General features: G+C 43.0%; 3 protein-coding genes across 5 annotated transcripts; 2 read left to right on the top strand and 1 right to left on the bottom strand.

Annotated features, from left to right (window-relative positions):
• The first annotated feature begins 18,588 nt into the window (after positions 1 to 18,588).
• mapk13 (mitogen-activated protein kinase 13) lies at positions 18,589 to 31,614 on the top strand. Its single transcript, XM_085393649.1, has 12 exons — positions 18,589 to 18,794; positions 20,664 to 20,793; positions 20,944 to 21,002; positions 23,036 to 23,141; positions 26,437 to 26,466; positions 27,527 to 27,574; positions 27,885 to 27,999; positions 28,612 to 28,683; positions 29,207 to 29,286; positions 30,117 to 30,195; positions 30,440 to 30,613; positions 31,167 to 31,614. The coding sequence occupies exons 1-12, from the start codon at positions 18,682 to 18,684 to the stop codon at positions 31,250 to 31,252; spliced, it is 1,092 nt and encodes a 363-aa protein (XP_085249775.1). The 5' UTR covers positions 18,589 to 18,681; the 3' UTR covers positions 31,253 to 31,614.
• A 780-nt stretch (positions 31,615 to 32,394) lies between these two features.
• On the top strand, positions 32,395 to 43,275 carry brpf3b (bromodomain and PHD finger containing, 3b). 2 transcript variants are annotated; one of them, XM_085393645.1, is made up of 13 exons: positions 32,395 to 32,752; positions 33,775 to 35,330; positions 35,575 to 35,731; positions 35,867 to 35,998; positions 36,518 to 36,646; positions 36,914 to 37,226; positions 39,036 to 39,329; positions 40,013 to 40,615; positions 40,961 to 41,042; positions 41,129 to 41,217; positions 41,327 to 41,421; positions 41,514 to 41,668; positions 41,946 to 43,275. In XM_085393645.1, the coding sequence occupies exons 2-13, from the start codon at positions 33,799 to 33,801 to the stop codon at positions 42,127 to 42,129; spliced, it is 3,765 nt and encodes a 1,254-aa protein (XP_085249771.1). In that variant the 5' UTR covers positions 32,395 to 32,752; positions 33,775 to 33,798; the 3' UTR covers positions 42,130 to 43,275. The 2 variants fall into 2 exon arrangements, with proteins under 2 accessions (XP_085249771.1, XP_085249772.1); XM_085393646.1 differs by having other exon boundaries at positions 32,395 to 32,632.
• nr1h5 (nuclear receptor subfamily 1, group H, member 5) lies at positions 43,255 to 60,668 on the bottom strand. Of its 2 annotated transcripts, XM_085393648.1 has the most exons (11): positions 60,231 to 60,668; positions 60,035 to 60,131; positions 52,670 to 53,071; positions 52,449 to 52,589; positions 52,192 to 52,316; positions 49,223 to 49,321; positions 49,048 to 49,144; positions 45,395 to 45,511; positions 45,212 to 45,301; positions 44,924 to 45,037; positions 43,255 to 44,820 (listed from the first exon to the last, which is right to left on the bottom strand). In XM_085393648.1, exons 2-11 carry the CDS (start codon positions 60,129 to 60,131, stop codon positions 44,618 to 44,620), a joined length of 1,485 nt encoding a protein of 494 aa, XP_085249774.1. In that variant the 5' UTR covers positions 60,231 to 60,668; the 3' UTR covers positions 43,255 to 44,617. The 2 variants fall into 2 exon arrangements, with proteins under 2 accessions (XP_085249774.1, XP_085249773.1); XM_085393647.1 differs by having other exon boundaries at positions 60,035 to 60,667.
• Between the last annotated feature and the right edge of the window lie 8,248 nt (positions 60,669 to 68,916).

A 68,916-nucleotide genomic window follows, 5' to 3' on the forward strand; every position in this document is an offset into this window, starting at 1 on the left:
GAACTCTGCATGAGGGTTTCTCCGACGAAGTGAGGGCCGTGAGGCACAGCTCCCCGTCCCCCGGTGACCCTGCTAGGTCCACCTTCTTAGGGAAACCCTCTGCAGAGGAGCTGACAGAGCCAGGAACTTGTGAGTTGCGTGTGTCCACTCAGGCATCATTCATGCTTGTTCTGCAGGCAGTTCCTGTCAGAAGGAGGAGGCGCAGCAGGAGCGCCGGGGGGCGGAAGACGGTGCCTCAGTGCCTCTCTCCTTCTGACATTGTTAAAGAAAACACAACAAATTTATAAGTATGTAGATAATTACATGTAGATAATGTCCTCAAGTTCTGTATAACCACTTTTCCCTCTCTCTGTGTTTGTTTCTCGTTCGTCGTTGTGTGTGTGTTTGTGTGCATCTGTCTCTTTCAAACAGGTGCCGGTCCTCACCTCTGCAGTGCTGCCGTCTCCTGTAGCGCTGCATGGTTCTAAGCTAAGTTTCCTTTCCTTTTTCTGTTCTCTCAGATTTTGTCCTCAGGTTTGAAGTGTCTGTGTTGTGCAGCTGGTCTGGTCTGTCTCTAGACAGTTCAGGCTTCACCCACTAGTTAAATGGTGGAGGCTCACAGCGACATACTCAACACACAAGTTTCTGAACTCTGCATGAGGGTTTCTCCGACGAAGTGAGGGCCGTGAGGCACAGCTCCCCGTCCCCCGGTGACCCTGCTAGGTCCACCTTCTTAGGGAAACCCTCTGCAGAGGAGCTGACAGAGCCAGGAACTTGTGAGTTGCGTGTGTCCACTCAGGCATCATTCATGCTTGTTCTGCAGGCAGTTCCTGTCAGAAGGAGGAGGCGCAGCAGGAGCGCCGGGGGGCGGAAGACGGTGCCTCAGTGCCTCTCTCCTTCTGACATTGTTAAAGAAAACACAACAAATTTATAAGTATGTAGATAATTACATGTAGATAATGTCCTCAAGTTCTGTATAACCACTTTTCCCTCTCTCTGTGTTTGTTTCTCGTTCGTCGTTGTGTGTGTGTTTGTGTGCATCTGTCTCTTTCAAACAGGTGCCGGTCCTCACCTCTGCAGTGCTGCCGTCTCCTGTAGCGCTGCATGGTTCTAAGCTAAGTTTCCTTTCCTTTTTCTGTTCTCTCAGATTTTGTCCTCAGGTTTGAAGTGTCTGTGTTGTGCAGCTGGTCTGGTCTGTCTCTAGACAGTTCAGGCTTCACCCACTAGTTAAATGGTGGAGGCTCACAGCGACATACTCAACACACAAGTTTCTGAACTCTGCATGAGGGTTTCTCCGACGAAGTGAGGGCCGTGAGGCACAGCTCCCCGTCCCCCGGTGACCCTGCTAGGTCCACCTTCTTAGGGAAACCCTCTGCAGAGGAGCTGACAGAGCCAGGAACTTGTGAGTTGCGTGTGTCCACTCAGGCATCATTCATGCTTGTTCTGCAGGCAGTTCCTGTCAGAAGGAGGAGGCGCAGCAGGAGCGCCGGGGGGCGGAAGACGGTGCCTCAGTGCCTCTCTCCTTCTGACATTGTTAAAGAAAACACAACAAATTTATAAGTATGTAGATAATTACATGTAGATAATGTCCTCAAGTTCTGTATAACCACTTTTCCCTCTCTCTGTGTTTGTTTCTCGTTCGTCGTTGTGTGTGTGTTTGTGTGCATCTGTCTCTTTCAAACAGGTGCCGGTCCTCACCTCTGCAGTGCTGCCGTCTCCTGTAGCGCTGCATGGTTCTAAGCTAAGTTTCCTTTCCTTTTTCTGTTCTCTCAGATTTTGTCCTCAGGTTTGAAGTGTCTGTGTTGTGCAGCTGGTCTGGTCTGTCTCTAGACAGTTCAGGCTTCACCCACTAGTTAAATGGTGGAGGCTCACAGCGACATACTCAACACACAAGTTTCTGAACTCTGCATGAGGGTTTCTCCGACGAAGTGAGGGCCGTGAGGCACAGCTCCCCGTCCCCCGGTGACCCTGCTAGGTCCACCTTCTTAGGGAAACCCTCTGCAGAGGAGCTGACAGAGCCAGGAACTTGTGAGTTGCGTGTGTCCACTCAGGCATCATTCATGCTTGTTCTGCAGGCAGTTCCTGTCAGAAGGAGGAGGCGCAGCAGGAGCGCCGGGGGGCGGAAGACGGTGCCTCAGTGCCTCTCTCCTTCTGACATTGTTAAAGAAAACACAACAAATTTATAAGTATGTAGATAATTACATGTAGATAATGTCCTCAAGTTCTGTATAACCACTTTTCCCTCTCTCTGTGTTTGTTTCTCGTTCGTCGTTGTGTGTGTGTTTGTGTGCATCTGTCTCTTTCAAACAGGTGCCGGTCCTCACCTCTGCAGTGCTGCCGTCTCCTGTAGCGCTGCATGGTTCTAAGCTAAGTTTCCTTTCCTTTTTCTGTTCTCTCAGATTTTGTCCTCAGGTTTGAAGTGTCTGTGTTGTGCAGCTGGTCTGGTCTGTCTCTAGACAGTTCAGGCTTCACCCACTAGTTAAATGGTGGAGGCTCACAGCGACATACTCAACACACAAGTTTCTGAACTCTGCATGAGGGTTTCTCCGACGAAGTGAGGGCCGTGAGGCACAGCTCCCCGTCCCCCGGTGACCCTGCTAGGTCCACCTTCTTAGGGAAACCCTCTGCAGAGGAGCTGACAGAGCCAGGAACTTGTGAGTTGCGTGTGTCCACTCAGGCATCATTCATGCTTGTTCTGCAGGCAGTTCCTGTCAGAAGGAGGAGGCGCAGCAGGAGCGCCGGGGGGCGGAAGACGGTGCCTCAGTGCCTCTCTCCTTCTGACATTGTTAAAGAAAACACAACAAATTTATAAGTATGTAGATAATTACATGTAGATAATGTCCTCAAGTTCTGTATAACCACTTTTCCCTCTCTCTGTGTTTGTTTCTCGTTCGTCGTTGTGTGTGTGTTTGTGTGCATCTGTCTCTTTCAAACAGGTGCCGGTCCTCACCTCTGCAGTGCTGCCGTCTCCTGTAGCGCTGCATGGTTCTAAGCTAAGTTTCCTTTCCTTTTTCTGTTCTCTCAGATTTTGTCCTCAGGTTTGAAGTGTCTGTGTTGTGCAGCTGGTCTGGTCTGTCTCTAGACAGTTCAGGCTTCACCCACTAGTTAAATGGTGGAGGCTCACAGCGACATACTCAACACACAAGTTTCTGAACTCTGCATGAGGGTTTCTCCGACGAAGTGAGGGCCGTGAGGCACAGCTCCCCGTCCCCCGGTGACCCTGCTAGGTCCACCTTCTTAGGGAAACCCTCTGCAGAGGAGCTGACAGAGCCAGGAACTTGTGAGTTGCGTGTGTCCACTCAGGCATCATTCATGCTTGTTCTGCAGGCAGTTCCTGTCAGAAGGAGGAGGCGCAGCAGGAGCGCCGGGGGGGCGGAAGACGGTGCCTCAGTGCCTCTCTCCTTCTGACATTGTTAAAGAAAACACAACAAATTTACAAGTATGTAGATAATTACATGTAGATAATGTCCTCAAGTTCTGTATAACCACTTTTTCCTCTCTCTGTGTTTGTTTCTCGTTCGTCGTTGTGTGTGTGTTTGTGTGCATCTGTCTCTTTCAAACAGGTGCCGGTCCTCACCTCTGCAGTGCTGCCGTCTCCTGTAGCGCTGCATGGTTCTAAGCTAAGTTTCCTTTCCTTTTTCTGTTCTCTCAGATTTTGTCCTCAGGTTTGAAGTGTCTGTGTTGTGCAGCTGGTCTGGTCTGTCTCTAGACAGTTCAGGCTTCACCCACTAGTTAAATGGTGGAGGCTCACAGCGACATACTCAACACACAAGTTTCTGAACTCTGCATGAGGGTTTCTCCGACGAAGTGAGGGCCGTGAGGCACAGCTCCCCGTCCCCCGGTGACCCTGCTAGGTCCACCTTCTTAGGGAAACCCTCTGCAGAGGAGCTGACAGAGCCAGGAACTTGTGAGTTGCGTGTGTCCACTCAGGCATCATTCATGCTTGTTCTGCAGGCAGTTCCTGTCAGAAGGAGGAGGCGCAGCAGGAGCGCCGGGGGGGCGGAAGACGGTGCCTCAGTGCCTCTCTCCTTCTGACATTGTTAAAGAAAACACAACAAATTTACAAGTATGTAGATAATTACATGTAGATAATGTCCTCAAGTTCTGTATAACCACTTTTTCCTCTCTCTGTGTTTGTTTCTCGTTCGTCGTTGTGTGTGTGTTTGTGTGCATCTGTCTCTTTCAAACAGGTGCCGGTCCTCACCTCTGCAGTGCTGCCGTCTCCTGTAGCGCTGCATGGTTCTAAGCTAAGTTTCCTTTCCTTTTTCTGTTCTCTCAGATTTTGTCCTCAGGTTTGAAGTGTCTGTGTTGTGCAGCTGGTCTGGTCTGTCTCTAGACAGTTCAGGCTTCACCCACTAGTTAAATGGTGGAGGCTCACAGCGACATACTCAACACACAAGTTTCTGAACTCTGCATGAGGGTTTCTCCGACGAAGTGAGGGCCGTGAGGCACAGCTCCCCGTCCCCCGGTGACCCTGCTAGGTCCACCTTCTTAGGGAAACCCTCTGCAGAGGAGCTGACAGAGCCAGGAACTTGTGAGTTGCGTGTGTCCACTCAGGCATCATTCATGCTTGTTCTGCAGGCAGTTCCTGTCAGAAGGAGGAGGCGCAGCAGGAGCGCCGGGGGGCGGAAGACGGTGCCTCAGTGCCTCTCTCCTTCTGACATTGTTAAAGAAAACACAACAAATTTATAAGTATGTAGATAATTACATGTAGATAATGTCCTCAAGTTCTGTATAACCACTTTTCCCTCTCTCTGTGTTTGTTTCTCGTTCGTCGTTGTGTGTGTGTTTGTGTGCATCTGTCTCTTTCAAACAGGTGCCGGTCCTCACCTCTGCAGTGCTGCCGTCTCCTGTAGCGCTGCATGGTTCTAAGCTAAGTTTCCTTTCCTTTTTCTGTTCTCTCAGATTTTGTCCTCAGGTTTGAAGTGTCTGTGTTGTGCAGCTGGTCTGGTCTGTCTCTAGACAGTTCAGGCTTCACCCACTAGTTAAATGGTGGAGGCTCACAGCGACATACTCAACACACAAGTTTCTGAACTCTGCATGAGGGTTTCTCCGACGAAGTGAGGGCCGTGAGGCACAGCTCCCCGTCCCCCGGTGACCCTGCTAGGTCCACCTTCTTAGGGAAACCCTCTGCAGAGGAGCTGACAGAGCCAGGAACTTGTGAGTTGCGTGTGTCCACTCAGGCATCATTCATGCTTGTTCTGCAGGCAGTTCCTGTCAGAAGGAGGAGGCGCAGCAGGAGCGCCGGGGGGCGGAAGACGGTGCCTCAGTGCCTCTCTCCTTCTGACATTGTTAAAGAAAACACAACAAATTTATAAGTATGTAGATAATTACATGTAGATAATGTCCTCAAGTTCTGTATAACCACTTTTCCCTCTCTCTGTGTTTGTTTCTCGTTCGTCGTTGTGTGTGTGTTTGTGTGCATCTGTCTCTTTCAAACAGGTGCCGGTCCTCACCTCTGCAGTGCTGCCGTCTCCTGTAGCGCTGCATGGTTCTAAGCTAAGTTTCCTTTCCTTTTTCTGTTCTCTCAGATTTTGTCCTCAGGTTTGAAGTGTCTGTGTTGTGCAGCTGGTCTGGTCTGTCTCTAGACAGTTCAGGCTTCACCCACTAGTTAAATGGTGGAGGCTCACAGCGACATACTCAACACACAAGTTTCTGAACTCTGCATGAGGGTTTCTCCGACGAAGTGAGGGCCGTGAGGCACAGCTCCCCGTCCCCCGGTGACCCTGCTAGGTCCACCTTCTTAGGGAAACCCTCTGCAGAGGAGCTGACAGAGCCAGGAACTTGTGAGTTGCGTGTGTCCACTCAGGCATCATTCATGCTTGTTCTGCAGGCAGTTCCTGTCAGAAGGAGGCGGCGCAGCAGGAGCGCCGGGGGGCGGAAGACGGTGCCTCAGTGCCTCTCTCCTTCTGACATTGTTAAAGAAAACACAACAAATTTATAAGTATGTAGATAATTACATGTAGATAATGTCCTCAAGTTCTGTATAACCACTTTTTCCTCTCTCTGTGTTTGTTTCTCGTTCGTCGTTGTGTGTGTTTGTGTGCATCTGTCTCTTTCAAACAGGTGCCGGTCCTCACCTCTGCAGTGCTGCCGTCTCCTGTAGCGCTGCATGGTTCTAAGCTAAGTTTCCTTTCCTTTTTCTGTTCTCTCAGATTTTGTCCTCAGGTTTGAAGTGTCTGTGTTGTGCAGCTGGTCTGGTCTGTCTCTAGACAGTTCAGGCTTCACCCACTAGTTAAATGGTGGAGGCTCACAGCGACATACTCAACACACAAGTTTCTGAACTCTGCATGAGGGTTTCTCCGACGAAGTGAGGGCCGTGAGGCACAGCTCCCCGTCCCCCGGTGACCCTGCTAGGTCCACCTTCTTAGGGAAACCCTCTGCAGAGGAGCTGACAGAGCCAGGAACTTGTGAGTTGCGTGTGTCCACTCAGGCATCATTCATGCTTGTTCTGCAGGCAGTTCCTGTCAGAAGGAGGAGGCGCAGCAGGAGCGCCGGGGGGCGGAAGACGGTGCCTCAGTGCCTCTCTCCTTCTGACATTGTTAAAGAAAACACAACAAATTTACAAGTATGTAGATAATTACATGTAGATAATGTCCTCAAGTTCTGTATAACCACTTTTTCCTCTCTCTGTGTTTGTTTCTCGTTCGTCGTTGTGTGTGTTTGTGTGCATCTGTCTCTTTCAAACCAGGTGCCGGTCCTCACCTCTGCAGTGCTGCCGTCTCCTGTAGCGCTGCATGGTTCTAAGCTAAGTTTCCTTTCCTTTTTCTGTTCTCTCAGATTTTGTCCTCAGGTTTGAAGTGTCTGTGTTGTGCAGCTGGTCTGGTCTGTCTCTAGACAGTTCAGGCTTCACCCACTAGTTAAATGGTGGAGGCTCACAGCGACATACTCAACACACAAGTTTCTGAACTCTGCATGAGGGTTTCTCCGACGAAGTGAGGGCCGTGAGGCACAGCTCCCCGTCCCCCGGTGACCCTGCTAGGTCCACCTTCTTAGGGAAACCCTCTGCAGAGGAGCTGACAGAGCCAGGAACTTGTGAGTTGCGTGTGTCCACTCAGGCATCATTCATGCTTGTTCTGCAGGCAGTTCCTGTCAGAAGGAGGAGGCGCAGCAGGAGCGCCGGGGGGGCGGAAGACGGTGCCTCAGTGCCTCTCTCCTTCTGACATTGTTAAAGAAAACACAACAAATTTACAAGTATGTAGATAATTACATGTAGATAATGTCCTCAAGTTCTGTATAACCACTTTTTCCTCTCTCTGTGTTTGTTTCTCGTTCGTCGTTGTGTGTGTTTGTGTGCATCTGTCTCTTTCAAACAGGTGCCGGTCCTCACCTCTGCAGTGCTGCCGTCTCCTGTAGCGCTGCATGGTTCTAAGCTAAGTTTCCTTTCCTTTTTCTGTTCTCTCAGATTTTGTCCTCAGGTTTGAAGTGTCTGTGTTGTGCAGCTGGTCTGGTCTGTCTCTAGACAGTTCAGGCTTCACCCACTAGTTAAATGGTGGAGGCTCACAGCGACATACTCAACACACAAGTTTCTGAACTCTGCATGAGGGTTTCTCCGACGAAGTGAGGGCCGTGAGGCACAGCTCCCCGTCCCCCGGTGACCCTGCTAGGTCCACCTTCTTAGGGAAACCCTCTGCAGAGGAGCTGACAGAGCCAGGAACTTGTGAGTTGCGTGTGTCCACTCAGGCATCATTCATGCTTGTTCTGCAGGCAGTTCCTGTCAGAAGGAGGAGGCGCAGCAGGAGCGCCGGGGGGGCGGAAGACGGTGCCTCAGTGCCTCTCTCCTTCTGACATTGTTAAAGAAAACACAACAAATTTACAAGTATGTAGATAATTACATGTAGATAATGTCCTCAAGTTCTGTATAACCACTTTTTCCTCTCTCTGTGTTTGTTTCTCGTTCGTCGTTGTGTGTGTTTGTGTGCATCTGTCTCTTTCAAACAGGTGCCGGTCCTCACCTCTGCAGTGCTGCCGTCTCCTGTAGCGCTGCATGGTTCTAAGCTAAGTTTCCTTTCCTTTTTCTGTTCTCTCAGATTTTGTCCTCAGGTTTGAAGTGTCTGTGTTGTGCAGCTGGTCTGGTCTGTCTCTAGACAGTTCAGGCTTCACCCACTAGTTAAATGGTGGAGGCTCACAGCGACATACTCAACACACAAGTTTCTGAACTCTGCATGAGGGTTTCTCCGACGAAGTGAGGGCCGTGAGGCACAGCTCCCCGTCCCCCGGTGACCCTGCTAGGTCCACCTTCTTAGGGAAACCCTCTGCAGAGGAGCTGACAGAGCCAGGAACTTGTGAGTTGCGTGTGTCCACTCAGGCATCATTCATGCTTGTTCTGCAGGCAGTTCCTGTCAGAAGGAGGAGGCGCAGCAGGAGCGCCGGGGGGGCGGAAGACGGTGCCTCAGTGCCTCTCTCCTTCTGACATTGTTAAAGAAAACACAACAAATTTACAAGTATGTAGATAATTACATGTAGATAATGTCCTCAAGTTCTGTATAACCACTTTTTCCTCTCTCTGTGTTTGTTTCTCGTTCGTCGTTGTGTGTGTTTGTGTGCATCTGTCTCTTTCAAACAGGTGCCGGTCCTCACCTCTGCAGTGCTGCCGTCTCCTGTAGCGCTGCATGGTTCTAAGCTAAGTTTCCTTTCCTTTTTCTGTTCTCTCAGATTTTGTCCTCAGGTTTGAAGTGTCTGTGTTGTGCAGCTGGTCTGGTCTGTCTCTAGACAGTTCAGGCTTCACCCACTAGTTAAATGGTGGAGGCTCACAGCGACATACTCAACACACAAGTTTCTGAACTCTGCATGAGGGTTTCTCCGACGAAGTGAGGGCCGTGAGGCACAGCTCCCCGTCCCCCGGTGACCCTGCTAGGTCCACCTTCTTAGGGAAACCCTCTGCAGAGGAGCTGACAGAGCCAGGAACTTGTGAGTTGCGTGTGTCCACTCAGGCATCATTCATGCTTGTTCTGCAGGCAGTTCCTGTCAGAAGGAGGAGGCGCAGCAGGAGCGCCGGGGGGGCGGAAGACGGTGCCTCAGTGCCTCTCTCCTTCTGACATTGTTAAAGAAAACACAACAAATTTACAAGTATGTAGATAATTACATGTAGATAATGTCCTCAAGTTCTGTATAACCACTTTTTCCTCTCTCTGTGTTTGTTTCTCGTTCGTCGTTGTGTGTGTTTGTGTGCATCTGTCTCTTTCAAACAGGTGCCGGTCCTCACCTCTGCAGTGCTGCCGTCTCCTGTAGCGCTGCATGGTTCTAAGCTAAGTTTCCTTTCCTTTTTCTGTTCTCTCAGATTTTGTCCTCAGGTTTGAAGTGTCTGTGTTGTGCAGCTGGTCTGGTCTGTCTCTAGACAGTTCAGGCTTCACCCACTAGTTAAATGGTGGAGGCTCACAGCGACATACTCAACACACAAGTTTCTGAACTCTGCATGAGGGTTTCTCCGACGAAGTGAGGGCCGTGAGGCACAGCTCCCCGTCCCCCGGTGACCCTGCTAGGTCCACCTTCTTAGGGAAACCCTCTGCAGAGGAGCTGACAGAGCCAGGAACTTGTGAGTTGCGTGTGTCCACTCAGGCATCATTCATGCTTGTTCTGCAGGCAGTTCCTGTCAGAAGGAGGAGGCGCAGCAGGAGCGCCGGGGGGCGGAAGACGGTGCCTCAGTGCCTCTCTCCTTCTGACATTGTTAAAGAAAACACAACAAATTTACAAGTATGTAGATAATTACATGTAGATAATGTCCTCAAGTTCTGTATAACCACTTTTTCCTCTCTCTGTGTTTGTTTCTCGTTCGTCGTTGTGTGTGTTTGTGTGCATCTGTCTCTTTCAAACAGGTGCCGGTCCTCACCTCTGCAGTGCTGCCGTCTCCTGTAGCGCTGCATGGTTCTAAGCTAAGTTTCCTTTCCTTTTTCTGTTCTCTCAGATTTTGTCCTCAGGTTTGAAGTGTCTGTGTTGTGCAGCTGGTCTGGTCTGTCTCTAGACAGTTCAGGCTTCACCCACTAGTTAAATGGTGGAGGCTCACAGCGACATACTCAACACACAAGTTTCTGAACTCTGCATGAGGGTTTCTCCGACGAAGTGAGGGCCGTGAGGCACAGCTCCCCGTCCCCCGGTGACCCTGCTAGGTCCACCTTCTTAGGGAAACCCTCTGCAGAGGAGCTGACAGAGCCAGGAACTTGTGAGTTGCGTGTGTCCACTCAGGCATCATTCATGCTTGTTCTGCAGGCAGTTCCTGTCAGAAGGAGGAGGCGCAGCAGGAGCGCCGGGGGGGCGGAAGACGGTGCCTCAGTGCCTCTCTCCTTCTGACATTGTTAAAGAAAACACAACAAATTTACAAGTATGTAGATAATTACATGTAGATAATGTCCTCAAGTTCTGTATAACCACTTTTTCCTCTCTCTGTGTTTGTTTCTCGTTCGTCGTTGTGTGTGTGTTTGTGTGCATCTGTCTCTTTCAAACAGGTGCCGGTCCTCACCTCTGCAGTGCTGCCGTCTCCTGTAGCGCTGCATGGTTCTAAGCTAAGTTTCCTTTCCTTTTTCTGTTCTCTCAGATTTTGTCCTCAGGTTTGAAGTGTCTGTGTTGTGCAGCTGGTCTGGTCTGTCTCTAGACAGTTCAGGCTTCACCCACTAGTTAAATGGTGGAGGCTCACAGCGACATACTCAACACACAAGTTTCTGAACTCTGCATGAGGGTTTCTCCGACGAAGTGAGGGCCGTGAGGCACAGCTCCCCGTCCCCCGGTGACCCTGCTAGGTCCACCTTCTTAGGGAAACCCTCTGCAGAGGAGCTGACAGAGCCAGGAACTTGTGAGTTGCGTGTGTCCACTCAGGCATCATTCATGCTTGTTCTGCAGGCAGTTCCTGTCAGAAGGAGGAGGCGCAGCAGGAGCGCCGGGGGGGCGGAAGACGGTGCCTCAGTGCCTCTCTCCTTCTGACATTGTTAAAGAAAACACAACAAATTTACAAGTATGTAGATAATTACATGTAGATAATGTCCTCAAGTTCTGTATAACCACTTTTTCCTCTCTCTGTGTTTGTTTCTCGTTCGTCGTTGTGTGTGTGTTTGTGTGCATCTGTCTCTTTCAAACAGGTGCCGGTCCTCACCTCTGCAGTGCTGCCGTCTCCTGTAGCGCTGCATGGTTCTAAGCTAAGTTTCCTTTCCTTTTTCTGTTCTCTCAGATTTTGTCCTCAGGTTTGAAGTGTCTGTGTTGTGCAGCTGGTCTGGTCTGTCTCTAGACAGTTCAGGCTTCACCCACTAGTTAAATGGTGGAGGCTCACAGCGACATACTCAACACACAAGTTTCTGAACTCTGCATGAGGGTTTCTCCGACGAAGTGAGGGCCGTGAGGCACAGCTCCCCGTCCCCCGGTGACCCTGCTAGGTCCACCTTCTTAGGGAAACCCTCTGCAGAGGAGCTGACAGAGCCAGGAACTTGTGAGTTGCGTGTGTCCACTCAGGCATCATTCATGCTTGTTCTGCAGGCAGTTCCTGTCAGAAGGAGGAGGCGCAGCAGGAGCGCCGGGGGGGCGGAAGACGGTGCCTCAGTGCCTCTCTCCTTCTGACATTGTTAAAGAAAACACAACAAATTTACAAGTATGTAGATAATTACATGTAGATAATGTCCTCAAGTTCTGTATAACCACTTTTTCCTCTCTCTGTGTTTGTTTCTCGTTCGTCGTTGTGTGTGTGTTTGTGTGCATCTGTCTCTTTCAAACAGGTGCCGGTCCTCACCTCTGCAGTGCTGCCGTCTCCTGTAGCGCTGCATGGTTCTAAGCTAAGTTTCCTTTCCTTTTTCTGTTCTCTCAGATTTTGTCCTCAGGTTTGAAGTGTCTGTGTTGTGCAGCTGGTCTGGTCTGTCTCTAGACAGTTCAGGCTTCACCCACTAGTTAAATGGTGGAGGCTCACAGCGACATACTCAACACACAAGTTTCTGAACTCTGCATGAGGGTTTCTCCGACGAAGTGAGGGCCGTGAGGCACAGCTCCCCGTCCCCCGGTGACCCTGCTAGGTCCACCTTCTTAGGGAAACCCTCTGCAGAGGAGCTGACAGAGCCAGGAACTTGTGAGTTGCGTGTGTCCACTCAGGCATCATTCATGCTTGTTCTGCAGGCAGTTCCTGTCAGAAGGAGGAGGCGCAGCAGGAGCGCCGGGGGGCGGAAGACGGTGCCTCAGTGCCTCTCTCCTTCTGACATTGTTAAAGAAAACACAACAAATTTATAAGTATGTAGATAATTACATGTAGATAATGTCCTCAAGTTCTGTATAACCACTTTTCCCTCTCTCTGTGTTTGTTTCTCGTTCGTCGTTGTGTGTGTGTTTGTGTGCATCTGTCTCTTTCAAACAGGTGCCGGTCCTCACCTCTGCAGTGCTGCCGTCTCCTGTAGCGCTGCATGGTTCTAAGCTAAGTTTCCTTTCCTTTTTCTGTTCTCTCAGATTTTGTCCTCAGGTTTGAAGTGTCTGTGTTGTGCAGCTGGTCTGGTCTGTCTCTAGACAGTTCAGGCTTCACCCACTAGTTAAATGGTGGAGGCTCACAGCGACATACTCAACACACAAGTTTCTGAACTCTGCATGAGGGTTTCTCCGACGAAGTGAGGGCCGTGAGGCACAGCTCCCCGTCCCCCGGTGACCCTGCTAGGTCCACCTTCTTAGGGAAACCCTCTGCAGAGGAGCTGACAGAGCCAGGAACTTGTGAGTTGCGTGTGTCCACTCAGGCATCATTCATGCTTGTTCTGCAGGCAGTTCCTGTCAGAAGGAGGAGGCGCAGCAGGAGCGCCGGGGGGCGGAAGACGGTGCCTCAGTGCCTCTCTCCTTCTGACATTGTTAAAGAAAACACAACAAATTTATAAGTATGTAGATAATTACATGTAGATAATGTCCTCAAGTTCTGTATAACCACTTTTCCCTCTCTCTGTGTTTGTTTCTCGTTCGTCGTTGTGTGTGTGTTTGTGTGCATCTGTCTCTTTCAAACAGGTGCCGGTCCTCACCTCTGCAGTGCTGCCGTCTCCTGTAGCGCTGCATGGTTCTAAGCTAAGTTTCCTTTCCTTTTTCTGTTCTCTCAGATTTTGTCCTCAGGTTTGAAGTGTCTGTGTTGTGCAGCTGGTCTGGTCTGTCTCTAGACAGTTCAGGCTTCACCCACTAGTTAAATGGTGGAGGCTCACAGCGACATACTCAACACACAAGTTTCTGAACTCTGCATGAGGGTTTCTCCGACGAAGTGAGGGCCGTGAGGCACAGCTCCCCGTCCCCCGGTGACCCTGCTAGGTCCACCTTCTTAGGGAAACCCTCTGCAGAGGAGCTGACAGAGCCAGGAACTTGTGAGTTGCGTGTGTCCACTCAGGCATCATTCATGCTTGTTCTGCAGGCAGTTCCTGTCAGAAGGAGGCGGCGCAGCAGGAGCGCCGGGGGGCGGAAGACGGTGCCTCAGTGCCTCTCTCCTTCTGACATTGTTAAAGAAAACACAACAAATTTATAAGTATGTAGATAATTACATGTAGATAATGTCCTCAAGTTCTGTATAACCACTTTTTCCTCTCTCTGTGTTTGTTTCTCGTTCGTCGTTGTGTGTGTTTGTGTGCATCTGTCTCTTTCAAACAGGTGCCGGTCCTCACCTCTGCAGTGCTGCCGTCTCCTGTAGCGCTGCATGGTTCTAAGCTAAGTTTCCTTTCCTTTTTCTGTTCTCTCAGATTTTGTCCTCAGGTTTGAAGTGTCTGTGTTGTGCAGCTGGTCTGGTCTGTCTCTAGACAGTTCAGGCTTCACCCACTAGTTAAATGGTGGAGGCTCACAGCGACATACTCAACACACAAGTTTCTGAACTCTGCATGAGGGTTTCTCCGACGAAGTGAGGGCCGTGAGGCACAGCTCCCCGTCCCCCGGTGACCCTGCTAGGTCCACCTTCTTAGGGAAACCCTCTGCAGAGGAGCTGACAGAGCCAGGAACTTGTGAGTTGCGTGTGTCCACTCAGGCATCATTCATGCTTGTTCTGCAGGCAGTTCCTGTCAGAAGGAGGAGGCGCAGCAGGAGCGCCGGGGGGCGGAAGACGGTGCCTCAGTGCCTCTCTCCTTCTGACATTGTTAAAGAAAACACAACAAATTTACAAGTATGTAGATAATTACATGTAGATAATGTCCTCAAGTTCTGTATAACCACTTTTTCCTCTCTCTGTGTTTGTTTCTCGTTCGTCGTTGTGTGTGTTTGTGTGCATCTGTCTCTTTCAAACAGGTGCCGGTCCTCACCTCTGCAGTGCTGCCGTCTCCTGTAGCGCTGCATGGTTCTAAGCTAAGTTTCCTTTCCTTTTTCTGTTCTCTCAGATTTTGTCCTCAGGTTTGAAGTGTCTGTGTTGTGCAGCTGGTCTGGTCTGTCTCTAGACAGTTCAGGCTTCACCCACTAGTTAAATGGTGGAGGCTCACAGCGACATACTCAACACACAAGTTTCTGAACTCTGCATGAGGGTTTCTCCGACGAAGTGAGGGCCGTGAGGCACAGCTCCCCGTCCCCCGGTGACCCTGCTAGGTCCACCTTCTTAGGGAAACCCTCTGCAGAGGAGCTGACAGAGCCAGGAACTTGTGAGTTGCGTGTGTCCACTCAGGCATCATTCATGCTTGTTCTGCAGGCAGTTCCTGTCAGAAGGAGGAGGCGCAGCAGGAGCGCCGGGGGGGCGGAAGACGGTGCCTCAGTGCCTCTCTCCTTCTGACATTGTTAAAGAAAACACAACAAATTTACAAGTATGTAGATAATTACATGTAGATAATGTCCTCAAGTTCTGTATAACCACTTTTTCCTCTCTCTGTGTTTGTTTCTCGTTCGTCGTTGTGTGTGTTTGTGTGCATCTGTCTCTTTCAAACAGGTGCCGGTCCTCACCTCTGCAGTGCTGCCGTCTCCTGTAGCGCTGCATGGTTCTAAGCTAAGTTTCCTTTCCTTTTTCTGTTCTCTCAGATTTTGTCCTCAGGTTTGAAGTGTCTGTGTTGTGCAGCTGGTCTGGTCTGTCTCTAGACAGTTCAGGCTTCACCCACTAGTTAAATGGTGGAGGCTCACAGCGACATACTCAACACACAAGTTTCTGAACTCTGCATGAGGGTTTCTCCGACGAAGTGAGGGCCGTGAGGCACAGCTCCCCGTCCCCCGGTGACCCTGCTAGGTCCACCTTCTTAGGGAAACCCTCTGCAGAGGAGCTGACAGAGCCAGGAACTTGTGAGTTGCGTGTGTCCACTCAGGCATCATTCATGCTTGTTCTGCAGGCAGTTCCTGTCAGAAGGAGGAGGCGCAGCAGGAGCGCCGGGGGGGCGGAAGACGGTGCCTCAGTGCCTCTCTCCTTCTGACATTGTTAAAGAAAACACAACAAATTTACAAGTATGTAGATAATTACATGTAGATAATGTCCTCAAGTTCTGTATAACCACTTTTTCCTCTCTCTGTGTTTGTTTCTCGTTCGTCGTTGTGTGTGTTTGTGTGCATCTGTCTCTTTCAAACAGGTGCCGGTCCTCACCTCTGCAGTGCTGCCGTCTCCTGTAGCGCTGCATGGTTCTAAGCTAAGTTTCCTTTCCTTTTTCTGTTCTCTCAGATTTTGTCCTCAGGTTTGAAGTGTCTGTGTTGTGCAGCTGGTCTGGTCTGTCTCTAGACAGTTCAGGCTTCACCCACTAGTTAAATGGTGGAGGCTCACAGCGACATACTCAACACACAAGTTTCTGAACTCTGCATGAGGGTTTCTCCGACGAAGTGAGGGCCGTGAGGCACAGCTCCCCGTCCCCCGGTGACCCTGCTAGGTCCACCTTCTTAGGGAAACCCTCTGCAGAGGAGCTGACAGAGCCAGGAACTTGTGAGTTGCGTGTGTCCACTCAGGCATCATTCATGCTTGTTCTGCAGGCAGTTCCTGTCAGAAGGAGGAGGCGCAGCAGGAGCGCCGGGGGGCGGAAGACGGTGCCTCAGTGCCTCTCTCCTTCTGACATTGTTAAAGAAAACACAACAAATTTACAAGTATGTAGATAATTACATGTAGATAATGTCCTCAAGTTCTGTATAACCACTTTTTCCTCTCTCTGTGTTTGTTTCTCGTTCGTCGTTGTGTGTGTTTGTGTGCATCTGTCTCTTTCAAACAGGTGCCGGTCCTCACCTCTGCAGTGCTGCCGTCTCCTGTAGCGCTGCATGGTTCTAAGCTAAGTTTCCTTTCCTTTTTCTGTTCTCTCAGATTTTGTCCTCAGGTTTGAAATACAAGGCAAAAAAAAAAGGCTGCAGGGTAGCTTTTGAAAGCAAGAAAGTTTAACAGCTGGCCAAATGGCTGAGTCATCGGCATTGATTCATGACCCTTTCAGCACTCACAGGTACATTATGATCAATTTGTGCTCTGCAGCAGAAACACTTAAAAACAGTCACATCATCCCTTTTGACTAGCCAAAACAGAAGGGCTTCACTGACTCATCCTGAACAGGTAATACAGGTCAAAAAAAAAATAAAAAATAATAATTATATATATATGTCACACAGTGGAAATTTGTATTTATCTTGTATATTGTTTTTATTCTGATTTTTAGTGTTTATTTATGAGTGTCGTTTTATTTGCATGGTTTTATTCTGTTTCTATTGCATGGTTTTTAGTGTTTTATGTGACATGGTTTTTATCCACTGTGGACTGGCTGCACATGGGACAAATTAGCTGATAGGGACCACCTGCTGAGGCAGGGGTGTGTCCAGAGGTGGCCTATCAGCTGTGTAAAGATCTTTTAAAAACAGGCTAGCTGAGCACTGAAGGAGAGAGGCCCCAGACTGGAAGGTTAATGCGAGATGGCCAGCGTGATGCGGCGGCCTAGTCCTGACCTCATGGAATGGCAACAGTAAGAGAACGTGTGTGATTGGCAGCAGGGCAGAGGTTGTGAGTAGGGTCTGTACTGTTGTTTACTGGGTGCAGCTGGATTGGGAGAGGGTCGCCATGGCCATGAGCCAGGGCCGCTTCTGGGACCATTGTTCTGGCCCCTATTTGTTATTTTACAGGACACCGATGCAATGGGAGCTGTGGCGGTGGTCGCATGATGGATTTGGGAGCAGAACGCAAGCCGGGCTGGGAAGTGATGGGCCAGCGGAAGGACAAGAAGATGGGAGGCTCTTTCTTGTCTGCCGAAGACGAGGCTGGCGTGGACTCTGCTCTAAAGAAGGAATTCCTGGCCTGCTGATGGACCCATAATGAACATGTGGCATAATTATAGCAGGGTGGGTTTTAGTGAATGTAGAAAATGGTAGTTTTATGGGTTTTAGAATTGTTTTATTTAGTTTTAGTAGATTGACAACCTTTTATTACTTACACTTTAAGGGTGTTTTTATTTGTGCTCCCTGACCTAGTAATAAACTGTTTCTGATCAGACCTGCTTCCTCTCTGTGCCCGTGGTATCTGACTCGCTTGCTCCCCCTTGTATTTTATAGAATCTTTCTTTTTAGCGTGACATTCTGGCGCGACCGCTTTAGTGTTGCCGTGTTATATCTATCTATCTCACTCATTTGGTTATTCCTGCGATTGTAAAACTGTAGTTTTAATAACACTTTATTAATAATTTTTTATTAATACTTTGTCTCTCAGTATATCTTTCCCTCATCAGTTCTTTTAAAAAAATTTGATTTATTGAAATTTTCTTTATTGATTTAGAGGTCAAATGCTGATAGTAATATGCAATCAATACTTAAGGAAACTCTAATTTTGTTGGCTAAGTTGTGAAAACTAACACATGTCACTGTAACACACAATTCCCACTCAGAAAGGGAAAACACAGCAGATCCAGGGGTGTAGGGTGCTTTGATGACACCCTACATTTGCAGACTTTAACAGCTCTAATACACAGGTGCTGAAAATCGGGCACAAAGATTTTTATTTTTTAAGTTAAAATGTACATATAGCAGTAACAGGTTATGAATTTTTAAAGCTACAAAACCAACATATTGTATAGAAAGTCAAAATCTCCAGGCTTCGTGTTTTCGTCGATTCCTGTATGTGTGAATGGGGCCTGCTGTAGGCTGTCATGATTCACAAACTTCTGGCAACGTACAGTAATTATTCATGACAAATGACACCTACTGTGCGTGGGTGAGAGTACATCGAGTCATGTCGACATGTTTCAGCACGCAAGCCGTCCGCTCGTCTGATTCTTTACACTGCTAATTTCGTGGTTTTTTAGCAGGTTTTTCAGTTATGTTTCCACACATGGATGGAGGTTTCATTTTTTTCTGATCAAACAGTCTTCTACAAAGCAACGCCTACATCAGGTTATGCTTGTACAGACTAACTAGTTGCTTGCAAACAGATGCCTCATACTGGTACTGAGGGCGCAGTGTAAAGGGCGTCAGAGGATTACACCGGAAGTTGGTTTTTGCTTTCAAAGTAAAGCTTCATTATAAACTATGATCAGATATAATAGTGTAAGATAAAAGTTGAGTCTTAAAAAGAACATTTAACAGTCTGGTTTATCGAGTAGATTGCTTGTATCACAATTAGCAGCCCTGCTGAATTCTTTCTGTTTTTTTTAATGAGCTCTATATAATATATTCAGTCCAGCTGCCTGTTTTATTCTTGCATCCCTCCCACGCAGCGACGGTTGGAAATTATTTTGAAAACTGTTAACGGAAGTGGGATGTGAGGCGTAATAGCTGGTACTTGAACAGTGAGTGTTTTGCTTTACCTTCTGAGCAAGTGACAGGCATACGGGAGGAGGGAGAAGTTTTTTGTAGCTTCGCTTGCTCCTCTTCATCATGGAGACTCGGGCACATTTCACCCGTGAGGAAATTAACAGCACGGTGTGGGAAGTCCAGGAGAAATACACGCACCTGAAACAGATAGGGACCGGGGCTTACGGCTCGGTATGGTGAGTGATTTATCATTTACTGTGCACTGCAAGAAGTGTGTGTCGCATTTGGGGCTCATTCACGTTAGCTACACTGGCTGCACACAGTGTGTAGTGGGCCTGCGTTATATCCTGTACAGTCTAACATAGAGTGGTCGCACAATCAGTCAACTCATGTAGCAAGTAAGCACCTAGTGTCATATTATAGCACGACGACCACACAGCCCGTTATGTGGACCTTACAGTCTTATGTTTACCTGCAGTAGGAGTAGGAGTTATGATTGAAAGTCTGTATTAAAGATGGCCACTTTCCATTTTCATGGCATAATACAGTTACATACAGGACACAGTTAAACACCAGAATAACTGTTTACGTAAAAACGTGCAGCAATTTAAATGTTTTGTTTTCTCTTTTTTTGTTTTGGGTTCTTTTTTTGTTGTTGTTGATTTTTTTTTTTAGCAATACAATTATTTTTTCAGGCTTACATAAAAATGGGGGATCGGGTGTCAAACCATTAAGGAAACTAGATACAGCCAACATCACTTATCATTGCATTTTTACAACCTCCCTGGTTTTTATTTGGCTAACTGGATACATACAATCCCTGATTAGGGTTTCTAAAATAATTTCTGTTTGCACAGTTAGAATGCTTCAAGTTTAGTCATGTAGCTGCCTTCATAAAATGTTAATAACTGTAAAGAACCATTTGAGAAGAGCTATTCAGAAAGCTCTAAAGCCTATTATTATATTAATATGTCATGAGGGATAAAATGGCAAATGCTGGAACAGTGGCAGCTGTCAAACACACAAGGCCATTGCTACGTTTCATATTGCTGTCACGTAAGTGCTCTTAAGAATAACCAAAGGTCAATATATTTGAAGAAAAAAGCCAGCCTTTTGCCTTTTATCCATTATTGTGTACATTAACCCTTACATTATTGTTGAAATCACTGATTTTCTTCACTGTCAAATGTGCCTTCCTAATGAACTTTACCACACAGTTGTTCTAACTTATTTTGACTAAAAATATAAACTCATAAATTATGACAGCACTTAGTTTAAATTAGACTAAATTTAAAGGGCCTTGAGGTGACAGTTGTTGTGATTTGGCACTATATACATACAATTGAAATGAACTGAATTAACGGATAAAGCTTAGTAGGTAAAATTTTGAGAACCTAGATAAACGGCGAAAAAACTCTTTACTGACCTCAAAGCTCCTGTTGTCACAGCAGCAGTGTTCAGGCATGCTGACTAGGCTTTAAGCATAATAGTGTGGGAGTTATGATCTGTTAAAAAGCTCAGACTGGTCGACCTTTAAAAGAAGCAGCATCTCATGAACACCGTGAACATTATCTGAACCTACCTGTAAATGGAGGAGGGAAAGGAAATAACAAACAGAAGCACAGCCTGCAGTTTCGTGTTTTTTTTTTTATTATTTTTTATTGTAGCTATTTGCTTGGCATGCATTAGCTGTTTCATGTAAAGCCGGCTGCAATATTTGACATTACTGCATCAGTGTTGTTCACAGCACACAGTGAAGTGTGCAGTGTGTGTTGGTGGATGCGGCTCCAAATAGCCTAACAAGCCTGTCCTCCTACGATTTGGTGCCCTGTAAACATGCACGTCAAGAGCTGCCAAACATTCACATATTGATAACTCTGTAAACCACAGACCACCACACATTTAGAGAACGAGTCCCACATACAGTATCTCTGTCTCACATCATCTATGCTTTTGCTTTGTGTTTCATGCACAGCCTCTAAGTGTGACTGAAACCCCAAAAATAGACTATTCAGTCGTTTTCAAATGGTGAACATTATAGTGAGACTAAAAGGTCCAAGCAACAGCAGCCAGCTAATGACTTGTTACATTATCATTCCCAACAGCTCAGCACTAAATGAGAAGAATAAAGAAAAGGTGGCCATTAAAAAGCTCCACAGGCCTTTCCAGTCAGAGATCTTTGCTAAGAGGGCCTACCGAGAGCTCCGACTGCTCAAACACATGAAACATGAAAATGTGAGTAGACTATACACTATGCATACTCAGTCGCTTTTAGGAAGTTGTGTTTTTTGCATTGTAACAGCACTGTGATGCAGTAATATTCTGTAAATGAGCCATTGCTTGTATGTTTTAGTATTTGTCACCTGCTTCTTTCATTCCAACTAGGTGATAGGACTTATCGATGTGTTTACACCTGCCCTAAGCCTGGATGACTTCCAGGACTTGTGAGTATTCTTCATCTTATTAGCAAACCACTCGGGGAAAGGCAGACAACACTTTAAATGATCTGCAGGTTCAAATGGTCTGGTGCTTATACAGCACTTTTCTAGTCTAATTAAGAATTCAAAGCACTTGTTACTACTAAAGCCTCAGTCACACACACACACACACACACACACACACACACACACACACACACACACACACACACACACACACACACACACACACACATTTATAAAAGCACTTTTTTCTATCCCTGAGCTCTTTTCTTTTTTATCATCAACAATTTTTATTTATTTCATTTTAAACTTCAATAACAGAACTTAAGGATAAATACATAAATAAATAGTTTAAAAAACAACAACAACAACAAAAACAAAAACCAAAACAAAGGGAAGTTATCCTATTCTTTCTTCACACACCAATCCCCACACCACCACTCTGTCATTACTCCTCTGTTCTTCAAGTTACAGAAAGCCAGCTTGTAAAGGGGGACCAAATACAATCATATTGATGCAATTTGTCTAATAAACCATAAGTCACTTTTTCGTAAGACGCCAACTTAGCCATTGTCATTAGCCACTCTTCATAGGGAGGGGGGGTTCTTTTTCCGCCAATGCCTTAGCAGGACCCGTTTGGCCGTAGTAAGAGCCAAAATAATCCATCTTTTTGTATAACTGCGAAAATCTCCATCAGAAAGTTCTGTGGTTATACCAAGTATGGACAGTTTTGGTGAGATACCAAATCTCCTTACCCTACCAAATTAGTTGTATTAAGATGATAACTGCACCCATGATATTTTATATTTTATCTAATATTCCATTACACATTCCAGATAAGTATTTCAAAGATCTAGACTTTTTGATCTGGCAGTTTCTTTGGGGTAGCTCACTGCATCGTTTAAGTATTAAGAAACTTCAAGCGAGTGCAAAACAAGGAGGTTTTTCATTGCCTAATTTCCAATGGTAATATTGGGTGATGAACGTGAAACAACTTAGAGCTTGGTTACCTACTGCACCAGTTAAACCCATCTGGTCCCACATAGAGACGGAAGTTGATGGCGGTATTTCTCCTTGGATGGAGCTGTTTGATACCAGTCATATCCCTAAGCTCTTTTCTAACATTTCCGCACACACTCAAATTGCAGTGGCTCCATCAGGGGTAATTGGGGGTTCAGTATCTTGCCCAAGGATACATCAACATACAGACTGGAGAAGGCGGGAATCAAAACACCAACCTTCTAATTGGTGGATGCTCTACTCTGCCTCCTGCCACAGTCGCCACATTAACATGGTGCACATGCTGTCAGAGATCTGTTTTTTCTCTTTAAGCACTCGACACTAAAACTCTTGGAGGAATGCAGTACTTGCAGAAAAAATCTGTGGGGTTTTTCTAGTTTAGAGTGATTAGGGAAAGATTTTATAGTCAGGATCATATAAGATTACTCTGTGAGACATGTTGCGACATCTACTTGTAACGTTAAAGAAAAATATGACAACTTAATTTTTCTTTCACTTTCCAGGAAACATGTGAGCATGCCTGTGAAAGAGCCTTTCCCACACTGAAAGCACACTTTCTGTCTACCTTAAAGAGGACATATTGTCCTTTAATTGTCATGTATTATTCAGTGGGGGGTAATAATCATTTGATTCCCTGCTGAATTTGTAAGTTTGCTCATTTACCAAGAAATGAACAACCTATAATTGTTATGGTAGTTTAATTTTAATGGAGACATTTGCTTTCTCACATGCACAGCTAAGATTTAAGCTGCTGCTGCATCACATGAGGAGACTCTAAAAAAGGTGGAAGAATATTTTATTTGGAAGTTATGTAAACATACGCAAGTCCACCAAGCTCCTTGGTCAAAGGGAGACAGGACAGATTACAGCACAGACAGGGTGTGGAAGTTAAGAGTAGGATGACTTGCTAAGGCAGTGTCGTATATCATGTTTGGACTGTTAGGCTGAGGTAATTACTTTACTCTCTGCCTCAGGGTTGTCTCACTGCACCTCTCTTCCTCTTTCCCCCCCCCCAGCTACCTGGTAATGCCTTACATGTTTACTGACCTGTCAAAGGTGCGGGGTCAACTCTCAGAAGACAAAGTCCAGTTTCTTGTCTACCAGATGCTTTGTGGACTCAGGGTGAGCCAAAGATGATCTCTACCAAACTTCAGAAATGAACTATATTTATATTCCAATGTAACTGTTTAACAGAGTCATGTCAGAATAATACTGTTGTATATGTTGTTCCAAAATTTATTGGACAAAGACGCGTTTTTTTGTAGTTAGCCTATGTACAACACCACTATGGCACCACCACCTCACCTTCATCTTCAGTTGCTAATTGGTTTATGGGGTCTTCCTATTTATATTCAATAACTTTAAAAAAAAGCCTGCTGTGTTGGGTTGATATTAGGTGACTGAGTTAGATGTCTACATTCTTTGCCTTAAGAAACTCCCATTTGTCTGATTAGTTCAGCAGAGTTTGGCTGAATCAGAGCAGAGAACATAGCCCTGTACACTTCAGAATTCATCCTGTTGTTTCTATAAACAGCCACATCATCAATAATCACTAATGGTCCAGTTTCAGTGGCAGACAGACAGAAGGACAGACAGATTGATGCATACTCTGTCAATTTCACAAGGGAAATTGCTATGATACAGCTGCAGGATGAAGACTAAAAATATTATATTCTACAATTAAAAAAAACAACATTGTTAAAAATAAAAGTACCACAGGCCCAGAGTGAATACCCTATAATTTGAGGTAGTGCCAAAAATATATATTTACAACAGTAATTTAAAAAAGGGAAATAAAAAGTTAAGATAAAGCAAAGTTAAATGACAAAAGATTGGGATTGTGCAAAAGTGGAAATGGCATTAATAATTCAGTTCAGTTCATTTTTATTTCAAACATTTCAAACATGTGCCTTCACAATCATTACAAAATATCATTCCATTATTGTTTGAAAAGGAGTAGGCAGAAGTATTTACTTATTTGTCCCTACCCCCTCAAGTTTTACCTCTCATTCATTTAATTTTTTTTAATTTTTTTTATTTTAGTCTTAAATTAAACAGACAACATGTGAAACAAAAGTAAAGCAAAACAAAACAAAACATACATAAATCAAAAACAAGAAAATTAGCAAGCCCCACCACAGTATAGTTTCTTTCATATGAAAAATACAGAATGTGTATATTTGCAGATACACAAGTTATGGAAAAACAAACAAACCAAAACAAAAAAACTAAAAAACAACCACAACACCATTTACCAGCAACATTACCGTCCTGGGTTAACCCCGTTTTCTTCATTCTTATACTTATTTAAAATTAGGTTTTTATATTTTACTTTAAACTGTTTTATGTTTTTACTGTCTTTTATTTCTTCTGTTAGACTGTTCCATAATTTAACTCCTGCAATTGAGATAGACATAGTTCTTAAAGTTGTTCTAGCACTTTGTATTTTTAAATTCCATTTCCCTCTTAAGTTATACCCACCTTCTCTTTCTATGAACAATTTGCAGATTTCTTTTGGAAGCAATTTATTTCTTACTTTATACATTATTTGCGCTGTTTTAAGCTTCACCAAGTCTTGGAATTTAATAGCTTGCATTTTGACAAAGAGTGCATTTGTATGGTCCCTGTACCCCACATTATTTATTAATCTAATGGCCCTTTTCTGTATTATAGTTATTGTTTGTGTGTTACTTTTGTATGTGTTTCCCCAGACCTCTACACAGTAGCTCATATATGGCAGTAGTAAAGCACAGTATAAAATGTGCAGTGCTTTTTGATCCAACATATGCTTTGCTTTCCCCAGGACGGCAATGCCCCGTGCCAATTTCCCCCGAACATAAGTAATGTGTGGCTTCCAACAGAGCTTGTGGTCAATGATCACCCCAAGAAATTTTATTTCATTTAATCTTTCTAAATATACATTGTCAACACATATTTCTACTTTGATGTTTTTCTTTTGGTTTCCAAACAACATAAATTTGGATTTATCTAGATTCAATGATAATTTATTTATATCAAACCACTTCTTTAATATCGTTAATTCCTGTGTGATCATCTCCAAAACCTGTGGCAATTCCACACCTGAACACAGTATATTTGTGTCATCTGCAAATATTACAAACTTTAAAATCTCCGATACTCTGCAGATATCATTTAAGTACATAATAAACATTTTTGGACCCAGTACTGAACCTTGAGGTACTCCACAAGCTATATCCATCAAATTAGATTTATATTCATTTATTTGTACATATTGTTGCCTATTCCCTACATAGCTTTTTAACCAGTCCAAAACAACTCCCCTAAACCTGTACTTTTCCAGTTTTTTTTAATAGAATTTCATGATTAACAGTATCAAATGCCTCTTATTATCCATACATTCCGTTATCTTTTCCATTAAATCTATCAGTGCCAAAGCTGTTGATCGGTTGCTTCTGAACCCATACTGACTATCTGTCATTAATTCATATTTTTCCACAAAACTGTCAAATCTTTTTATGAAGAGTTTTTCCAGTATCTTAGAGAACTGTAGTGTATACAATACAGAAATGTATGAGTGGAATCTGTCCTGATAGGTGTGTCATTCTGACCCAAAAAATGTTTGTCCAGAATTTTTACAGGCTCTAGATGTTTTCTGGCAAAGTCTAACCTGACACACATGTTCTTAAGTCTAGTGGCGTACAATTTGTTGCAAAATCTCTGTATTTCCAATCATGAGGGATTTTCTTGATTATCCACTTTTAAAAAATGATACAGCTGATTTCTCACAAGTTTTCTTGACTTGGCTCAATGTTGTGAAGCTGTTTTCAGCCTCATGTTGGCCTCTGTCACTTGGGCTATCGTGTTTAAAATGAGAGTGAAAAGCTGTGAAATACAAATTCAACTAAATCAATGTCACATGTTATTTCAAGCCTCACCTGGGATAAAGTTGCTTATGATTCAACTGTCAATTTGGTTTGAGCCTCAGAATATGGAGGACTGTGTATAAACAATGCTTTAATTCCTAAACAGTTAATGCAACACTTCTTTCAAACCCTTTGGATTAAAGCTGAAAGACTGCAATCACATGTTTTGCTATTTATTAATAATAAAAGATATAATAACAGATTATTAATAATTATCATAAATATTTCATGATTAGGATTTACATGACTGTATGTATCATGTAGCACATAACTTACAGAGAAATTACAGGAGAGTTAGCCTTTTTTGCTTTAAATGAGTCAATGAAACACACAATGCAATGGATATAATTATTAACAAGCCTAGTTATTATTTAAAAGGTATTTGCTGTGTGGCCAAACAGTTATTCATCAAACTCCTCTAATAAAACTTTACTTTGAATTTAGCCTAACTAGGCCTGGTAAAAACTGACAACGTAAACTAAAGTGTTCCTGCTCTGTTTATTCCTTTGCAGTACATTCATAAGGCTGGGATTATCCACAGGGTAAGTACAACTCATTGTCCCATTACAGGAAGCTGAGCTGTTTTGGGAGTACCTTTTTTCCTGTTTTATGATAAGTTGACTTTTTCAGGTTATTATCAATAATAATAATGATAACTTTATCTATATAGCACTTTTAAAAATCTGTATCACAATGTGCTTCACCAGTGTAACACAATAAACAAAGCACTGCACAAAATAAAAAAATGAAAAATTTCCGATCAATAATCTGTAGCGAGAAATAGGCGACTTCCTCAGGTCGGAGGAAGTGACTCACTTCTCCGACCTGATTTCCTCAGACTCAGACTGTAATCTGTGCAGGATTTTGTACCGCACAATGTTGTGACTCAGATTGCAGATTTGGTATTCCTCATGTTCTTTGGAAATATATTTTGTAATTCATTTGTTAAGCAGTCAGATGAAAGCGTGCCCAAACAAGTAGGATGACTTAACTCCTCTAATGCGTGTGCATGTCTGGAGCTGTTAGGTCACACCCTTTAACTCCAGTTCCAAGACGTCAAAGACCTGTCGGTAAAGTAAGAGCCACTTTTGGCTTCCTTATTCAGACTGGGTTGCTACAGCAAGTAGCTCCCCATGTTTGGTGCGGCAGATTTTTATGTTCTTCGTGACACAGCCCCAGAGGGACGTGTGTCCACTCCTGAGTTCAAACCAGGGATCTTTGGCTTGTTAGACAAATGTGCAAATCACTACACTGTGAAGTGTTACCCTGCTGTTACTCCTATAACACTTAAAGCAGATAAATTTTTATCAACACCTACTGACAGTGATACACTTCTCACACCTTATGTTGCAGCACTAACTGCAGAGTTGAGGCAGTGTGTCTTATAGTCATCTTGTAGTTGAGTCACGATATTGAAGTCCTTGTTTTAAGTCCCCACAACATTCTTGTGTTTGAGTTCAGCTGAGCCATGTGAGACCACAGGAAGCACGTGCACTAAAGCTCTTACTGGCTCTAGTAAGCGCCTGTGGTCCAATCACTGTAATTTCTTCTTAATTACCATTTGGACTAAGTAACCGTCATTCGACTCATTTTCTCTAACAGGATCTTAAGCCTGGAAACTTGGCTGTTAATCAAGACTGTGAACTAAAGGTATGTACTTTCTGCATTACTGCATATGAGAAGCAGTGAGATGATAGGGCAGCACAGGCAGCAGACACAGTAGGACTCAGCAGTCGATGTAATTAACAATATACAGGAGGTAGAAGAAGAAGTTCATTTACATACAGTTGTGCAAACCTACTCGAAATAATCCTGAAACGATAGAATCATTTGTTATTGTTTATATGAGATTGCCATATATATGTATGCAATATTTTATGTGTTTCATTAAAAGTAAACAGCCTGTGAGACACTAAGTACATGTTTGAGATTGTCATCCGTTTCATTGCTGCTGATACAGATCCTGGACTTTGGGCTGGCTCGCAGTACTGATGCTGAAATGACAGGCTACGTGGTGACCCGTTGGTACCGGGCGCCTGAGGTCATTCTGAACTGGATGCACTACACTCAGACTGGCAAGACAATTGTAGCTGTTACATATTCTTTCCCACCGTTCTCTCTGTCGTCTAGAGTTGGCCTCTTGGTGCTGTGACCATTTGTTGTTTGTTACGTGAAAACGTCTCGACACTCCAGCTTTCATTGTTGCATGTATGGTTCTTCAAGGGTCAGCAACTTTTGTAATCCTGTTCCTAGTTCCTGACAAATATTTGAAGTTGCATGGATGTCATCTTGAGAAAAGAAATGTTTGGGGGTTTTTTTCTCCTCTTAATCTGTTGACACAGATGGTCTGACAGTGCTGAGACTCAATGACAGAACTGTCACTGCAAACCCAGGATTTATGTTCCTTTAGGAGATAGTGGTTTTTCATTTTGTACATAGCATCCACAGAGTGGAGTGTAGCTGCGAAAGCAGCTCTGACAAGTTTAGGATAGTATTACTCACTGAATATTCCCCCTTTCAAAGCACACAACATATTCAGCTCTCTGCTGTGAATAGGAACTGTGCTCTGGCATATAAATGCCACCTTCCTCATTCCTGCTGCACTCAGCTAAACTTATAACCCTCTTGGTGTTATGTATTCTTCATGATTTCTCACTAATGTTACTTTCCTTTGGTGTTTCTTGTAGTGGACATCTGGTCTGTGGGCTGCATAATGGCAGAAATGATCAATGGAAAGACCCTCTTCAAAGGAAAAGATTGTATCTTTTCTTCAGCTTGGTCCATTTACTAAACTTTACCAGCCTGTGTGATAAATAATAAGTTGAATAATGAATGTCAGTATGCAAAGAGAAAGGTATCAAGCACACTTTGTGAAATCCCTTTAAAGCTTTAATATCGCTTTATTAAACCACTGTAATAATATAGGAGATGGAAAGGTGCTTGATGACAAGCTCTATAAAGACACAAAATCAAGCACAAGAGGCAGTTACAGTATATTAATACAGAGCAAAAGCGGCATATTTCCCGAGTCAATTTTTTTCCCCCTACCTTGTTATAAATGCTCCTGCGTTTGTTATATTTCTCTTTTATGTTCTTATTTTGCTTCTGATGCAGCGAACTGATTTATAGCTCTGCTAGGAAATAAAGACATCACAGGTCTTTCTGTGATGTCTTTTTCCTTTATTATTCTGTTTTGCATGCCTGCTTCATATCTCTATGTTCTGCTCACTGAACCACGAATGTAAGAGTAAAAATCCTTGATTCTAATCTGTTTGCTATAAGACATGGACCAGCTGACTCAGATCATGAAAGTAACTGGTGTGCCCGGGCCAGAGTTCATCCAAAAGCTGGACACTCCAGAGGTAGGAAGAACAGTCATAAATATGCAGTTATGCACTAGGAGTACTATCTGCACAGAAAATTTTTACAAATGTCCATTGCCTTTAATGTTAAACATTTTTTTATAAGTGATTTCTCTCAGAGTGAGCATTAAAAAAGCATCATATCTCAGAAAGCATTTGAGCTGTGGTGCACTAGATCCTAAACTGAAACCCATGAAATTAGCATACAAAGTGAAAGTTCCACCGACAGCCCTCTGAGGTAGAAATGTACAGCATACTGCAACCTACAGTGACATACGGGAAATTTTGCCAGACTCTCATGTCCTTTTTTTCTTTACCAGATGTGAGTAGTTAAAATCTAGAAATTGTCCTGAGGGTGGCACTAGAGGAACAGTCAGGGCATTAATAAAAGCCTGTAGTAGGATGCATTAATAGGAAGGAAGTTAAGGCTTTTGGAAAGTCCTGTTTTGCAACTCTATAGGATTTTATAAATGGCCTTAGACTTGTTTCAGCACAATGCTAACAAGATGGCTCACATGCACAAGTGACGAATTGAATATACAGTTCCATCTTTGGAAGTCATATTTGCACAAGGACTATGTAGCTGTATATGAGTATGAAATCAAATATAGTTCTATCTTTGGATTTATTTCATTTTTGCAAGGTGAATAACAAACTATTCAGTTTTACAAAATAACAACATGAAACAATCAGCCTGTCTTTGATAAATGAAGACCTTTTTTATTATTTCATTTTGTAATCACAGTTAAACTAAATCATTGTTGCCATACTTAAAGATTGAATAAAAAATATTCTGTGTCTGGGTATTTGTGTTTGATATCTTAAAACAGGCCAGAAATTATGTCAAGGGCCTTCCTCGATATCCCCGAAAAGACTTCTCAATGTTGTTTCCCAGAGCTAGTGCACATGGTGAGATGCACCTTTTTCCCCCCACATTTTTATTCTTTTTTTAAATCACACTTTTTGTTTCTTTCTTTGGTGTTTTTCTTCTTTGTATGGCTATAATTCGAAAAGTCATTCATGATACCCTGTTAATGAAAGCTTTTCCATTTTCTGGCCTGCTAAGTGATAAATATTCACTTACTTTTTCAGTTTCATGGTTTTTGTATCGTAGTAAACTGGTGCATTATTCCACACTGCTGACCTTTTGTAGGCGTTGATCTGCTGGAGAAGATGCTTGTTCTGGATGGAGATGAGAGGCCCACAGCGGAACTAGCTCTAGAGCACCCATATTTTGACAACTTGCGGGACCCCGATGATTTCCCCAAACCACTGCCATATGATGACAGTCATGACAACGACACATTGTCCCTAGATGAATGGAAGCGTAAGTGGAAATCTTACTATGATAATCATGTCTCTATGTCTTCTCCCTAACTCCTCCTACATGTGTTAAACAATCTGAATGAAACTTACTGTGTAGACTGCCTTGGGTACCAGGATTATCAACATCTATATAAAACTTTTGGGAATTATTTTCATAACACTCAAATCTTTACAAATCCGTGTGCTGATCTCAAAACGAATGGTGATATTACGTCTATGTTACGTATGTGTTTTTGTTTGTAACTCATTTTTGCTAACCAATTTTTAATGCAGTGGCTCTTGGGGGCCACAGGAATATAGTGCCTGGCAAAATAGTGCCTGTTGTTGGTTTTTGTCTTATACAATGAATACATGGCTTGCAAAGAATAATAATAATAAATATATGTATACATTATGGATTGGGGGTTTTTTTGTTTTCTAACTATACGCGGTGATAATAAAGATAAAAAGATTAATATTAATAAATGAACATAATGCCATCATATATTTTAAATAATGTACTTGATTTAAGTTGACACCCCGTTCCCTCTTTTTATTTTTCTATTTTTACACAGGATTGTGTTTCAGGGAGGTGAAAAGCTTTGTGCCATTCCCACGGCGGGACTCCAAGAGGAAAAACACTCTGACCATGTCTCCATGATCTGATGAATGTCATGTAATTACTGATGCCCCAAACAACAAGCATACAACCAATTGTGCCCTTGTATATTCTAAGCCTGGATTCATCATATATCTTTTACTCAGTTATATAAATATAAAGCGCTATATAAATCCAATCCATTATTATTATTAGTTAATATCCTGAATCAGTGTTCAAAAGAGTAAAACTGTATCATCCCCTTTTTTTACGTAATGTGCAACTGTTTCCTAAATGTAGCTTGTTCATAGTGTTACACATTTCCTGTCAGTGGATTTTGGTGTGGATTTATTGTAACTAAATGCTACAAGGTTTCTTGTAAGATTTACTGCAATGTTGTTTTCCAATTAAAAAATTCAACATGATGTGGCCTTTCTCATTTGCACAGGAGGCAGCTGAGTTGAATCATCTGTGACATTGCTTGAATATACACTGGACAGGGTTGGTACATTAAGAGACTGTATGTGTATTCATGTATTATGAATATTGTTTCACAATGCAAGATAAATATGTATTTTAATACACGTTCTTGACAGTAATTAATGATGGTGCACCTCTGTGCACATGCTTTGTATATCCAAAGTGACTGGACACATGTACGTTAGTAAATCGTCCAAATATTGTTGATACTCGGGTTTAAATGAAAAACTACACTTTTCACTGACCCTGTGATCTCGCGCGCGAAAATCGTGGTCTAGTGACGTCAGGGGGGATGGCTAAACTTGTCTCGTTTGACTGTTGTCAAGGTAGCCCACAGGTTGCTCGAAAAAGGAAGTGAGACAGTTCTCTCTCAAAATAAATGAATGTAATCGCGTTGGAATGCGATATTCCGACTTTTATATCAGACAAGCTCTACAAATGGCATGTGGTACATCTAAATCAGATAACACATAAATAAAGCAATAAGCATTGTAAGTACAAGCATGAGAAAGAGTATCCCAACCCCAGATACTACTATTTTTCCTTAGATTGCAATGCAGTGAAATACTCTTAAAAGGACATGTTAGATGGGGAAAAGGGTAGATGACATAAGTAGGTGTTATTCAGAGTCGTGTTTGTGGCAGAAGAAAATGCACTCGTTCAATCTTGGACATTATTTTGAAATCTAACCGGAAGTCTTATTATGTTGGGTGATGTCGGTTTAGCTTACTCTGGGCTCCAAATTGCTAGCCAACTAGCCGAAGGAGGCTAGTATTCCTCCTTCTCTTAAAATTGGGCCGACAGTAGGGCTTTCTCATATTTTAATGTAGATATATTACTTTTGTTCTCAGTGAGCCGTTGGGATTGACTGCGTGCCTTCCAAGTGCCGTGCTGTGAAGAAACGGAAGCGCTGAAAAATAGCGAAATATACCGGCTATACCAGCAAACTGTGGATTGCTAACGGTAGCTATTAGCTTGGAGAGTATAGCAAGTAAGCCGCCTGGCTAGGCAACCATTACAGCAAAAGCGGCTTCAACCCACCGGGGCTGTCGAGTTACTCCTGTCAGTCAGTTGCCATAATTGGTAAGATGGCATACATTTGCCATTTTACTACCCTTTTGTGATCATTGACAGGCTTAAAAGTTTTAGCTAGTAAGGATTTTTTGTGTCATGCACCTTGTCAATGTTTAAAAATATCAGACAAGCTAACGTTAGTACTACCCAGCTTATAAAGTTAGCAGGCTAGCCTGCTTATAGACTCTCGGCACTTTCATGTTAGTGCCGTTACACTGTTGTTCTTATACCGACACGATGAAATGAAACCCACTGCATCAATCGTACAAAATCAACAACTGTTAAAAATTAAACAGTAGAAAATCTTTGGACAGTGTTTTTAAAACTGTAAATATGGCTGACATTTTTACTCCTGAAATAAGGACACCGCTCTGTTGAGGCTCTAGGATCCTTGAATCTGATTGGCTCTGAGTCGGATCATTTAAGCTTTCCCGAAAGCTGATTGGATTTGACCGCTGTGTTGGGTCAAGCCGTGATAGCAGATGCCAGCAGTTATTAACATATAGTCGAGAATAATCTACACAAGATTTTACTGGCCATGTGTGTTTTGTCAGTAAAGTCTGCTGCTCGGCAGCTAACGTAGTCATTACAGTGGTTTGTTCTGTTAGCTTTTGTTAGCTTTTGTAGGTGACTAAGAGTTTTGAGTTTAGATATGACAGACTGTTTTTACCACAGGTGCTACAGCCTAATATCACCACAGTATTATGTAATGTACGTCGAAGGACTATTTCAATGAGTTAATATGGAAAGAACTTTAGCCACTTGGGCATTAGTGAAGTATTGAGACAGCAGAACATAAGTATAGGTAGAAAATAAATGGGTAATGACAGCTAGTACAGCATAGACTCATAATAATAAGAAATGTTATGATTGGGATTGGCATTGGGAATTGAGCTTATGATATATATTTCTTCTGAGTGAGAACGCTGGTGTCGTATTTGAATGTTGCATCCCTAAATGCTAATAGAAATTTGTTTTTATGTTTATTATATTATTAATATTTTTATTTTATTTCCTTTTCTAACCAACAGGAGGAAAAGTGTGATTGGTGGCCTATGAGGAAGCCACGTCGAAAAGGCCAAGTGGCCGGAGGAGGTGGAGATGTGAGAAAGTCAAATGGGACATTTGGCGGGCGTGGGGGGGCCCGTCAACGATCACCATCCCCCTACAGCCTAAAAGCTTCTCCAAGCAGAGAAACGTTGACATATGCCCAGGCCCAGAAGGTGGTTGAAGTGGAACTAGAAGGTAGGCTTCACAGAATTTCTATTCTGGAGCCTTTGGAAGTCATTACTGAAGATGAGATGATGGCTCAGGACATTAGTGAGTGTAACAGCAACAAGGAGAACAGTGAGCAGTCATCGCCTCCCACCAGCAGTGCCCAAACAGCCCGCAAACCTGTCACACCACGAAGCCGCAGGAAAGACCCCAAATGTTCCTCTAATAAGTCGCCACCATCCTCCAAGAACAGTTGCCCCAATTCTCATCCGCCATCACCGGAAAAGCTAAACAAATCACAGTATCATCACATGACCCTTCCTGAACCTAAGTTTCGAGTGCTGGAAACCTTTACGCCAGTTGAGGCCCCTCCTCTGCCAGCAGCATATTATCGTTATATTGAAACCTCAGCTGAGGAGGAAACTGAGGCAGAATATGACATGGACGAAGAGGACACTGCCTGGCTGGAGATGGTCAACGCTGATCGGACATCAGAGGGTTGCTCAACTGTCTCAGCAGAAACGTTTGAGCGGCTGGTGGACCGATTGGAGGAGGAGGCATATCTGGAAGCCCGAAGCCGAGCGCCTTCTCAAAGCACTATTGATGATGATGCCTTCTGCTGCGTGTGCCTGGATGACGAGTGCCTCAACAGCAACGTCATCCTCTTCTGTGACTCCTGCAACCTGGCTGTGCACCAGGAATGTTACGGAGTGCCCTACATCCCTGAGGGTCAGTGGCTATGCCGCTGCTGCCTTCAGTCCCCTCAGAAACCTGTTGACTGTGTTCTGTGTCCAAACCGTGGCGGCGCATTCAAGCAAACGAGTGATGGCCGCTGGGCACATGTAGTCTGTGCTATATGGATCCCCGAGGTCTGCTTTGCTAACACAGTATTTCTGGAACCAGTGGAAGGAGTTAATAACATTCCCCCAGCACGATGGAAACTGACTTGCTGCCTGTGTAAGCAGAAGGGTCGTGGTGCATCTATTCAGTGTCATAAAGCCAACTGTTACACTGCATTTCATGTTACATGCGCTCAGCGTGCTGGGCTCTTTATGAAGATAGAACCTGTGCGAGAAACAAACATTAACGGGACTATGTTCTCGGTTAAGAAGACTGCTTTCTGTGAGGCCCATTCTCCGCCAGGACAAGAGACTGGGTCAGATGATGAGAGTGAGGGACGAGTGGTGGGCAGCAGAGGGAGGGCGAGCAGAGGACGGAGTGCCTACACTGAGGGTCCGACAACACCGAAAAAAGGCAGAAAGTCTGACGATGATGCCAAGACAGATAAAAAGAAGGGGAAAAAGAATTCAGACTCAACATCCCAACACACAGCATCACCACAAGTGACAGTGCCTCAGATACCCACGAGCAGGTTAGGTTGTTTGTTTTTTTTGTTGTTGTTTTTTTTCCTTTTTTCCCCAAAATAAGATTGTCTTCTGCAGTTAGCTTGAACATCTGATAAAACAAAGTTTATCAAAAGCAGCAAATTGTTGGAGATTTTTTGATCTAGTTGATATTTCAAATAACCATAATTCACACGTTCTACAGTGAGAAGCCTGAATTGATGTTTGCCATATTGATAGTAACATAATACTGCATTTCCTTCTGTTATATAGGCTGAATATCATCTGTAAAGGAATTATTCTGCAGAAGAAAAATCAGTTCATGCAGAGGCTTTATAAATACTGGTTATTAAAGCGACAGTCGAGGAACGGTGTGCCGCTGGTTCGGCGTTTGCACTCTAACATCCAGTCCCAAAGGAATACTGAACAGGTAAGAGCACAGAAATGAAGCCTTAACACTCTGTAGCTGTTTTTCTAAAATCATTGTTTGCCTTTAAATATGTTTTGATGTTTAATATGTTTAACTATAGTTTGTAGAAGCTTTAAAATGAATTGTACTTTATAGCCTGAAGTGGATGAGAAGATTTCTGCAGCAAGAGACGCACTGAGATATTGGCAGAAGCTTCGCCACGACCTTGAAAAAGCCAGACTTCTAGTGGAGCTCATCCGCAAGAGAGAGAAACTCAAACGAGAGCAGGTAACTTACAAAGATGAACCACCCTCACTGGTTTACATGCTTCATATTTAACGCTGTGAGTTCATCGTGTAAATTTTGAATTAAAAAAAAAAATGTTGGCAAAATGAAGATCTGAAGTACCTTCAAAATGCAGTTACCTAAATAGTTCTCCAGTGTAATCTTTAGTTCTGTTATGTTTGGGTAATCTGCTTTTTCTTGGCCTGTCCTATAGCGTGTATATTGTATGTTGGCATGTCTTTGCCACATGATAATAAACAGGTGGCTGCTATAAACTGATAGGGAGGCAGAGCCGAAAGGAAAGCTATTCATATGAGATACTGGTCACCCAGTTTTGTATGGATCATGAATTGATTGTTGGAAGATTTCTGTTTTGAAAAAAGGTTTATAATGTTTTTATATATAAAAACATTTTCTTGGTTGGTTAACATTAAATCAGATCACTCTGTTTGTCTAGCCTAACCTTTTTTAGATTTGCAATTTCTGCGTAAATATCACATACATGTCTTCTGTCAACTGCAGGTCAAAGTTCACCAGGCAGCTCTGGAAATGCAGTTGACCCCAGTGTTGGCTCTGCTACGCTCCACTCTGGACCAACTACAGGAGAAGGACACAGCCCAGATTTTTACACAGCCTGTGGACATCAAGGAGGTCAGACATTAATTATAACAGATGCGCATGCACACAGTTTACATTGTGTCAGAAAGTGAGAGGAAGTGTGTTCCTCATTCCCCATATAGTTCAATTCCTTGTATCATATTGTCTGAGAATTTAGTAGAATTATACAAAACAGTAACAGTACAGTTTACAAGAATTTACATGTTTTTGTTTGTTTGTTTTTTTGCACAGTGCAGATGTTGTTGTAGTTTAAAACATGCATCCATTCTGATGATAACGTTCGTGCTGTCTTGTCCTCAGGTCCCCGATTACCTTGAGTTTATTAGCCACCCTATGGACTTTTCCACTATGCGCTCTAAACTAGAAAGTCATTCCTACCGCTCAGTGGCTGACCTGGAGGCCGACTTCAACCTGATGGTGTCAAACTGCCTTCTTTACAATGCCAAGGACACTGTCTTTCACCGAGCAGCACTACGTCTTCGAGACCTTGGAGGGGCCATACTACGACATGCGCAGCGACAAGCCACCAACACTGGGCTAGACCTAGATACTGGCATGCACTTTCCAGAGTCACCCCAGAAAAGAAACTTTTACAGTTGCACCTGGGAGGATGGTGAGTCAGAGGATCATACTGTGTCTGTCTTTAGTGATTTGGAAGCTGTTGTGTGTGTTCAGTCTGTTATTTCTTCTGTGCCAAAGGATTAGGTTGTTTTTTTGTCAGTATATTCAGATTTTCTAGTTTTGTAACATGTTAATGCCTTAAATACCAGTAACACCTTACTAAGAGAACACTGTGTAGAGAGTACACACTATTCTGTGTATACAGTGTACACACTGTGGCTGTTAACCATTATATAACAGTAAATGCTACTGCTACAACAGCAATATTAATACGTACTGCATCTAAGTAATGAAGGTGTAGTTGACAACAGAAATGAGGAGTTATCAGGGTTTTAACCAAAGATTTTGTAATGCCCGAGAGCTGAAAACATCCCGGGTACAAATATATCTTTAGAGTCCGTTAGTTGTTGTTTTTTCTCCTGCATTTTATAATAGGAAAATAAGTTAGTCAGAAAAGTATCCAATCAAAGTCGACTTTGATCACGTTGAAGATATGAATGGTTCATTCTACTTTAATACATGAAAAGTGGACAGATAACTGGCTAAACAACTGAAAGCAAAAAGGTTCGGTAATTGTTTTTTGTTTATTTTTTTTGTAAACATCTTTATAGTGTTATTAAATCTTGAACTGTTTTTATGTGCTAACTGGAATAGTAGGCTAATAAGATTCATTTGCTAAACTTATTGACTGAACTTTATTTCTTCCTAGGCTTAGTAAGTTGCTGGGCTTAAAATACATTTGCTGAAAACCTGGAAATATATTCGCAAAGCTTCATAGTACTTATAATTGCTGAGTAGTTGATGAAGTTCCAGGAAAATAGAGAGCTCTTGGGCAGAAAGATGATTTTTTTATTTTTTATTTTTTATTCCTATCTATTCTATTTATCCCCTTTGTATATTTTATTTATATTTGTTTCTGTATTTATATATGTGTGTGTGTGTGTGTGTGTGTGTGTGTGTATGTGTGTGTGTATATATATATATATATATATATATATATATATATATATATATATATATATATATATATATATATATATAAACAATTCTGTAACTGTAACTTCGGTCGTTGCTGTGCTTTTTTTGGAAATCGAATTTCCCAGAGGAACCCACCCGAGGGATTAATAAAGTTCTATCTTATCTTATCTTATCTTATCTCTTATCTTAAGTGTAGTGCTGGCAGTGGAAACTGAAACAACTCTTCATAGTAGGATATTTTGTATTTTTTACATTCTGGTTAGTTGGTCTGATTTTTAAGCTTTTGGACGTTTAATAATCCAGTCAATACTAAAATATATGACATGCAAGTGAGCCAAACACAAACTAAATGGTGTGTTTATTAATTTACATTATCAAATAATGGGTTTAGTAACATGCAGGAAAATATTTTCCTTTAAAAGCTGCCGGTACAGTCAGTTTATTCATTTTTTTCAACAGTTTATACATCGACTGATAGAGATGGATATGAGTTTGGAGGAAGAGATGGTTTAATTAGTATTTCTCACATTTTATACTCAGTTGTAGTTGACTCATGTTTAAGCAAATCATAGACCAGGGACTACAGATGAAAAGGAGTTTTGTATTCATTCTATCATGTACAATATATGTGGTGTCCATGCTAAATAATTATTCAGAATAAAATAGAAATAGCACTGCAAAGAGGGGAAATTTTTAACCTTTGAGATCTCTGAGAAAACAAGCCTGGCTGGTCATCTTTGTGAAATGTCAGCATTGAAGTATTATTATCATGTTGTACCTAAGTGTCTGTTTGGGCGCTAACCAAACTCCCTGCTGTGTTCAGTTGACAGCGTGTTGGATCCAGAGAACCGGCTGCATATGACAGTGGAAGAACAACTGAAGGAGCTGCTGGAAAAGCTGGACTTTGTCACATCGATGCGATGCAGCGGTGCTCGAACTCGACGAATCCGCCTGCTTCGTCGCGAAATCAACAGCATCAGGACGGGCAGGCAGGGCCAGTCCCACCGCCACATCCTACACAATGGACATCTCAAAGAAGAGGATGATGATGAGCAAGATGAGGAGGACAACGACAAAGACGCCAAGGCAGATAATGGCCTCACATCTTCAGACAAAGGTGGGCACTGAGAGAGACTTACAGCAATATTAAATTGCCAATTCATGAACCTTTAAAAAGCCACTTTTTTTCAATGAGACCAGTTGTGAACATGAGCTAACGGAACATTGTCCTCAGGTAATTGAGCCAGGGTCCCCCCCACGCACCAACCCCAACCACCCCACTGTCTCCAGTCTAGTAAGTAGGGGCCCACAGAGTCTCGTTAGCCATGGTTGCCTCACAAATCCTCTCTCCCAGTGAACTCTATGTCTGCACCTCTTCTATACATCACTCTCATGGACTCACCACTCTCCATGGCCACATGCAGTCATGCCATATCATCCCACTTTTGACTAAAGGCTAGTCTAGTCAAACAGTCTTGTGTCACCATAGAAGATGGCAGGAGAACTCCTGCTATTTGAGTAAAGAACGAAAGATACTACCATGTTACCATGTTGATGGTGTACAGTTGTGAGAGCAAAGTACTTTTTCACTTGTCTTGATAAGGTCCTCCATATCTAGAGAATCTGTCAATTCCCTCTGGACTGTGGTTAGAGTGTTGGAATGAAGTGTAAATCATTACAGAGTGACACCATTTTCCTGTGTGAATACTGCACCACCGCATCACACTACATACTAAATGGAGATTCATTTAAAACCAATGCTGAGTGAATTGGAATATCATTCGTTTCCTCTCCTTTCAGAGGACCTCAAACCCGCTTCGCCCCCGACACTGGAACCTACAGGGCCGGCTCCTCCTCCACGTCAGGGGGACACACCTCTTGAGCCTCCCACTCTGCGGCCAATCACAGGGGAGCCCCAGTCCCCCAGCTACTCCTGCAAACGCCTTAAGATGGACGGTGACCTCTCAAACGGCACCACAGAGAACATTCATTGCATTAGCGCACAAGAGCGGTCAACTTTGCCACGTCCCAGTTTGCACAGTGAAGGACAGACAGTGACCAACGGTCTGGCAGAGCTAGGCATCACCTCACGGCCCCCGACGGGGGGAGTCGGGCGACGGACCTCCGTGCTGTTTAAGAAGGCAAAAAATGGAGCTAAGTTGTTCAAAGTGCGAGACAATCCTGTGCTGAATGGGAATGGACCACAAGACGAGAATACAAGTAACAACTCTTCAGCACTCAATTCCATAGCCAGCACCCCATCTTCCACACCTTTGACCACTCCAAGCAGAACCCCACAGAAGAGCCCAGGACCCCCCAACCTTAATGAACTATGGACCTCCAGTCGAGACATGTGTTCAGATAGTGAGCCAGAGAAGACACCAAATCACACGCTGGAAAGTGGTGAGAAACTTTGCTTGATTACTGACGTTAAGTTTAAAGTGTTCTGCTCAGAGAGGAGAAGTGACACCTAAAGACTCGCTTGGAAGGGATCACATTTTCTGGATTGGGCTGACTGTACATTTGTTATTAGCTACTAATGCACTGATCACAGCATAGGAATATGTTTTTTTTCCTAGGTCTACCTGATTGATCAGACAGTTAGCCCTGTATTGTCTAATGGATTTCAATATAACTGAGACAAGAGCAGACATAAGTGCTCCTTATATGTCATCTTTTCTGACTTCCCCTCCTGCTCCTTTGGCTCTTATCTGCTGCTGTTCTGATTGCTCTCGCTCTTACTTTCAGGATTGACCAACGGCTTTAACACGCACAAAGATAGCAGATCCGACTTGGAGTTTAGGTCTTGCCCAGTTCTCCACAAAGAAATGTAAGACATTGTGTGTCTGGTATTCTTTGTGGTTTGTTTTGCTAACAACTGATAATAAAATTACAATATAATGTATTGTATTACAGCAACTCACCACCCAAACGCAGCCTTGGGAAACCGGCTCTTTCTAAAGTCCCCTTTCTGGAGATCATCAACGGAGACTCGGATTACACCGGTACTTTTTTCCCTCCTGTATCCCAAGTTCTCTTGAAGCTAAGTTGCATTTATGTCCTGATTATTTATTTAGTCGCTGAACTAATTTGAGTGTCACTGTTGTTTGACAGGCAATAGTAGTCAAACATCAGAGGATGAGATGGAGCTGGAACCACTGGACCTGGTTTGGGCCAAGTGTCGAGGATATCCCTCATATCCTGCTCTGGTAATTGCTGATCTGACTTAATATCACTATTTAATATGAGCGTTCAGCTCAGGGTGTAGCTTAAATTCCCTGTTGGGCTGTGTTTGTTTCAGATCATTGACCCCGAGATGCCTGAGGAGGGCCTGCTGCACAATGGGGTGCCGATCCCCGTCCCACCCAAAGATGTCCTGTGTCTGGGGGAGCAGCGGCAGGAGGAGATGAATGAGAAACTTTACCTGGTGCTTTTTTTTGACAACAAGCGGACATGGTGAGTTTAACATAAACATTGCTGTTATGCAATGCTCCATTTATCACATGGAGGTCAGAAGTGTTTGGTTAGTGAAACCTGATACATTTTCCACAGGTGTATCAGGTGATGAAAAGACAAATGGTGGAAAGTTTGTTTGTCTTTACAAATAATTTGAAAATTGTTTGTAGATAATTCTTTAGATTTGAATTTTATTTTTAAGATTAAGATTTAAGATTTTATCACTCTTGATAAAAGGCTGTAATAATAATCCTAACCTCTGTCATGGGTGTTGTAGGCAGTGGCTTCCGCGTGACAAGGTGACACCCTTGGGCGTAGATGACACAGCTGACAAGCTGCGCATTATGGAAGGTCGCAAGTCCAGCATCCGCAAATCTGTCCAAGTGGCATACGACCGCGCCATGATTCACCAGAGCCGGGTGAGCCACAGCCACGGCTTTGTGGCTTCCGGGTACCTGTAGGGGGCCTCTGTGAGCACTGTGTACACCCACAGTTGGCCGATATGCATTTTCTCTTTGGTCTTAAAGCAGCAGGTGGAGCTGTTCCTGTTGCCGGTCGAATTCATATTCACACTGTGGTCCGAAAAGAGGTTGCCGTGGCACCGAGTCCTGGACTGTAGTTTATTACCAAACCACTAGTGTCTGACACACAGAGGACTGGTGTTTGCCTCTGTGTCATTGTTGAGGAGGTGGAACTCCTGACGTGAATGAAGTTACCTTTAGGTCCCGTGTTGCTGCAGTAAATTCCCCATTCAGGGTTGTATTGAGGTGTTGCTTACTCCTCCTGGATGTGCTGATGTAAAAGAATTCCCGTCTATTTTGTATAATGCTACTGCTGCCAAGGAATCAAGTAGTCAGAAGAGATTTGATATATTTATATGAGCTGCAGAAGACTAATGAATGCATCACTGCCATCTTTTATACAATAGCTTTTTACATTTAAATCTTTTACAGAGACAATTGTATATTATAAAGGCACACTTTGTGTACATATGTAAGTGTATTATCAAACTGAATTTAATTTAATGTTGCCGTTTTAAAATGCGTATTTCAATCAACCCACAAGGGACAAAGCCAGGCTGTGTATATTTGTGGAGATTTAATAATTCCTGACTTGCTGCAGTTTATTTAGCTTGTCTTTGATGTAATTTCAACTGTGTTGTGTGCGTGTATGTGTGCGTACGTTCTGGGCATACAACACAATGAGCCGTTGTTCTTTATACTTGTATTCTCTTTTTGATACAGAGAGAAATAATTTATTTATGGAAGACAGAACTATAGAAATAAAGCTATATTGGTTAAAGTTGACAAAAATCTTATTTAATGGCGTGAGGATTTAAAACCATGCAGCCAACATTTTTAAATGGATGACATCACATGTTTAGTTTCAGGATTTTACTTTAGACCAACATTTGCTGTCCCCACCTCCCAGAGGATTCTATTTATTACAGAGTGCCCTATTTTATCAAATGGACAAATACACCTTCATAAGCTTGTACTACCTGCATATTTTACCTGCTCACCAAATATTTTGTCTGTAACCAGTATTTCCTTATTTGGGGAAATAAATTCTATATTAAAAAAAGAAAAAAGCTTTTGGGATACTTACCTGGAGTTTTGTGTTCTTCTTATTTAATACTGATCGATAAAGCATTCATTGTTATGTACACCTGTTCAACTGCTTGTTATTGACACTATCTCATTGACCAATCACATGGCAGCCTGCTGAAGTTCAACCATCTCTAGGGTTTACAAAGAATGGCCCTCCAAAAAAAAGAAATCCTCTAGTTCTCTGCAAAAGAACTATAAATCAGAGGAGAAGGGTCAGATTGCTTCGTGCTGATTAGAAGGCAGCAGTTACTCAGATAACCACTTCTAGTGACCTGATATGCAAAAGAGCATCTCTGAACACACAACACGCCAAACTTTGAAGCCGTACAGCAGTAGAAGACCATACTTGGTCCCACTTGTGTCAGTTAAGTACAGAAAACAGAGGCTACAGTTCTCGCCCGGTGGCGCCAGTGTCCGGCAGCCTCGCCTCTGTCAGTGCGCCCCAGGGTGGCTGTGGCTACACTGTAGCTTGCCATCACCAGTGTGTGGATGTGTGTGTGAATGGGTGGATGATTGTGTATAGTGTAAAGCACTTTGGGGTCCTTAGGGCCAAGTAAAGCGCTATACAAATACAGACCATTTTATTTACCATTTACACAGGCTCACCAAAATTAAGAAAAGACCTGAAAAGCACCCCTTCTGATTTGGTGTAAACCCCACAAAAGCATGGATCCATCCTTTCTCCTCAACATGACAGTGAGGTCACTGTACTCGAATAATCTCCAGAGTCACCAGATCTCAGTCCAATAAGGCACCTTTGGGATGTGGTGGAACAGAAGATTCACATCATGGATGTATAGATAAGAAATCTACATGTATGCTGCTTATCATGTTAATACAGACAAGAAATCTCTGAGGAATGTTTCCAGCACCTTCCTAAATCTTTGATACAAGAAATTAAGGCCGTTCTGAAAGTTGCAGCCTAGTACTAGTAATGTGTGCCTAATAAAGTGACCAGTGAGTGTACGTTCATTACAACTGCATTATCATTACAGCTTTCCTTTTATGCTTTATTTTAACATTGTTCAGCAAAGTGAAAAGTACTGTAAGTGTGAATGTTAAATGTATACAAATATAAAAAAACACCTATAAAAGTTTCTTTGATGAAACAAACTGCAGCAGCTCACAAGTGCATCTCAGTCCTGTTATAGAGGCTAAAATTCCTAAATGACTCAGGACTGGGGAGAAAACAAAGACAGCTGAGTAACTGTCTCCTACACTGTCCCATTTATACCCAATTAGAACCATTCTAAGACAGTGTTTGTACAAATAAGTCTTTGAATTGAAGTGAAGACATAAAAGACTGAAGATTTTCAGAATTTCTTGCACATCTTCACTGTCAGTGTCCAGACTGCTGTCTTGTCAGGAGGAGGTAGTTGTGGCGGAGGGTTCGCAGCTCCGTCAGTCTGCCCAGCAGGCGGCCAAACCTCTGAGCTCCTCCTCGCGCTGCTCCAGCTTGGGCCCCGCACAACCTGGACAGCAGGTCCAGGATCAGTTCCTGCATTTTCTCAACACAGCTGGCTGCCTGCAGGGATGCGCGGTCTGCAGACAGGGACAGAAAGACAGAGACAGCTTTACAACAGCATCCCAGAAGCTTTGCTTTGCCAATTCTTAACTTGACAGCTGATTTTATTCCTGGTCTGACCTGAGCAGAGCAGCGCTGTGGCTGTAAGTAAGGTGTACTCAGCCTCCGTCACCCGCAGCGCAACCATGCTGTGGAAGAAGTTGAGCACTGGTGCAAAGAGATCCTCACTGCTCTCTGTTCACGCCAGCAAATGTGGAAAAAAAACATCTAATTCATTCATTGTCTGAGCAATTTTTCCACAGCTTGTCAGACTAAGGAGTGTATCTCTGTGTGTGTGTGTGTGTGTGTGTGTGTGTGTGTGTGTGTGTGTGTGTGTGTGTGTGTGTGTGTGTGTGTGTGTGCACCCACCTGAACCAATGAGTCCCCTGCTGTGGATGTTTTCCTTTGATTCTACGTCTCTGAGAAAGCTGTGTGTTGACATACTGAAAAGCTGCAGTGCTGATTAATGGAGAGAAAAAAAGAAAGAATGGTTATTTCATACAGTTATCTACTTGTGTCTCATCATCTTCCTCTCTCCTGGTGTTTTTTCACCTGGACTGGGGCTTGTTGGGTTGTGGGAAAACTGCTGGGCAGAGAGCAGGAACATGACGTCCAATGAAGAGATGGATAGCAGAGAAATCTGGTCTGAGAAATCCAGGAGGTCAAAACCTGTGAGAAGATAATTCTTTGTTGCTATTGTTGTTTTAATTCTTTAAATACAGAATCATTTTATATAACTTTGAACTGATATCAAAGTTCCTCCCTGGAGACACTGGCTATAATAATTCAGTAAAAGGACTAGATGTTGTAGTCCCTGATAATGCATTGCTTTAAATGGCGAGAATCTTGAGGGATGGCTGTTATGAGGAAAGGCAGCCCAGAAACTTTACCAGCAGCACACATCGTTGTGTGCCTCAACTTTCAGTCTTTTACCCAAGCTAATCTGCCATTTTTTGGGATTAGAGATTTGATCTAGATTATCATATTAAGATTTGGGACACATCATCAGTAGTGGACCTTGGATTCATCGGGTGTTTCAGCCATTATCACTAGACACCCTCATCCAAGGAGGCCCTGCCAGGGTTGATCAGGCCCCGGAGTGTGTCACTGGTTTATGCTAAATTGTTATTTCTCTTCTTCTTTCTTCTGTTTAGTTTTCTACAGTTTATTTTCTCCTATCTATTCACTGCAACTGAGAAATAATACTTACCTCTTTAGGTAAGTATTATTTATGGAGCCTAACTTCTTCAAAGGGATAGAAAAGGTGATAGAGAGAAGTAAGACAAAAGGGACAAGATAGGAGAGAGCAGAGAGGAGAGCCGGAAGGGGGGCGCCCGATCTGGCTTCCCGCACCTTCCCGCCTGTACGCTCTACCTCCCCACTGCCTCCCAGAAAAGGGAAGAAGAGCAGAGGGGAGAAGAGCGGAATATTTTATTTTCTCTCGCGGTTAGCTGACTGCCTTAGCTGCCCAAGTGATGTCAGCTCTTTTTAACCATAGCCAGTGACTGGTCCTCTCAGCAGTGTTAGCTAGTTCTCTTATAACCTGCTGTTGCGCCTGTCCTCTGATCCCAATCTCTCTAAGTAGTTTTGCTGTTGTACTGGCAACAAAGCCCCTGCACCCCACTTACACTGACGCATCTTGATCTTCCAGCCTCTGTCCTCTGCCTCAAGTTGGCATACTGCAGCTTCTTACGCTCAAATGCTTCCTCAATTGCTTCCTCCCATGGTACCGTCAGCTCAATGACGTACGCAAGTTTTTGGGAGTTCGACCAAAGGACGAGGTCTGGTCGCAGAGTAGTTGTTACGATCTCTGTGGGAAAAATTAGCCTCTGATCCAAGTCCACTTGCATCTGCCAATCCGTGGCAACCTTTAGTGGGCCCAGGTCCGGGGTTGAGGGGCTTGTCCTCGACTTGGCTCCCGGACAAATGTTGATGACAGCTGACACTCCTCTTGGTTCGTTAAAGGTTGAGCGTTGATGGATTTTCTTTTGCACTCAACTTTCTCGGCTAGACACCTGAGGACCTGGTTGTGTCTCCATGTGTCTGCCCTGAGTAAGGCTAGTCCTAGAACCAACCAAGATGTACTTCAGTGTGGCTGGGACTGTACACAGGGGTCAGGATGGGTCCTTTCCAAACCACAGCTGCAGATTTATTGGGGAAGGTAACACATCATATCGGATGATGAAACTTAGTCTATTAGACTCCATTCCCCAGAATTCACTCCATGAGAGTTTCCTCTTTTCCACACTCTACCAATTCATCCAGTGACCCTGCTTGGCCAGCGCTACGGCTGTGGCATGTCTGGCTGTTTCCTCCTGTCGGCGCACCTCTTCCACCACCATTTTTTGATGTTCGGTTACAGATGCCTGTTGCCACCGAGGTGTTACTGCTCTAAGTCCAAATCCTCCTCTGCCCTGTTGGACATGACCCTCCACGTCACGATGCTGAAGAGCAGATTTGGCCTGTAGCACAGATGTGGCTGGGGTCCACTTCCTCCCCTTCGCTAGTGGGAGCAGTGCTTCTCACTATTGGGTCCCGGGAGTCCGTGAGTGACATCATAAGCCTCACTTTTGCACATTTTAACTCCTCTATCAGACTAGGCATAGGCAATGACAGTATCCCGTCGCGTAGAGTCCAACGCTGCTTAGGCATTTGGGAAGTCCGAGCCACTTCTTAACGTAGAAGCTCACTAGCCTCTCTAGTCGATTGGCATGATTGAGTGAGACCTCGTACATTGTCAAAAGCCACAGTAGTCTGGGTAATAACCCAAACTGGGTTCAGAGCTTCAGTTTCCCTGGGAGTGCAGTGTTGTTAATCCGCTTGAGGTCATTAGCCAAGTTCTGCCTTAGTTGTTCTAGTTGCCACGTATCATTGAGGTCTGCGTTATACTACCGTCCCAGGCTCTTTATGGGCTTCTCTAGGATGGTTGGAATTTGTTCTCCACTGATATAGAATTGCTCGGCTGTTTCCCTGGAGCTTCTGTAGCAATCGCCTAGTACATGGTTTTGTTGTTGTAATGATGGTCATGTCATCCATGTAGGCTCTAATGGGAGGAAGACAAAGGCCACTCATGAGTGTCTCACCTCCCACTACCCACTGAGATGCCCGCATGACCAGCTCCATTGCCATGATAAATGCCAGAGGGGAAAAAATGCAGCCTGCCATCGACTCCAATTTCCAGGTGCTGCCAGGCTGTGGTGGTGTTCTCAGCTGTCACACAAAACTGAAAGTAGGTCTTGACCAGTCCTGTGATGTGGTTCGGTATGCTGAAATAGTTGAAGGTCATCGACAAGATCTCATGCAGAACTGACCCAAAGGCATTGGCAAGGTCTAAAAAGACCACGTGATGGTCTCTTTGTTCTTTCTTGGCAGTTTGAATCTGGTGCCAGATGACGCTGGCATGCTCCAGGCACCCCGAGAAGCCCTGGATGCCGGCCTTCTGCACTGATGTGTCAATGTAGTTGTTTCTTTGCAGGAAAGTAGATATTTTTGGGGCAAAGACACTGAAGAAGATCTTTCCCTCTACGTTCAGCAGGCTGATCTGGCGAAATTGGCTGATGGATGAGGAGTTCTTCTCCTTAGGGATCAGAATACCTCCTGCTCTTCGCCAAGCCTTTGGAATAACTCCTTTCTGCCACACTACCTTCATCAGCTTCCACAGGTATTTGAGGACTCATGGGGTGTTTTTATAGAGCCTATATGAGATGCAATTAGGTCGTGGAGCAAGCATGTAGATGCAAACAATAATCCCCATCCTTCTTTCAACTGAGCTGTGAGATTAGCGCGCTATGGGTTTCGTTTGGTTGGCGGATGTAGATAGTATAAAGAAAATAGATCCAACACGAAACCACTAACAATAAGCTCTATGGATTTTTATTTATTTATTTTTTTAAGAAACTGGATCATGATTTCTGGAAAGCCATACTGCTGCAAAGCACCAGCAGGAAAGTTTCATTTACTTCTATTATATTCAAGAGAAAGCAGAGATTTCTTCAACCAGTATCTCTTGTGCCAGCAGAAACATACTGATTCAATTTTGAGGACTGAGAAGAGACTGTAGGTAATAAGATTCTGGAAACTTTCTTGAAGCTTGTATTTTTTTTGTCTCATTTGAATGGGAGAACATCTCCCCTCTGATCCTCTTATCCTGCTTCTTTTTCAAGCAAATACATTATAAAGCTGAAACCTTCCCTCTTTCATCTCACCTGGCACTGTCCTGGCAAACTGCAGCAGCCTTTGTAGGCGGGGTGATACTACATCAGACAGGCCTTCCACTTCTTCTGGACACAGCCACTCAAATGCCTGAAGGCACACACAACAAAAGCAAGATGAGAACAAGAAAACTATTTTTGCACTGTATGTTTCTGGACTGGAACCTACCCTAAAATTGTTACTGTCCTGACCTCTGTAGAGCCTATGGGCCTCCACCATCCTGTCCACGATGTATTTCTGTTCTCGGGTTAAACTGGCAGACAAAGCCTGGTGCAGATGGAAATGAGCACAGCACACAGATTTGCAAAGAAGCACTCATGATTACAGAGTGAGAGACTAGACACGGTTTAGATTAATAATGAGGGGAGCCTAAGACTTTTAAAGCTGATACTGAGAGCTGTGTGAATAGCTGGAACACGTTTTATTTCAGTCCGTCTAATGCCTGTTTGAACCTCCTGGTGGCAGCAGAGGAAGAGTCTGTGATATTTCAGCCTTTCTGGGTTTGAAAAAAATATTGAAATAGCAATGCAACCAGAAATCATTGACTAAATAACTGAATAAATACAAGTAAATGCGATTATATTTATTATATCCTATATATACTATTTCAGTATGAACCAAAGTGGTGCGACTGACCATCAGGCTGATGCTTGAACACCAGCAGTTGCCATGGCAACAGTTTGCTATGATTCGTTCATTAGAAGGCCTTCGGCAGCTGCTGGGCTGGTGGTGGTTGAATTTGAGGATCATGTTTTAAGTCACCTAAATATAAAGGCAGCACTTTATAATGTGGCCTGTGACTAAGGGTGTAATTACCAAAGAATTCAGGAGAGTTTCAATGTGTTTTACCTGAAATTACAATGTAACAATGTGTATCTACAAATGCTTCCCAGTAGATACATCAGAATGAGGAGGTAACAATTCAAGTTTTCACAAGAAAGAAGAACATTTTAACTCTCAGGGAACTGCACCCTTAGTCGCTGGCTGTATTATAAAGTGTTACCAATACCAAAAAATCCAGCGCTAGTCCCCCCAAAATTATGCTTTGTTAATGAGCACCATGTTAATGCTTTACTGAAAAGGTCCAGCAAATCATCTTTTTCCACTAAGCATAGTGAAATCTGAGCAGGTTTATTTCACTGAGACAGTGCCTCTTTTTTTTAGTTTCACATGACCATTTTGCATTGCTGCTTGTTTCAGAAGCTTTAAAAACATCAGGTGGACTTGGAAGTCTTGTCAGAACAGCCAGTAAGATGTTCAACAGGAATCAGAGCAACCTTTTTGTTATTTACAAAAAGGCTGGATGGCCTTTTTGTAAATAGCAACCGGTTCACTCCCATTGGCTCCTTGGCGGGGTCTGGTGCCCTGGGAGCCCCTTCCAGGGGGTTGGGGGCCCTCAGGCCTCTGGCATCTGGGCCTGTGGCTCGGTTAACTCTGGCGCAGCTGGGTGCCAGCAGAGCCCGCAGGCACATCACTGCAGCCCCCTCTGGCTTCTGCTCCGTGGCTGCTTCACCCAATCACACACTTTCTCTAAACTGAGTGCATCCTAACTACATTCATACACATTCACATTCACACTCTTGACATGCAGACTGGAGGAGCCAGGGATGGAGGGACCACTAACCTTCCGATCAGCAGGTGGCCTGCTCTACCTCCTGAGCTACAGCCACCCACTGGCAAAGATGAGTAAACCGTCACTAGGTTTTGGATAAAGTGTACACTCACAAACCTGTCAAACATGCATTTGAAACATTAGCTACCATAGCAGTATAGTATTGCAACATGGCATTTGGGTCTTCTAACTAAAATAGGAAAATAGAAACATAAATAGTGCCATCATTGCCAGACCTGGCCCACATCTGGTTGACATACACCCTGCCATGACACCGGTCAATCAGAAGTGCCAGCTTGATGCCGGATCCAGGGAAGACCTATTTTCTATGGGCCTTTTTTTTTTCTTTTTTCTTCTCTCAACAGGTGATCCAGGAGATTTTTTCTTTTTAAGTGCCCTTTCTCACACTCCCTCTTCCCCTCTGTTTTTCTTTCCTTCCCTCTCTTTCTTTCTTTCTCCTTTTCCTATCCCCCATGTCTGTCCCATGTGTAACAACTGAAAATAAAATGAAATAAAATAAATAATAATAATAACAAAAGTCGATCAAATGGACCAATACGGCAAGGCCGTGATGATCCACTTGGTAAAGTAAATCCATTGGGTATTTTTCTTGGCCTTCAGACAATAATTCTGATGGCTAAAGGACAAACGGGACAGGCAGAAAAAAAAAAGGCTAGCAGGTCCTCAGGAGAGCTAATGGCATAGAAAGTTGAGTTAGCATAGAAGGACACCGAAGGATTGCACCACTACACAATCTGAGCCTTAGCAAAATTAACTTATGGTTTAATTCTGGGTTTTCAGGTCTTGTACTACATGCAGGAGGTTAGAATAGCTGGGGAGAATAGTGTCACCCTTCCTGGGTGATCCCTCAGATCTCAGGATGCAGATAGCAAGACACACTATAGATTTAGAGACTGTGCCTGGTGAGCAAAAGTAAGAATTATAGATTCTTAGGAGCAATTTTAGGTTGTTCTTTGTTTTGTTTTGTTTACCACTGGCAGCATGCAATTTCAAGGCAATTTGATGCTTCTATAAGCCTTAATCGAGCAATATATTCCTAGAACAAGTCTCCTTACAGATCTAAATTATGTTTTTAATTTGGTCTGTTTTGTTCTTGGGCACTTAAACAGCATTTAAGACATTTTCCAACGAGCATAAGAGCACCTACTCTGCAATTCATGGGTTTAACAAAATGCTGTAGTTGGAGTCTGAGCTAGTGCCTTAATCAGGAGACAGTTATACTGATAAGTCTATTAAGATTTTGCCAGCTTTCCTTCCAGGCTTTAAATAAACTTTATTATCACTGTGCACTACTCTGGCACTTTCATTTCCTTATGAATTAGCATATCATGTAATCATTTGTATAATTCACCCATATTGGTGCTGTTAAAGTTGTTCCTGTATATTGTGTTTTATGTGAACTCTTGCTGCTATGCTGAATTTGTTTAGCCCATGTGGCACAATAATCTTGAACCTCGAACTCTGAAGTTAGGAAAGTATCCAATCGAGCACAGGTGTGCCGCACCTGTCCGGGTAGCCTGCTGGTAGAGCTGACTCTCCTGGTGTCTGTGTTCTCCTCTTCCTCTTGCCCTCTGCTTTTACCTCCTTTCCTCAGGCGTTTGGATTGGCACTGCACCTCAGTCAACAGACCTGAAGAGAGGGTAAAAAGTATTATTTTCTGCACAACCACAAAGTGACATATTTGTTTTTTGGAATCTCACTAATCATTTCTCTGATTACATTACAACCTCAGTCAATCAGTTTCTTGTATTTGAGCCTTACATTCAGCCAGCATTCCCACAGCTCGGCACTTCCTCAGACGGCAGTCTTGACACTTCCTCCTCATGTACATATCCATCTCACAGCTACCGCCACTCTTACAGTGATACACAGCTTTCTTGGTGACACTGCGTCTGAAGAATCCTGTAGCGAAAGGTAAAACATGACGCGCTGATGCTAAGAAGTAGAAAAATATGAAGATCAGAAAGCAATCAAATAAATACCTTTGCATCCCTCGCAGGTAAGAGCATTGTAGTGGTATCCTGATGCTTTATCACCACACACCACACACAGCTCATCCTGACCTCTGCTCTTTCCACCCGAGCCCATCCGGGACCTCCGCCCCATTGGCAGTCCTACAGATCCGAGGCCCTGAGCAAAGAGGCCCCCACAGTGGGGCTCGGGGCTCGGATCGCAAGGGGCCTCCAGGCAGTGAGGGCTGTAATGGTATGGTGGGTTGCAGAGCTGAGAGGAAGAGGAGGAGGAGGAGGGAGAGGGGGCAGAGGAGGGTGGAGAACCATAGTGGGAGAAGGGCAGGTTGGCAGGACTATACTGTTGTTGGCTGTATGGGAGGAGCTGGAGGTCAGGGTCCTGCAGGGGATAGCCCAGGGGGTCAGCCAGCATATCTGAAATCAAAGTCCAGGGTCAAAAGTTTTAACTGGCTCTGTATGTTGATGAGAGATGACACTGATGTAGGATCACATAAGTCATAGGTCCACGTGTGAACAGAGCAGCTCTGCTTTCTGTTTGTCAAGGTTGGCCAGTTAGAAGAAAGCTGACTGGAGGAAGGGTGGCTTGTTTCAGACAGTATAAGTAAGTATAAGGCAAGTGTGATTCAAAGCTTCTCTAATAGAGTCCAATAACGGAAATATGGAGCTTGAAATGAACACAATGAGGTTTCCTTGAAATACATTACTCGGACAGCTGACTTTTTGATGTGGCCTTGCAGTTTAAACCCACCCTGTCTCCATACATACAAAATTTGTATTCAGATTTTCATTCCCTTGGTTGTGCTAAACTGTGAGAAACGATTCAAGTATAAAACATGACATTTAATGGAAATGGTCACTGGAGTAAAACCTCTATTAATCCACAGTTAAAGAATTATCCACCAGGAGATGAACCATTTATTCCAGTTGGAGTAGCATTTGCTAAAAGCTGCAGTGCTCAGCAGCTGTGACAAATCACTGAACCTTTTGTAAGAATCCCAAATCCAATAAAAGTTGGACACTGTGTAAAATGGAGATAAAAACAGAATGCATTGATCTGCAAAACTCATACACTACTGTTGTATTCACAGCAGAACACAGAAAACATCAAAAGTAAAGAAAAGAATAAAATCTTTTTGAATGGCACCAACACGTCTTAAAACAAGTTGGGACAGAGCCTCATTTACGCCTATTTTGTTGTGTTTTTTTTTTCATTATGCAAATTTCCAGAAAAGGAGTTTTGCTCTTTGCCTCAGTTCACTTTAAACGAGCTTCAACCCAAAGAAGACGGCAGACTCTCTGAATCCCGTTCACATGTTGCTTCTGCTTCGCATCACAGAGCTTTAACCTCCATTTGTGGATGGCACAGTAAGTTTTCTTCACAGGCATTGCGCCTGTTATGGCCGAAGACCATATCCACCCAACGCTGACTGTCCCTTGTGCTCAGAGATTTCTCCAAATTCTGTGAATCCTTTGATGATAACATGTACTGAAGATGATTAGATATTCAGAGTTTTTACCAGTTTTATGTTGCTGGTACATATAGATTTATAGATGCAGTTTTTTGTACAACTCTCCCACTCTGAGATTCACGTTTTATACGCAGTCATGTTACTGACTTGTTGCCAGTTAACCAAATTAGCCTCCAGCCGTTTCATTTTAGTACCACATACTAGGGCTGTTCGATATAACGATATATATCGGATGACGATATAAAAACGTCTATCGTTTCATTTTACGCTATCTTTTGTTTCGTGGTGTCGCAAATTAAACTCTTTACGGCAATATTTTTTCATCGTATTGATGGTCACTGTAGTGCCTACATTAATTTATTAAAGTTCTCTCTTTCTCTTATATTTAATATAACCACGCCGGTTTTTATGCATTTGGTTTTATGCGTTTTGGTTAGCAACAACCACGGTAACACCATCGCGTGTCCGCTTGTTTATGTTCCACATAAACTTTTCACATTAAAGCTCAAGATCCTGTTGTGACTTTTCAAAATAAACTGAATCACGTGAAAGAGCAGATTATTTACGGATGAGAATTAAAAAAGAGCCACCAGGTGCTAAAAAATAAACCTTAGACTCAAACGTTAGAACAGGCTTTTCCTGTATTTATTACACGCCGTGTAATAAATACTCACAAAGAAAACGGCGGCTGTTACAACTTATGTCTAAAAATGTATTGTTTCATGCATCGGTTAAAACACTCGACTCAAGACGAGCTGCCCAAGATTCACAGAATTTACAGAAAATGTTACATTTTTGTGATTTATATCGTTATCGGGACGATACAATTCTTATATCGGGATATGAAATTTTGGTCATATGGCACAACCCTACCACATACTTTTGTTGACCCAATCCCACTGACACATGTTGCTGCCATCATTTTCAAAATGAGATCATATTTTCCCTAAAATGGTTATTTTTCTCAATTTAAACTTTGAATATGTTTTCTGTGTTCTACTGTAAATAGAATAACAGTTTATGAGATTTTCAAAGGATTGCATTCCATTTTTATTGATTTCTAACTTTTTTGGAATTGGCGTTATACAAACTGAGCTAACATAGATCACCCATTTTAAAGATCGCTATCTTTAACCAGGAGCAAATGAACTTTTATCTGGAGTCACGATGATGAAATGATGAGAGACAAACAGCTGGTTTTAAGTGAAATACAGGATCATGCTTAAGGTAATCTTATAGTATCACACACCTGTGCTGCAACCTGTCCTCACAATTCATAACACTCCATCATTTTTTTTCCTTCTTCTTCTTCTTTCCTTCCTGCGTCACCACATTGGACCATCCCTAGCATCTCCTTATGTCACTACAGCCTCCTGACTGTATGTAGGATATTGTTATGATTACATCAGGCTGTGATCCACTTAAATAGCGCTCAAGTGCCATGGTGTAAGATTTATGACTTTAGGTGTAGCAAATATTCTTTCCAAATTGAAAATCTTGTCAGTATTGTAAATCTTTCACACACATACAGCATCTAACCTACAGGGAATAAGTGATTACACTAGCGTGACTGAAACATGAATGAACGTTTAAGGAAACTCTGTGACGCTGGTCGAAGTCAAAAAGCGTTCAGAGGAATGTGAATTTACGTGAGTCGTGACTGCTTTAATGGCTCTTATGGGATACAATAAAAAGCTGAGAGTGAGACCCTGTGAACTTGTTCAGACTGCTGAAACAGGATGCAGCTGAGAACTCCCAGTGCCATTTAGGATTTTTCTTTTTATTATTATTTTTCTTTTATTTTTTTATCCCCTTTTTCTGGATTCTTCATTTAGTCCATCATTCATTCAGTTCGTTGTTGGGATGACCTAAAACATGTCAGAGTGTGGGTCAGCTGCTTGTGTTTTGCAAGCACTGACTCCACTGAGAAAACATGTGTGACCACTGGCAGCCTCTTAAAGTACAGCTGGACTGTTCGACTGGGACTGCTGTGGGATCTGTTATGCACTGATTAAACAGAGAGCCCACCCAACCTTCAGGAGTTTCAGGAAATGGGAACTTTCGGGCTAAAACATGTTGGATGAAGATTAGGAAGGACTAGTTCATTGATTTTAATGTGTGTAAACCGTGTATATGTACACATGATAGTAAAATGAGTATATGTATATATAGTAATTTTACTACTATATGAACATATGTCTGTGAAGGTTCTCAGTCATCCAGGTCATCGTAGTCTAAGGAGCTTGGAAAGAAAAGCGTCTGGACTTCTTTAAGTTGCTTGAAGACCATTTTACCTCTCATCTGAGAAGCTTCTTCAGTTCTAAGATCAAATAGTGAAGAGCCCTGTGGGAGTGTCCCCCTAAGAGGGACAATGGACCCCCCTAATGATCCTCTACCTAATCACGTGAGCCAAGGTGTGAAAACAGGTGTAGGTCACATTCAGCCAAAGTTTTGGGTGAACTCATTGTGAAACCTAGCCCCACCCTATCATGTGATTTCCTGAGGTCAGAAGGCCCAGGATGTGAGTGGGCGTTAAGGCGTCTGAAGAAGCTTCTCGGATGAGAGGTGAAACGTCTTCAAGCAACTTAAAGAAGTCCAGACGCTTTTCTTTCCAAGCTCCTTAGACTACGATGACCTAGATGACTGAGAACCTTCACAGACATGTGTATACAGTATATAGTAGTAAAATGTGTATCACTATATACAGTACTGTGCAGAAGTCTTGAGCCACACCTCATTTCTCTACATTTTGCTTGTAATTGTATTAAAGTGGCCTTAGCCAATAGCTCTAAAGGCTTTCTAAGTCTTTCAAAGTGCTTTGGATATTGGCTGCTTTTTCACTCATTTTCAGTCCAGTAACTGCATTGTTTTTTCTTCAATTGCAAAGCCAAATACACTGACTTATAAACCATTCAAGCATAAAAAAGCACCTTCCTCAAGGAATGAACCAGACTTGTTTCTACACATAACAGACAATTTAGCAAATAACCGATTTTTAAGAGCAGCCTTTCACAAAAATCTACAAAATCTACAATAACTGTCCAACATGGTGATTCCCAAAGAGCTGTTAGCTGAAAAAGTAGCATATTATGGCATGATGCATGCAGGGTGCCCTTAAAAATATGGAACTGGCCAAGTGGAGCAGAAAAAAAAAGAGTATACCTCAGAGGTCAGAAGGGAGGTACAACAGTGAGTATGTACAGCCATCTGTGAAACATGGTGGAGGCTGGGTCATGGTTTGGGGTGGCATTTCAGCCAGTTGTGTTGGATATCTTCTCAAAATGAATGGAATTATGAAAGCAAAAATGATCGTCAGACTTTCGTCCAAATCAAGTAAATGCATATTGGGGATTTTTTTTTTAAACATAAAATGGGACATTATAAGTCACGGTGTCCCCAAAGTCCGGACATCTCTATTATTGAAGCAGTGTGGGAATCACCTTAACAGAGAACAGAACAAAAGGCAGCTAACATCCAACAAAGCACTTTGAACGTCCCCAAAGAAGCTTGGAGAACTATTACTGACGTCTACTTAAAGAAAGCTGCCTAAGAGAGTTCAGGCTGCATCAAAGAACAAAAGATGATCATACTAAATATTAACTTTAGAGGTACGCAAAATTGTACAAACTCTATTTTTGCCTTATATACTGCATTACATACTGTATTTAAATGTGTCTGCAAATGTTTTCTTCCCCTTTTCTGACCAAAATATAAACAAATGAAGAATGGCTTGAGACTTGCACAGTACTGTGCAGAGAGTGAGGTACGTCTTCGAGCTCTGACAGAAAATCGGGCATCCTGCAGTGGTGCTGTAGCACATGCACATAAAGAGGAATTTCCAGGAGACAATATTCAAAAAATAAATAAATAAATCAAAGCAGCAAAGGTCGCCATATCCTGCCTTTTAACACTCAGTGTGGTTTGACAAGTGTTAAACCCTTTCACAATGCATGGAGTGAGCAACAGATTAAGTTAGTTTAGAACAAAGACAGGATGAAAGGAAACAGAGAGTGACTGTAGAGCCGCATGAATGAGAGCCTTTTCTGTGCGTGTCAGATAACAACCGAGCAGTCCCAACCATGCTGGCGACTCCACTTGAGTCACATTTTCAGAGTTGACTTCCCATTTTGAGTAAATTGATCATCACACATAAAATTGTTAGAGCTACCTTTGTTTCAGGAAGTAATTCAACTTATATCTTTGGCAAATAGACAAATCTGAATAGTTATATCATGGTTATGTGAAATCCATTCCTATTCCCAACTCTCTCTTTTAGTAACCTCAAAAATAAGCAACATAAAAACGCCACCCTGCGTGTGGTCAGTTTCTCCTCAGAGACCCCATGCGTGTCATCAATCATCAGTTGTGACTGAGGCTTCCTCAAAAGCATCCCGAGGAGTTCTGAGCCTAAATTACAAGCGTGTTTGATGATAAATGACAGAACATGTTGAGAGCTGCTGCAGCTCACATTTAGTGGACTAATGTCCCTGCTCTGATCAGCTGAAAGCCTACTAATGAACTCTTCTCTGTGCTTAATTTCCCCTCCTCGCTTTCATTCTCCCTGCAGATGTTTCCTGTCTTTACCCGACTAGGCGATGGGTTGGCTTGGTGGGGGGTGGAGGGGGAACTGGGGAGTTGGTGGGGGGGGTGGTCCTTGCTTTCTCACTGTGTGACTGAGCTGCTGTTTGCAGTGTTTGTAAACCATTTGAATGCTGTCTAAACACTCCTCAGCCTCCCTTCCATCCCACGCACGCTAGGGAGCCAAACAACACCAGCAAAGCACCTCCCGCAGCTCCCCCTCCTCCTCCCTTTCTCCTCCTTCTTCTTCTCCAAAGGGCAGGAGGGGAGACAACAGGGAGACTTTGTTGATGATACATGTCAGTATAAATAGATCCTCCGATGCACGCTCAGCCTCTCTGCATGTCGCGAACGCGGTGAGCCGGCTGATCCCCCTCAAGAACTGTTTTTTCCATGTCACTGAGTTCTCAAACGCCGTAAATAAAGGCTTAGCGTTCATTCATCAGCTGTCAGAGTGAATGAGGCTGCACTGCACACAGAAGGCAGTCGTATATCAGCGTGTAACAATATAAGCTATTTATGACCCACTTACTTAATGTCAATCTGTGTGACCAGTACACAGTGTCAAATCTGTAGACATAATAAAGCAGCAGAAGAGTCATCAAGTCTCGAGTGTCTTATGCAGCATGGATGCTCATTTTGCTGCCTAGAAATTGTGAAATTCTGCTCTCTCTTTGATTTAAATGTTCATTTCAAGCCAGCGAGGTTTAGATCAGCAGATTGAAAAATGCTAAAGTGTCCAAAACCTTCAAGGAAGTTCAGAACCTCTCAAAGTACAAATGGAAATTTATACAAAGGGGGATTTGGTTAGAGCAGAAGTGACAGCAGAAACCACATTTTCTTTCTTAATACTTGTCGCACTAAATTTTGTACTTTGTTTGGATTTCATCTGCTCAGGTGAGAAGAAAATCCTGTGAACAGTGTCCATAGTAACTGCTTTCTCCTGAAGAAATAATCCCATTTATTCTGTGGATTACAGGTTGATATGGAGACTGGCTCTGAAAAACGATGTCTCCCATTGAGCTCTTTACAGTAGCACTGACTGATCATTTAGAGAGTTTTTTGTAAAGCAAATGTCTGCACACATTCAAGTTGCATAAGGTATTAAATGCTTAAAGTCAGTTTTTCCTTTTTCCAGTGTCAATTTAGATATATTAATGCCCCACGAATGAGATTTAGCTTAGAATAAGAATCAAAAATCCCATCAGGCAGTGTTTAATATTTCAATTTCGTGGTTCTTTTAAGAGAAGCTGGAGAGAAAACAGAAGTAAAAGTAGATGAAGACACCAAAGAGAAAGAAGCAGGAGCACGAGCATGACTGTGGACTCACCGTAGTACTGGAGCTGCTCAGCGGAGCAGTAACCATCTGAGGTGCTGAGAAACCCCCCTGCCGTGAAGCTCATCTCCAGCTCGGTCCACTCTCTCATCTGGACAGAAAATCCTCTCTCTTTAACTAGTAATACAGGATCTATCTTCATACACACACACACACACACATACACCCAGAAACACACAGAGACAATTACTCAGAGAATTCTCGCAGATATCAAGGCTCTGGGAAGTGTGGAGACATTCCTCAATCCCCAGGATGCGTCCAGGTCTCTTAGCTGATATCCCAGCCTATTTTTAAAAAGCAGAGAGCAGCAGTGCAGCTGATCCTCTTGGTCGGTGGTGGATGATGTGCTGGAGGAGGGATTACACATCCCAGGGGGATAGACAAAAGGGAAAGTGGGGGGACACCGAGGAGGGACAGGGATGGGACTGTGTGTCCAAACAGCTGGACCTGACTGGGACGTCATAGATCAGAAAACGCTGGGGAAAGATGATGGCTTTATTCCTTGCATGTTGAGGTTTGTGTAACAAGAGTGCAACAGCTGGACTGGGCGAAAGAAACATTTTCCATTAATCTCACGTTTCAAATAAAAGAAATCTTCCTTAAAGTTTCCCTTCAGAATAAACAAACCTTGCTTCTTTTATTTAAGTTGTACCTAACTGTGCGCTGTGAACGTAACTGTCCATATTTGTCCTAAAGGCCTTGGGGAGTGTGTTTACTCTTCCTTTTGTTTACCACTGTTCTGTTTGTGCTGTGGTTAATATTGGACAACAGATTAGATTTAAGGCTCTCGGGGTCCTCCGCCTCCCCACAAATAGTTAACCAGACCAGGGCAGAGCAAAAGAAGTCGAGGCCTGCACCACCCGGAGAAGACGGAAGAGTGACCCCCATTACAGGCCTGTAAATCTCCAAGCAGGGCCGGTTGACACGCAACATGCTTACTGAGGATTAATAGTGTCCTCCCACCCGCCTATCATCTCTTTCGCTGGCTCATTATGGGAATCAGGACTGACTTATGCACAGCAGAGGGCTAAGGGAGAGCCAATCATTCTCAATGAAACTGTAGCCTTCACTGGTGCAATCACGATCAGTCTCACTGACAAATGAAACAGGAATGTAGCTGCTGGCTACACAGTGTGGTTTTTTTGTAAGTGGATGTCTAAAGGGTAAATTGATACATATGTGGTCACAACACTGTGGAAAAGTACAAACTAAGGCCTAAAGAAAAAGTACATAAAACAAAAGATGTGTCACACTTTTGAAAACTCTGACTTACCCTGATTAACTATAAATAAGGACAAACCGATTAACCCGCTGTGAGATTTGTCACAAAACTTTCCAGGGGGTCAAAGTGTGTTTCAACAGGGCAAGGGATTTTCATTGGAGCATTTCTAAGCATATTAGTTTTCTTTAGAAAGCAGCCTGGAGATTTTTGTTTAGAAACAAAAATGACCAGGATCAATAAAAAAACTGACCTTTATACCGAGCCATTGCACAAACCGCTGCTGTGCAATGTGTTATAACGCTGTGATGCTCAAAGTTTGTAAAATCAAATTAAAACTGAGGGTTATCTTCTAATTTACACACAGTATAATAACTTCAGCGAGTGCTTGAGCCGTCGCTTGAGAAATCAAGTGCCAAAAACGAAAGAAATCGCTTTAGACTTGAGAAAAAGAATCGCTGTTGCTCACAGAGCAGGAGATGGATATACAAAGTTACCCAAGCATTTCCAAAGTGTCAAGAACTGGAGAGAGAAGTATCATCAAGAAATTCAAAGACAGCCACAAAACACAGAACAAACCTGGGAAGGTAGGAAGAGAAAGAAGGGAAAGACTCTAGAAATAAAACTACCGGGAGATGTTTCTAAAAACTAACAGTAATAATTACATTCAAATTGACTTTTTCCGATAGATTTAAACAAGCAAGTAGCTGTTTAAAGCTGTTGGAGAAGTGTTTACTCACATAAATACACGTGTCAGTGATTCGCTCTTGCTTACAGGAAGTCTTGTTTTTTAACTCTCTGATATCCAGGGTCTGGTGTCATTCAACCAGGATCTAAAGAGCTCTACAAGGGCTTCAGAGTAAAGTTTGTGAATGCCTATGAGGCTGGTAATGGATTTTAAAAACTGTCAAAATATCCTAGAATTCATACTAGTACTTGAAAAAAAAAATCCACAATTTATGTAAAAGATTTGCATGTGTACTTTGTGAAAAGAAAAATCTATAAGGCACCAAATTTCATAACAGGATCTCCGGGTAACTCAACCCCCTGCTGCTATCAAAGTGCAAGAAACAGAGGCTACACAAATCTGACCATGCTTGGCCAAAGGCTTTTCCTATGAAAATGATGATCCGAGCAAACCAGCTTTTCAGGAAAAGAACCTGATACCAGCTGTGAAACTTGGTGGTTGAAATGTTACACTGTGGTTTTGTTGTACCTCTTCTCAAGGACTAGGTAGCCTCATCTATGAATCCCATATCACAGTAGAGAGCGCAAAAAAAGAAAAAGGCCAGTTGAAGAGCCATACCTGAACCTACGCACGTTAGCAAATCCTCGGTGGAATGACTCAGTCAAAGTCTGAGAGATTTGAAATGGACATCATGAAAAGCCACAAACATCTTGCAGTAGAAGAGTGCACGTTGATGTCTAGTGAGTCTGTGGACACTTTTTTCACACTTTCTATTTTTCTTCCTTAAATTTCCTTGTGTTGTTGTTAATGTATATGACTTTTATCGGCATTGTTCCAAATTAAATCCAGTGTGATTTAATCAATATTGTTATTTTGGTTCATTTAAAAATCAGACTTACACAGAGCGCAAAAGGTAGTTCTGTGACCATGCTAGCTGTTCTCTGAAAATGTACTTCACAGTGTGAATATCGTGTCACCAATCGCTGTTTAGAATCAAAGTTTACATGATGCCGATGAGGATTGTTTTGCAGGGTTTCGGCTGTATACAGAAGAAATGTATAAACTAAAAGGTGGAGACGATGAATCATGGAGGGAACATGAATGTCTGCAACCGATGTAACTTGCACATGGTGTTAAAACTATCCATTAAAAAGCCAGACAACTCCCAGGGTCAATGGGCTTCAATTATATCTTGATGTCATACATGCAGTGCTGTGCAAAAGTCTCATTACTTTGGAACTGAGTGGGCTTACATCGATCAGAGAGTTAGAAGTAAAAGGAACTTAGATTAACCTGAAAGGAACTAATACGGGCTAACTGGTAGTCGATACAATTCAGGAATTAAAACCAAAACTGACCTGGGGGAAAAAAAAGAAATATATTTTCGTTTTATTTTTTTATTTGTCTTATTCTTTTTCCTTCAGGGATTTGGATACAACAAGTATAGCATGCATATTATACACAAAAACACACTATTACCCGTTTCTTTTTTTATCATTAAGATGAATTATTCTTGAATGAAGACATTGATCTGACACGTCAAATGTAGCCAATTGTGTTTATTGTTCCACCCCCATCTCTCTACCATGTGTTCTCAAAAGTGAACACAAGGTCAGGAGATGATGGAGGAAATCAAAGGTGGGGGGGAGTTGTAAAGAAGTGATTAAAGGACAGGTAGAAGGGGGAAAAGAAGGAATAGATAGAAAGGAGGAAAGAGACAGGGCAGAGAAAACCCCAGCAATCCCCTCTGAGCAAGCACCAGTGGGAAGGAAGAACTGCCTTTAAACGGGCAAAAACCTGCAGAACCAGGCTCAGGAGGCGGCAGTCAACCGCTGGGACTGGTAGGGGGGTGAGGAAGGGAGAGAGGGGAGAAAGAGGGCAGAGGAGAGGTGAAAATTAAGATGGAACAGAGGTGGAGGAAGAAGGTGTTACGACCTGGCTCAAAGGCCGCAACATAAAAAAGGAGACGAACACCAGGGCCCGTATCCCTAAAGAATCTTTGTGCAAAAAGTGGCTCCTAGCGGCCAAATTCTAAGAAAATTCTCAGAGTCATGACGTTTTCTTAGAATTTCCCCTAAAAGTGACACGACAATCCCAGTTAATATAAAAGCTATTCCTCAAGATTCCTAACGCTTAAAAGGGCTCCTAAGGCGAGATCTGCTAAGAGCAGGGAAGAGGACTTTTAGTGGCTTAGGAGTTCCCCTAAGCAGCTGCACAAAATGGCCAACAGAAGAGGCAGGAGAGATGTCCTGCAAACACTGGATGACAGGGAATTATTGAGATGCTACAGATTGGATCGTGCAGGAATCATGTTTGTGGTGGATCTCCTTAGAGATGCAATTACTTCACCAACTCGACGCCACAACGCTATTACACCGGAGACGAAAGTAATCACAACCCCGAGGTATTTGGCAACCGGGAAAATGCAACAATGCAGCAGTGATGACTTGGGTCTGCAATCACAGACATTGCTAAAAGCTGAGCCGTGTTACCCTCGTTAAGACCACACTGGACTTGTAACGTTGTGATTTCTACTTCATTAAGGACAGCCTCTTGAGATAGGCCATCTTGTTTTCAACGGGGTCCATATGGGAGTGAAAGTACAAAATATGCCAGCTAGGATATTAATATGAGCAAATAAGACACGAATCATTATTTGAACAGGGTGTAATGAGTTTAAGTTTTCACATATTTTAGATTCTAATGTTAGGCTATAACCCCTACAGATTACTATTCATTTTCCAGATATTTTCTTGAATGTGAAATATTATTTACAATTACAGTCAGCATAAGATTAGAGTATATAATATGTTTATTGATTTGAGGGTACATCCTTTGCTCATTATCACCAAAAGCTCATTTCCATCAAACTTGTAGGATCAACCAATCACGGCTTTTGAAATGATGACTCATACCTAGCAACGGGGTCAACCACACCTCCTCACTAAGATAGGATTTTCCATCCATTCCTTGCTCAGAGTTCACTGAAAATGTTCTGGAATCACTTCTAAGCTAAAACTCCTGGCAAGGAATTTTTAGGTTAAGTTAGGAGCTCTCTGAGAGGATTCTCAGAATCTTTAGGGATACGGGCCCAGATTGTTAGTGAGAAGAGGTTTTATCTTAAAATGGAATACCAGGTTGGCTAAAATAGCTAGTGCCACCAAGGCAAAGACAAGTGAGCCTCAGGTATGCTTTTATCCACACCTGACTAGGTGTGGCCAATTAGCACCAGCTGAACACATTGAGATGATTAGGGGCTGCAGAGGGACGTAACACAAGGCTACAGCAGGTGGGGAAGCATGCCTTCCAACTGCTCATTTCTTCTCTGGATTTCTTGAAGCGTATGCTGCAGGTCTTCATGTATTTTCTCTTGTTGTTGCTTTTGCGCCTGCATTTCAGTGTTTTCGTGCTTCAAGTTGCTGAAGTTCAACATAATCCCCTTAATGAGCTCTGAGTTGTTTTTCGCCATTCCATTGATCCTATGCTGCATCTCCGAGCTTCGCTTTTCCACTTTTTCCTTTTCTCATTCTAGTTCAGTTGTTTTGTCCTTCAAAGTCACCGTTCCATCCATTAATGATGATGAATGGAGGGAACATGAATGTCTGCTAAAATAAAGAACACACTGTTTCTTTAAGAACAAAAAAGACAGCATAAACCGAATACTGTCAGTGTAGAGCACAGGTGTCCTGCAGGTTTTAGATGTGTCCTTGAACCAACACAGCTGATGTAAATGGCTAAATTACCTCCTCAACATGTCTTGAAGTTCTCCAGAGGCTGGTAATGAACTGATCATTGATTCAGGTGTGTTGACGCCCTCGAGGCCTGGAGTTCGACACCCCTGGTGTAGAGGATCGACATAAAGGACAACTCATGGCCATCTGCTGACATCTTCTTGAATTCAGTTGTGTACATCCACACAGAGCAGCAGGTCAGCTGATCACAGCCTGCACATTAATAAAATCTACTGAGTTCTCAATAGAAATTATTTTTGCGTTGTCATTCTTTTCCCCACGCTGAGCCATTGCAACCCATTTTAGGATTTCCCCACCTGCTCCATCCTACTTTAGCCCCTGACTGTGCACATTTTCCCGTTTAGAGGTAAACTCACTCTATGCAATGTAGGCAACAGAAAATAAAGAGATTGTTTTTCATTTTCATTTTTCTTTAGATTCAAGCTAAGTATAATCAGAATAATAAAATACTATACTAAAGTTTGTATTCCCATCTGCTGATTTTATTTTATCATTAGGTAATATAGCACAAGGTTCAGTTAGCTCTGGACAAAAATAGAAACGTCCTTCAAAGAGCTATTTTCACTTTCTTACTTTAAGTATATTTCACTGTACTTTTTTTTTTTAAAATTTGAGTAGAGAAGTAGACTATTACTGGAGTATTTTTTAACAGTAGTATCTGTTCTTGTACCTAAGTACCAAATGTTTGCCATCTCTCTGACCAGAATCAACTTTTTGGGATTTCTTTACCTGGATGATTGAGCATGCATCGGGACAGCGTTTCACAGTGTTTTTCTATCTACAGTGGAACACTGCTGTGGAGGTTGCTTTTACTGCATTGGCAGTGTCTTTGCAATCACCCTCATAATGAAAAATAAAGCTGTTGCCAATCAGCTTCTTTCCAGTTGATATGTACGGTGCATCAATTTTAAAATTCTTTTCTACATAAAACATGTTGCTGCTGATTTTTGGTCCAGTTCTTGTGTAACTTGGCATCTTTCATCCTTTGCTCCTTGTTTTCTGTTCTTACGAATGGCTTCTTGACAGCTGTCCTTCCACTGAGACCATTTCCGTAGAGGCTTCAGTGAACAGTGGATGGATCAACTGAAGGCCAGATGCATATCTCAGGTCCTGTATCGGATCTTTCCTGTTTCTTAAGGACACAACTTTAAGATGCTGTTCATTTGCTGTAAATATTTTATGCAGCCCTGTCACTTTTTCCTTTGTCTTCCACTTAGCCAGTTTCCAAACACTTTTGTTACTTTTCATATATTCAGCTAAAGAAATGAGAGTAAGTGATGTTTTTTTCTGCCTTTTCAAAATACTTTTTAGCCAGTTTGCAATTTGCACTAAAACAACTAAAAAGCATCTCAGTGGTGGGTTGCTGATGGATTCTGGCGTGAGAAGAAGTGAGTTACAGCTATTTCATTGTCAAAGGCAGTGTGTCGCATCTCAACATGCTAGTGTATGTTGAAATAAAAACCATGATAACAAACCATCCCTCTGACTCCCTCTGACCCCTGAAGAACGGAAGAGGAACAGGGAGCAGGCAGCGGCACTGAGAGTGACTCTAAATGATGGGGACAATATCTGAGAGCGTGTAAATGTCACCATGGATCTTCTGGAGGTGTCAGACTGTTGAACACAGGCCCCCACGGGAGTATCATAAAAAAATAAAATGAAAATAGGAAAATGGCAGGGTAAGGAGGGAAAGAGTTTTAGGTCACATTCACATCAAGTGTGGTTAGTTCAGTTGGATTCTGGAGTGAACTTTTTTGGGGGGATTTTGTGCAGCAACATGGCTCCAACCACATGAGAAGGGAGTAAACGGTTGTCTGGCATGTCTAAATAAGCACGAGCACAGCAAACTACAATTAACGCAGCGTTCCCTCCAGACCAACAACTCATTAGTCCTGAATCACTCACACAGTATAAGCCCAGAGATAAATTCAGCACATAATAAATCGTGTTCGGCACGTACTCTCCGTGCGATCGGCTCCCGTCTCTATCAGACAGCTGCTGGCTGGTAGCTGCAGCTCGATAACAGCCCGGACTGTTTACTGATCCTCGCAGGAAGCTGACACTCATACAAGAGTGGCCTCTGGATTTTGTGAGTAAAGTCCATAGCTTACGCCTCAGCATATGTAAGTGAGAGTGGCTGGGGGAGATTTAGCTATCACAAGGAGGAATGTAAATTGTCAAACATTAGTTATGTCTGCTCGGAGCATTTGTTTGAAACCGTATTCTCTACTCTGTGAAAGCTGCTGGTCCTCTAGTGTGTTCTATTTGCATTATTTTTCAATTCAGTTCACTTTTAATTTTTTATGGCGAAAATTCCCAACAGCAGTCGCCTCAAGGTGCTTTATATTGTCAAGTCAAACGACCCCATTTGAGCAAGCATTTGGTGACAGTGGGAAGGAAAAACACAAGGGTCAGGGAGGGGCAGCCATCTGCCTCAACCGGTTAGGGGTCCCCATTATAATTTTTCCTTATGTTCCACCTCTGAAATAAAAAACCACTAAAACAGTCAAAGTTTTCTATCCATCCTCTTCTTCTCTTCGGGGGGTGATGGAGCCGATCCTAGCCACAAACAAAATTTTATTTAAAAAAAATAAAAAAAAAAATAGGCCAGTATCCATAAAAGTCAAAAGATCGGGGTACAGACTGCCCGAAATGGTCCGCTTTACATTGTTGTTTTTTCCCTCCTGACTCTGTCTGACGTCAGTGAGAGTAGAAACGAGGCCCCCCTCGCCCACTGCTCAAACCTATTGCCAAACCTGCTTAAAGGGAGAGTGCAGTGAGCTGAAACGTCTTGTTTTAGACAGTGGATGAACTGAGAGGGTACACCCGGGTGCTAACTAAGGTAAATAGCTTAATAGTGAAGCATGCAAAACCATTTTAGCAGAGCCCAAGAATAAAAATGCAGCTAGAATTGCACATGATAGCTCACCTTTTCATGCAGCACTTTAAAATATAGTTGCTGGATACAGGCAATGAGCAATAATCTGTTGCAGCAACTCGTAGCCCTACACTTGGAAAAATGTTTTTCCTTTTGTTTCCAGATTTTTACAAGATCCAAAAGACAATTTAGTGCACGACAGCATCCACATTTGATCACTTATTTCATTGTTCAAGTTTCCTCTTTTACACGAACCCACAAAATCCATATTGGCTCTAATGAAACAATGAGGTATGAAATCTAGATTTGCTACATGAAAACACTGCTGTAGTTGGGAAG

The sequence above is a fragment of the Rhamphochromis longiceps genome, linkage group LG20, assembly GCF_057381845.1.
Source record: "Rhamphochromis longiceps isolate RC_006_pf linkage group LG20, R_longiceps_female_GT1.1, whole genome shotgun sequence".
Lineage (NCBI taxonomy): Eukaryota > Metazoa > Chordata > Actinopteri > Cichliformes > Cichlidae > Rhamphochromis > Rhamphochromis longiceps.

Coding starts and splice junctions, on each gene's coding strand:
- mapk13 (XM_085393649.1), top strand. CDS start 18,682: ATGGAGACTCGGGCACATTTCACCCGTGAGGAAATTAACAGCACGGTG. Junction 18,795..20,663: donor GGGGCTTACGGCTCGGTATG/GTGAGTGATTTA, acceptor CATTCCCAACAG/CTCAGCACTAAATGAGAAGA. Junction 27,575..27,884: donor ATCAAGACTGTGAACTAAAG/GTATGTACTTTC, acceptor CTGCTGATACAG/ATCCTGGACTTTGGGCTGGC.
- brpf3b (XM_085393645.1), top strand. CDS start 33,799: ATGAGGAAGCCACGTCGAAAAGGCCAAGTGGCCGGAGGAGGTGGAGAT. Junction 35,331..35,574: donor CCTCAGATACCCACGAGCAG/GTTAGGTTGTTT, acceptor TCTGTTATATAG/GCTGAATATCATCTGTAAAG. Junction 37,227..39,035: donor CAGTTGCACCTGGGAGGATG/GTGAGTCAGAGG, acceptor TGCTGTGTTCAG/TTGACAGCGTGTTGGATCCA.
- nr1h5 (XM_085393647.1), bottom strand. CDS start 60,182: ATGAAGATAGATCCTGTATTACTAGTTAAAGAGAGAGGATTTTCTGTC. Junction 49,322..52,191: donor CCAGCAGGCTACCCGGACAG/GTGCGGCACACC, acceptor CATCTGCACCAG/GCTTTGTCTGCCAGTTTAAC. Junction 45,512..49,047: donor GTTTGCCAGGACAGTGCCAG/GTGAGATGAAAG, acceptor ATCTTCTCACAG/GTTTTGACCTCCTGGATTTC.